Source organism: Procambarus clarkii, chromosome 93, assembly GCF_040958095.1.
Source record: "Procambarus clarkii isolate CNS0578487 chromosome 93, FALCON_Pclarkii_2.0, whole genome shotgun sequence".
Classification (NCBI taxonomy): Eukaryota; Metazoa; Arthropoda; class Malacostraca; order Decapoda; family Cambaridae; genus Procambarus; species Procambarus clarkii.
Window position 1 is genome coordinate 14,065,266 of NC_091242.1, and position 72,089 is coordinate 14,137,354.

The 72,089-nt window shown below is 40.3% G+C and overlaps 1 protein-coding gene across 1 annotated transcript; it reads left to right on the forward strand.

Annotated features, from left to right (window-relative positions):
* Positions 1-1,999: 1,999 nt before the first annotated feature.
* LOC138359782 (UDP-glycosyltransferase UGT5-like) lies at positions 2,000-33,355 on the forward strand. Its single transcript, XM_069319483.1, has 8 exons — positions 2,000-2,068; positions 4,744-4,920; positions 21,357-21,599; positions 22,204-22,434; positions 22,688-22,852; positions 23,861-24,083; positions 24,807-25,026; positions 32,874-33,355. The coding sequence occupies exons 2-8, from the start codon at positions 4,744-4,746 to the stop codon at positions 33,154-33,156; spliced, it is 1,542 nt and encodes a 513-aa protein (XP_069175584.1). The 5' UTR covers positions 2,000-2,068; the 3' UTR covers positions 33,157-33,355.
* Positions 33,356-72,089: the final 38,734 nt, after the last annotated feature.

Here is a 72,089-nt window from a genome sequence, read left to right on the forward strand (position 1 = left end):
TGACCGAACTCAATTACGGGCTCACCATAGCCCGTGCTACATGGACACTTCGTTCTGAGTAGCTAAATCTGAAACAACAACAACACAGGATGTCAGTAGTGATGAGGGACCAGCTGACGTCGCCCAGGGACCGGGCTGTGTTCTGGACTACCGTGGGGCACCCCAGCCGAGGTCCTTGCCGGCACATCTCTCCTGGGTGAAGTTCCTCATTCTCGACGTTCTGATCCTCCTCCTCCTTCTGGCTCTCTTCCTTCTCCTCTTCATCCTACGTCGGATCTTCATGGTCGTCACTGATAAAGTTTTCGGCGTTAACGACAGAAAGAAGAAGGGAATTTAGGGCACCTTCCACACATCCTATAGAAACTTAGTGTAGCTAGCAAAATCATGATTATATTTCTATTGATGTGTTAGTATATAAGAATAAAGATAGCCAGAATATTGGTAAATAAAATTATAAAAGCCTGTCGTCCAGCTGGATAGATAGTCAAAATTGTTTACAAATAAGAGTGGTATACCACTGTATTTTTTACCATTGTTACTAGCTTAGACTTCAGGCATGTGTAAAAGTCTGCATGGTTACCTTTCCCGGCGCCTTCGTGATTGTGAGCTCTCTGGCCCACTTGGTGGAACAGAAGCTATAGTTTCACTCAGGGTTAAATACTTTTCTCAATCCTTAATGAAGAAGTAATAATGCTCAGGGAATATAGACACCAACCATCATAGATGAACAATTAGAGAGTGAAATAAATTAACAAATATGTGCCAAGGTTTCCCAGGAGCATGACTGCTTATCAAATTACAACCATTTCACCAGTATGAATATATTCTCATTATTCTTCATCTTGTGTATAAAACTAATGAATTTTGATATGTGAGTAAAATGGTTGAATAATAGATAAACCTATAAATAACTAGTAGCAAAGGCTAAAGGCTTCGTCTCTCCCGATTGAAAAATAACACAGAGGACAGCTTGTCTTCATAAACAAAGGTCAATGTTCATTCCATGCACCCACCAAATCCCGCGAATGAATGAAAAACGATTTACACCTGACTCAATACTGATGACGTCCGAACACTTCCGGAACAAGTGCTTCGCTGGCAACTTTTTTTCGAACCAGAACGCTGTTAATGCTTCACCCACGTACTACAAATAAAACTAATCGCCCAGCCCGTCCTCCAAACAAAGATCCAAAAGTGATTCCATGCACCCGCCAAACCCCCTGTTTATGAATGAAAAGCGGTTTACACACGACTCACAACTGCTGACGTTCGAACATATCCGGAACAAGTGCTTCACTGACGAATTTTGTTCGAATCACAACGCTATAAATGCTTCACCCACGTACTGCAAATACAAATAATCGCCAACAGAACCTAAACACCTAACCTAACCTATGGTTATATATACACAATATGCTAATAAATTATAATGTTAATTTAGATTTGAGAAAATTCCAGTTTTGAATGATGAGCATGGAAAAGTTTATGAATGCGTCTGTGGGGTCGACCGCTGGATGGAATGGACTTGAGTCGAGGACGGGTTGCCACCGGAACCTAAACACCCATCATAAAGTAACCTAACCATTGCCTATATATATGCACAATATGCTAAAATATTATAATATTAAGTTATATTTGAGAAAATTCCTGTTTTGAATGAGTAGTATATTAAAATTTATGAATGCGTCTTTGAGGTCGACCGGTGGATGGAATGAATTTGTCCTGAGGACAAGTTGCACAGGATGACTATTACCAAAGGTTCATTCTCATGAAACGACATAGGAGAATATATCATTGATTGTAATGTTTTATATTTTTCCTCAAATGAAGTAAGGTAACAAAAGTAGTATTAAAACTGGAGCTAAATAACCAAGCTTAAATAAACCAAAAATAAGATATGATGAGAATCAGCAGATTTTTTATATCATCACAGCTCAACACAACATAATATTTCACTTTAACACTAGGCGGCACCTGTTGCTTACAGCAGCCAGCCAGACTGGTCAGTCGTGTGTGGGAGCCAGAGGGAAGCACGTTGCTCGCTTGCCCCGTCCTCATTATCATAACAGTTTGTCCTCAATTCTGTTTTATTTACACTTAAGAGTTAGAAGAATTTAGTTATTGTTCATTTATACACGTTATTCATCATACAATTTGTTTCATCAGTCTGTATTTCATTTATACCTCTGAATTAATATATATGTGTATATGCGAACAAGCATATCCTGTACATCAGCTGCAGAGTGCTTCTGGCAGTATGGGTTCGAGTCACTTCTGGGGGTGTGAGTTTTCAGTTGCATATATGTTTATATGTTTATATTTCTTTGAGATGACTAACGTTTGCCATATTTTTTTCTAAAGTGGTCTGTAGGTAAGTGAAATCGTGTAATGGAGAATCGTAAAGGGAGCGCAAGTGTTACGTTAGTATAAGTAATTATAACAAAAACATACGCAAATGACAAGGATATTGGCAGGTTTACCAGATTTACAGGTAGGTGTGTGAGATGTTAATAGATAGGTGTAAAATGCTTAGAAGAAGTATCAGGAATATGAGTAATTGTGACTGGCATATATTTAAGCATATCATTAGTTTAGGTAAATGTGTATCATATACATAAGTGTAACCAGAATGTAGGTAAGTGACTATATAAATAAATATAACAACAATATATGTAAATGCAACAAAATTACACATAAATGTAACAACAATATAGGTAAGTGTAACAACAATATATATGTAAATGTAACAACAATAAAGATAAGTGTAACAATAATATAGGTAAGTATAACAAAAAACTTTATATAACCCTGATGACATATTATCTCTACTATAATTTTATATATTTGTGGAATGAAGTGATGTGTTGGCAGAGACGGGCTGTTGGGTGATTTTTCCGACAAAAAGGATTAATTGAGAGAAATTTGTATTCAAACATTGTAGATAAAGCTACCAAGAATCAATATGGAATACGTTATGCAAAATTCATATCAAGCAGATCTCATATTTCAGTCATACATATATATTGTGAGATTCAGTTTTGAGACTTTGAAATATACCATATGATTATTTATCTTAGTAAATGCTGTTAAACATACGTAAGCCATCATTACTTCTTCCATGGTGAACTTGGGGAAGAGGTTTGTCTGATTAAGGTTCTGATGATCTAGCTACCCAGAGCGAGATTCTAATATTAATCTGACAATATAATTTTGAGAGGAAGAGGAGATATTGGTGGGAGACACTGATGGCAAGAGGTAGCAGTTGAGGGACGGTCATAACCGGCAACAGTGTGTGTGCACCAGAAAATACACAGCTGACTGAATTTTCTCACTTCTTGGCAGGAGTTTACCCGAATATTAGCCTTCAGGTGCAAGATATATAGTAATCTCTCCATAGTAATTTGTGATATACTCGAGTATCCCGATTTTTTTTAATGATAGAAACACCCCACACTTTGGCATAATGGGACCATGATTCCTACGGTTGCTACATCCAGGAGGCACTTAATTCGCCACAGTAACACACCAGCGGCTTGGAAATTCCTAGACACGCACCTTAACCCATCTACAACCTGGGATCTGCTCAGAGCCTCTAGGAGTCTCGAGACACCGACCGGGTACCCCTTCCAAGTTTTACACATAACCCACATACACTGTGGTGAAGATAATGGAGTTCTCTATCAAACGCTCCCTTCAAATACACAATGAAATAACAAGAGCGTAATAGATCAATGAGGAAATCATTGGAGCAGGACAGGGATTGAAATTGAAATTGAAATAAGTTTATTGAGGTAAAATACACACAAAGGGATGAGGTAGCTCAGGCTATTCTCACCCCATTCAGTACAACGTGTTAATACATACATAGACACACATCACAAATAAACATATTACCAAACATTCTGAGAGATAAACATATACATTTCCTCCTTCACAAGTAGTATGTTATCAGACGTACAATAATCAAAACTACCAGAGGATCGAACCAGCATCCTGGTCCTTGTTTATTCTCATATATCTACACATGCGAAGGGAGCATTTGGTGGGGAATTCCATTACCTTCACCAGAGTGCATGGGGGGTTATGTGTAAAACTTTGATTGGCTACCAGTTTGGTGCCTCCAGACTCAGAGAGGATTCGGGCAGATCAAAGGTTGTATAATATTTAGCATATCATGATTCATTGGTTAAGGTTTGCGTCTAGGGTTACTCAGAACGCTGGAACGATCCCCATTCTGCATCAGTTCTCTTATAGATATATCAAGCAATTATGATTTCATTGCACTTTTAAGCAATGAGATTACTGCTTATTGCAAAAAAACCATCATTGTAACTTTTTTGTAATAATCATAGTGAGAAGAGTTCATGCAAGGAATAACATGATATAATGAACAATAAGGTATTAAATTAAAAATACTCAATAGAATGAGAAGCAGAAACTCACGAAATCAGAGACAATTGTCGAAAGTTTCTCCCTATTTCCTTCACCGAGGCTGTAGATCCTCTATAGGTTGTACCCCAATAATAATTTTGATTTAAAAAATATATGGAAGGAGAACTTGATTGGGTGATTTCCTGTTTGCTATACAATGGTGCATATTTATTAAAACCACTACAATGCAAAGTGTTTCGGACATGATGCATTTTCTGTGTGACTTTGGATAAGATCTCTCCCACAGGTTTAGACCTATGTGGTCAACACTGTGAGGTTTAAAGTGTTTAATCACTATAACTATTTTGACAGATGAAGTTGACGATATTGTTGTGCTTGATTTTGGTGGTTCTGACGAGAGGTTCTTCCGGATTGTTGGGTCCCCCTGAGAGGTCCTACAAGATCCTCATGCTCCTCCCCGTTGCTACCAAGAGCCACGGGAACGTCTTCTTTCCTCTCGCTGAGGCTCTGGCCGACCGTGGACACGAGGTAAGAGACACAGTGGTTCACTCGTGTTATTATATTGCTCAATTCACCTTCTTGACTTACATTTCCTCTGTGCTATTTATTACCAAGTCTCAAGAAAGCTTATGAAGATTCTATATTTTAAAAGAGAATGTCTGTCCAAAGTTGGAGGCCAGACACTTAGACACCAGACAGCCAGAACATGAAACAATGGGTATTGAATAGAAGTGATTGATAGAGTGTGATCTATCTGCTATCGATAGATACAGCGATAGCAGGCGGCTTGACGTTTGCGAGGCATTACACATCAAGAAGTCAACACCAGCAATCAACAGCCAATTAATGCACAACTATATTCTACCCACCTCAAGACTCCGCTCCAATATAGAAGCATCAAGAAATATGGACCAATAGGCTTTCTACAATCACTTCTGTTCAATACCCATTGTTTCATGTTCTGGCTTGTGTTGATGAAATTAATACCTTATTAAATACCACCTCACCAGATCCACCTCACTCAAATGTAGATATAAACAAAATCGTAGATGTGTAAGTTCTATTCAGTTGTGTATGTGTTAACTAAAGTCTTTGAAAATGTAATAAGTTTTACGAAACGCGCTCAAGTGTCGCGTCAGACTAGAAATAAAAATGAATTTTGGAGAATTGATTTTTGAATTACCTCCAACAGTGAAAAGAAATGTACGAAAGATTGAGAAAATTCGTGTTAGAATTATTAATCTTACTTTTTCGGTCATATTTAATAATATATGTCTACAGGAAAGACTGCTACCAAAATATACTAATATATATATATATATATATATATATATATATATATATATATATATATAACTGAAAACTCACACCCCAGAAGTGACTCGAACCCATACTCCCAGAAGCAACGCAACTGGTATGTACAAGACGCCTTAATCCACTTGACCATCACGACCGGACATAATGAGGTGATAGCCGAGGCTATTTGAACCACCCCACCGCCGGCACTCGGATAGTAATCTTGGGCATAGCATTTTACCAAATCACCTCATTCTTTGGGGCACACGTGAGGAACACAAATGCGAACAAGCCTGAATGGTCCCCAGGACAATATGCAACTGAAAACTCACACTCCAGAGGTGACTCGAACCCATACTCCCAGAAGCAACGCAACTGGTATGTACAAGACGCCTTAATCCACTTGACCATCTCGACCGGACATAATGAGGTGATAGCCGAGGCTATTTGAACCACCCCACCGCCGGCACTCGGATAGTAATCTTGGGCATAGCATTTTACCAAATCACCTCATTCTTTGGGGCACACGTGAGGAACACAAATGCGAACAAGCCTGAATGGTCCCCAGGACAATATGCAACTGAAAACTCACACCTCAGAAGTGACTCGAACCCATACTCCCAGAAGCAACGCAACTGGTATGTACAAGACGCCTTAATCCACTTGACCATCACGACCGGACATAATGAGGTGATAGCCGAGGCTATTTGAACCACCCCACCGCCGGCACTCGGATAGTAATCTTGGGCATAGCATTTTACCAAATCACCTCATTCTTTGGGGCACACGTGAGGAACACAAATGCGAACAAGCCTGAATGGTCCCCAGGATAATATGCAACTGAAAACTCACACCCCAGAAGTGACTCGAACCCATACTCCCAGAAGCAACACAACTGGTATGTACAAGACGCCTTAATCCACTTGACCATCACGACCGGACATAATGAGGTGATAGCCGAGGCTATTTGAACCACCCCACCGCCGGCACTCGGATAGTAATCTTGGGCATAGCATTTTACCAAATCACCTCATTCTTTGGGGCACACGTGAGGAACACAAATGCGAACAAGCCTGAATGGTCCCCAGGACAATATGCAACTGAAAACTCACACCCCAGAAGTGACTCGAACCCATACTCCCAGAAGCAACGCAACTGGTATGTACAAGACGCCTTAATCCACTTGACCATCACGACCGGACATAATGAGGTGATAGCCGAGGCTATTTGAACCACCCCACCGCCGGCACTCGGATAGTAATCTTGGGCATAGCATTTTACCAAATCACCTCATTCTTTGGGGCACACGTGAGGAACACAAATGCGAACAAGCCTGAATGGTCCCCAGGACAATATGCAACTGAAAACTCACACCCCAGAAGTGACTCGAACCCATACTCCCAGAAGCAACGCAACTGGTATGTACAAGACGCCTTAATCCACTTGACCATCACGACCGGACATAATGAGGTGATAGCCGAGGCTATTTGAACCCCCCCATTATGTCCGGTCGTGATGGGTTGGTTAGGTTCGGTCAATTGTCTACGTTAGTTTTAACTCAAATTTGAAAAAAAAATTACCTCATACATAATGAAATGGATAGGTTTTTCATTTCATAAGAAATAAATTAGAAAAATATATAAATTCAGGAAAACTTGGCTTATTAGGCAAATCGGGCCTAGCATAGTAGGCCGAGTCCTGCGTTCTAGCTACTAGGTACAACATATATTTATATAGGTGCCAATGTGGGGACCCATAGCCTCGGAGAAGAAAATCAAAAGTATTCAGAGAAGACCTTGTGGTTTCTCACTGAACACATATATTATCTTCTCCACCCCCATTCTTTTGTATGTACACATATATATTTGTTTTATTTGAACTTTGTTACAAAAAGGAGTTACATATAGGGTACAAAGATGGTTATCATAAGTTGTCGAGTTCCTCCAGCTCTTCAGATGACGGGCAGGAACCCTGAATGCAGTGCGCATTTCCCCTCTGTATCGCCACGCAGAGGCGCTGGAAAAGAAAGCTGGCAGCTCTAGCGTCCCTTGTTGTTTCAATGAGCTTAGAACCCAGTTCCTTCAAAAAACTGGTAGCACATTTATCCCAGGCGCAGAGTGTCTCAGAAGCAATGGGGACAATATTGTAGTGGTGATCCAGTTCTCTGTACTTACGGGATTTGGTTGCTTCCCTGTGGGTGCCAGCGCCACCTGGTTGTGCAACACTGAGGTCAATGTAGGTGTTAGCCAGGGTTGATACGCACGTGTAGTCCCATACCAACTGCTTGCCGTTCTTCCAGGGGTTCACTGTGATACCATCTAGGCGACCAATAAGAGCATCAGAGTTACATATATATATATATATATATATATATATATATATATATATATATATATATATATATATATATATATATATATATATATATATATATATATATATATATATATATATATATATATATACCTCTAGCTGGAAGAAGGGGGACCCATAGCCTCGGAGGAAACCACGCATAACGCATTAGAGGGAATGTTTAGATCCCCTCCAATACAGTTTCTGTGTGCTTTTCTCCTACCACCCCCTTCCTTTTTTATTTTTTGTGCTTTATTATGCATTTGATGGTTACAAGATATACATGGGTTGATACAAAAATAATAATGCAAAAAGGTGCTTAAAGGTTATGGATCTCTTGAAAAACACAACAATGGGAAACATTGATGAATGTCACAGACGGGTTCGATCATTGTTGCAAGTCAAACACTTCTTCGAATTCCTCTGAAGTTGGACTAGTGCCCAAGACGCAACAGGCATTTCCCCTCTGAATCGCAACACTGAGGCGCTGGAACAAGAAACTTTTTGCTCTCTGGTCTTTTGTAGCGCTGATCAATTTGTCCCCCAATTCCTTCAGGAACTTCAATGCACATTTTCCCCACGAACCGAGGGTCTCCGAGCCGATCGGAACAAAGCTGTAGCAGTGTGCTAGACCTCTGTATTTAATAATTTTCTGCGATTCCCTGAAAGAAGCAGCACCACCGCTTTCACGTGTGCTGTAGTGGAGGTAGGTACTGGCCAGTGTGGCAGCGCACGTGTAGTCCCATACCACTTGCTTACCATCCTTCCAAGGTAGCAAGGTGACCCCATCCGGGCGCTTCTGAGGGTCGTTAGGTCTGGATAAGTGTGGTTCTCTTTGTGCCAGGCAGCGGGCTGTGGCGAGGCTCCTCTTGATGATGTCGTCGACTTCTTCATGTCTTGCAATTTTACCCTGTGATTTACGACATACCAGACCATGACGACCATATTGGTCTGCCATCGCAGTTCCACAGATGCACCTATGTTCGGTGAGGATGGGGGCGGCAAGGCGAAGGGCAACTCCAATGCGGAGAGCGTCATGACTGAGGCGAGTTCCCAGGGCTGCATTGGGCACAGCAATTAAGAAATCCCCGGCGTGGGGTGCTGTTACCGCTAGGAGGCGGGCTTTGTTTTCAGCATCAGCGTTGTCAATCATTGCTGTGACAGTCTTTTCCATTATGGGGCTATCCCAGTGGGCCTGCTTGTGGTCTTTTGGGACTTGTGGTCGGGGTTGAGGGTGTGCAATGGTGTCCCATTGTCTGGCTGCTTCGATGAACGTTTGATCATGAGTTCCCGCTGTCTCTCTCATACGCTCTGGTAGGATCTGCCCTACCAATTCGTTGGCTGCTGTACATGAGGATAAGAATGCTGGAAGTGCTACCTCAGTTGCCTTTCGTATGCCTATCCCTCCAAATCTCACTGGAAGTGTTGCTTGGTCCCACTGACTGTCATCTAAATCTAGGTTGAGCGCCTTCCTAAATATTGACCTGAGGAGCTCATCATATTGATTTAGAAGTGGGTTGCCAAAAGTTGGTGCACACCTTAAGAAGTATGTTAGCCTGGGCAAGGTAAGGCACTTTGTGAGAAGGTAGAGGGCATCGTGGGAGTCCAAGTCCCCAATTCTCTCTTCCATCCTCTTTAGGTCTCTAAACTTTTCGTCAAGGACCGCAGCAATAGCATTGTGGCCCAGAGGTGCTCCGAGTAGTGTGCTGTCGGTAGGTTTAACGACTGAGGCTTCTGGTAGAACTGATTTCACTGCTCTAATGATTACTTCACTGGATGCAACAATTTCGCACTTGGAGGGGTTAAGAACGAGACCCATGGACTCCCCCCGTGTCTTCACCAGCTGTAGGTCTTCTAGCAGGGAATCTTGTGTGCCTGCCAGAGTGCCATCATCCAGGAACCAGATGTTGAGCTCGCTGGACAGTCTGGTTGTAATTTCTCGAACCGCTATGCAAAAGAGGAACGGTGCAAGTGGGTCACCCTGTTGAATTCCCTCTGCTGAGGTGACTTCATGTTTGCCAAACAGGAGGGTTGAGTCTTTGCTGTAGCCTGCTGACACAAACGGGAGAATGCTTGGGCAATGTTCCTGGACTGCAGTGAGGATTGCTTCCCTTTTGACCGAGTTGAAAGCGTTTTTAAAATCTAATTTTACTACTGCCTGGTCTTCAGTAAGAGAGCTAATGTAGGTTATATATATATATATATATATATATATATATATATATATATATATATATATATATATATATATATATATATATATATATATATATATATATATATATATGTCGTACCTAGTAGCCAGAACGTACTTCTCAGCCTACTATGCAAGGCCCGATTTGCCTAATAAGCCAAGTTTTCCTGAATTATTATATTTTCTCAATTGTTTTTCTTATGAAATGATAAAGCTACCCATTTCTTTATGTATGAGGTCAATTTTTTTTTATTGGAGTTAAAATTAACGTAGATATATGACAGAACCTAACCAACCCTACCTAACCTAACCTAACCTATCTTTATAGGTTAGGTTAGGTTAGGTAGCCAAAAAAGTTAGGTTAGGTTAGGTTAGGTAGTCGAAAAACAATTATTTCATGAAAACTTGGCTTATTAGGCCAATCGGGCCTTGCATAGTAGGCTGAGAAGTGCGTTCTGGCTACTAGGTACGACACACACACACATATATATATATATATATATATATATATATATATATATATATATATATATATATATATATATATATATATATATATATATATATATATCGTACCTAGTAGCCAGAACGCATGGGGGAAACCGAACGAATTCTGTCTCTGCAACTGCACTCCCAAACAGGACCAGTCAATGTAATTAGTGCATATGCACCAACCCTGACTTCTCCAGCAGAGGCAAAGGAAAATTTCTACGATGACCTCAATAGAGTCATAGCGAGAATCCCTGTAAAGGAGCCACTGTTCATCCTCGGCGACTTCAACGCCAGAGTGGGTACCGAGCACAACATTTGGCCCACTTGTCTGGGTCAATTCGGCATAGGGAGGATGATTGAGAACGGGCAACGTCTGCTAGAACTCTGCTGCCTTCGTGGTCTTTGTGTTACCAACACGTTCTTCGGCACAAAGCCTCAACACCGAGTATCTTGGAGGCACCCCAGATTCAAGCACTGGCACCAGCTTGACCGGATTCTTACCAGGCATGCAAGTCTACCCAGCGTCAAGATTACGCGTAGCTACCAGAGTGCTGTCTGTGACACCGACCACTCCCTGGTATGCAGCAGGGTCAAGATGCAACCAAAGAAGATTCATCACTCGAAAAAAGCGGGCAGACCTCGCATCGACATCACCATGACCCGCAACCAGGACAAGGTGGAAGATTTTGAACGTGTACTCGAGGAAGCTCTCCCTGGCCCAGCCGGGGTCACTGCCTGTAAAAGATGGGAGCACTTCAGAGACGCTGTGTTCAACGCTGCCATTTCCACCATTGGCAAGAAGACCAGCAGGTCGGCAGACTGGTTCGAGGCCAAGAGAAACGCCTTGGCAGCCTACAAAGCCTGCCCAAGTCAGCGCAACTTACAGATCCTTCGGGCCGTCCGCTGCAAAGTGCAGCAGAGCGCCAGGCAATCTGCTAACAACTATTGGCTCCAGCTCTGCTCCCAGATACAGACTGCAGCGGATACAGGCTATGTAAGGGGAATGTATGACGGCATCAAGCAGGCCCTCGGCCCAATCCAGAGGAAGACCGCTCCTCTGAAATCTGCCACTGGCGAGGTGATTCAGGACCAGACACTGCAGCTGAAGCGCTGGGTCGAGCACTACTCTGAGCTATACGCCAGGGACAATGTGGTCACCGAAAATGCCCTGAGAGCCATTGAGTGTCTGCTTGTGTTAATGGAGCTCGACAGTGAACCGACCCTGGAAGAACTCAGCGATGCCCTAGACTCCCTTGCTTCTGGTAAAGCTCCTGGCAAAGATGGCATTCCTGCTGAGACCTTGAAGTGCTGCAGAGGTAGCCTGCTCATGGAGCTGCATGAAATTCTCTGCCTCTGCTGGGAAGAAGGAGAGGTGACACAGGACATGAGGGATGCCAACATCGTCACACTGTATAAGAATAAAGGTGACAGGGGCAACTGAAACAACTACCGTGGAATCATCCTCCTCAGTATTGTCGGAAAGCTGTTTGCTCGAGTCGCATTGAAGAGGCTTCAAGTACATGCAGAGAGAGTCTATCCAGAATCACAATGCGGATTCAGAGCTGGCAGGTCCACCATCGACATGGTCTTTTCCCTCAGACAACTGCAGGGAACAGAAGCAGCCACTCTTCGTAGCCTTCATAGATCTGACGAAGGCCTTCAACCTCGTCAGCAGGGATGGCCTGTTCAAGATCCTCCCTAAGATCGGATGCTCACCCAAGCTCCTCAGCATCATCAGATCTTTCCATGAGAACATGAGGGGCACCGTCGTCTTTGATGGCTTAACATCAGACGCCTTTGACATCCGAAGTGGAGTAAAGCAGGGTTGCGTACTGGCTCCAACCCTATTCGGGATTTACTTCGCAGTTATGCTGCGGCACGCCTTCGTATCTGTCACGGAAGGCATTTACCTCCAGACCAGGTCGGATGGAAAGCTCTTTAACCTCGCCAGGCTGAGAGCCAAGACGAAGGTTCGGCTGAGGTGTCTGCGCGACTTCCTTTTTGACATGACGCAGCAGTCACTGCCCACTCAGTCGAAGATCTCCAATGGCTCATGACCCGCTTCGGCGAGGCCTCTCAGGCTTTCGGACTCACCATCAGTCTGAAGAAAACACAAGTCATGGGACTCCCCACCTGACATCGGCATCTCCGATTCCAAACTGGAAGTCGTTCATGGCTTCGTGTACCTGGGCTCCACAATCTCTGACTCCCTCTTTTGATACAGAGCTAAACAAACGCATCAGTAAGGCATCTACTACCATGTCCAGATTGACAAAGAGAGTGTGGGCCAACAGAGTATACTAAGATTCAGGTTTACAGAGCCTGTGTCCTGAGCACTCTCCTTTATGGCAGTGAGTCTTGGACACTCCGCGCCCGTCAGGAAAGACAGCTGAATGCCTACCACATGCGCTGTCTTCGACACATCTTGGACATTACCTGGCAGGCCAAGGTGACAAACAACAACGTCTTGGAGAAAGAATATATATATATATATATATATATATATATATATATATATATATATATATATATATATATATATATATATATATATATATATATATATATATATATATATGTATATATATATATATGTATATATATATATATATATATATATATATATATATATATATATATATATATATATATATATATATATATATATATATATATATATATATATATATATATGTCGTACCTAGTAGCCAGAACGCACTTCTCAGCCTACTATGCAAGGCCCGATTTCCCTAATAAGCCAAGTTTTCATGAATTAATTGTTTTTCGACTACCTAACCTACCTAACCTAACCTAACCTAACTTTTTCGGCCACCTAACCTAACCTAACCTATAAAGATAGGTTAGGTAGGGTTAGTTAGGTTCGGTCATATATTTACGTTAATTTTAACCCCAATAAAAAAAAATTGACCTCATACATAATGAAATGAGTAGGTTTATCATTTCATAAGAAAAAAAATAGAGAAAATATATTAATTCAGGAAAACTTGGCTTATTAGGCAAATCGAGCCTTGCAAAGTAGGCCGAGAAGTGCGTTCTGGCTACTAGGTACGACATATATATATATATATATATATATATATATATATATATATATATATATATATATATATATATATATATATATGCCGTACCTAGTAGCCAGAACGCACTTCTCGGCCTACTATGCAAGGCCCGATTTGCCTAATAAGCCAAGTTTTCCTGAATTAATATATTTTCTCTATTTTTTTCTTATGAAATGATAAAGCTACCCATTTCATTATGTATGAGGTCAATTTTTTTTTATTGGAGTTAAAAATAACGAAGACATTTGACCGAACCTAACCAACCCTACCTAACCTAACCTAACCTATCTCTATAGGTTAGGTTAGGTTAGGTTAGGTAGCCGAAAAAGTTAGGTTAGGTTAGGTTAGTTAAATTGTTTTTCGTCTACCTAACCTACCTAACCTAACCTAACCTAACTTTTTCGGCTACCTAACCTAACCTAACCTATAAAGGTAGGTTATATATATATAGATAGATATATTAGTATATTTTGGTAGCAGTCTTTCCTGTAGACATATATTATTAAATATGACCGAAAAAGTAAGATTAATAATTCTAACACGAATTTTCTCAATCTTTCGTACATTTCTTTTCACTGTTGGAGGTAATTCAAAAATTAATTCTCCAAAATTCATTTTTATTTCTAGTCTGACGCGACACGAGCGCGTTTCGTAAAACTTATTACATTTTCAAAGACTTTAGTTACAAATACACAACTGAATAGAACTTACACATCTCTGATTTTGTTTATATCTACATTTGAGTGAGGTGGATGGGGTGAGGTGGCATTAATTTCATCAACACAAGACAGAACAGGAGGTGGCATTAATAGGGTATTAATTTCATCAACACAAGACAGAACACGAAACAATGGGTATTGAAATGGAAGTGATTGTAGAAAGCCTATTGGTCCATATTTCTTGATGCTTCTATATTGGAGCTGAGTCTTGAGGTGGGTAGAATATAGTTGTGCATTAATTGGCTGTTGATTGCTGGTGTTGACTTCTTAATGTGTAGTGCCTCGCAAACGTCAAGCCGCCTGCTATCGCTGTATCTATCGATGATTTCTGTGTTGTTTACTAGGATTTCTCTGGCGATGGTTTGGTTGTAGGAAGAGATTATATGTTCCTTAATGGAGCCCTGTTGTTTATGCATCGTTAAACGCCTAGAAAGAGATGTTGTTGTCTTGCCTATATACTGGGTTTTTTGGAGCTTACAGTCCCCAAGTGGGCATTTGAAGGCATAGACGACGTTGGTCTCTTTTAAAGCGTTCTGATTTGTGTCTGGAGAGTTTCTCATGAGTAGGCTGAACGTTTTTCTGGTTTTATAGTAAATCGTAATTGAATCTTCTGTAATTGAATCGAGGCAATTACAGAAGCACCATACTGTCCCCCGAGCTCAAAGCGGCAGCTAAAAGCCTTCGTGAGAACAAGGAGATAGTTGTCAGGAGAGGTGACAAGTCGCCAATATATGTCATTCTTAAAAAAGACGAATATCTGGCGAAAATGAACCTCATACTCTCTGACCAAACTAAGTTCCAAAGGGTAACGAAGGACACTACAGCCGAATTGAAAGCAAAGGCCAACAAACTGATCAAAACTGTGAACGCCAAGAAATCCGGACTCCACCTGCCAAAGATCATTGGGGAATATAAACCTGGATATGCGTATGGAAATGTCAAGACACACAAGCCTGGAAACCCACTTCGGCCAATCATTAGCCAGATACCCACACCCACGTACAGACTGGCGAAGCGACTCAACGGCCTGCTGACTCCTTATTTTCCTTGCGCTTTCAGCCTGAAGTCTCCAAAGGAATTTGTTGACTTACTGCGGGGCACACGGGCCACAGGGATAAGAGCCTCCTTGGACGTAGAATCGCTGTTTACCAACGTACCTGTGGACGAGACAATCGGGATGATAGCCGACAGAGTGTATCGTGATCCAGCCTGTACTCCTCTTGATATACCCGAGAATATTCTAAGGAAACTACTCCAAGCTTGTACTAAAGAGGCACCCTTCTTGAGCCCGGATGGGCACATGTATAAGCAAGTAGATGGGGTCGCCATGGGTTCTCCCCTAGGTGTCCTGTTTGCAAACTTCTACATGGGTACCATCGAGCAAAAAGTCTTAGTCGACATGAACTTGAAACCGGCCATATACTGCAGGTAGGTTGACGACATTTTTACACAGGTACCTGATGTCAGACATCTGCAGGAGCTGAAGGAGGCATTTGAGCAGAGTTCCGTGCTGCGTTTCACTTACGAGATGGAAAAGGATGGGAAGCTGCCCTTTCTAGATGTAACAGTCATGGAAAAGAGCGGAGGTTTCCACACTGCAATCTACACTAAGGAAACGAACATAGGAATGTGCCTAAATGCCAACAGCGACTGCCCAGACAGGTACAAGAGGAGTGTTGTTAACGCATATGTCGACCGTGCTCTAAGCCACAGCTCAGAATGGAAGCAAGTCGACGAAGAACTCTGTAGGGTAAGGCAGGTCCTAGTCAACAACGGCTTCTCCAATGGTTTCGTCGAAGACATCATAAGAAGGAAAGTGAAACGCCATGCAACCTCTGAAGAGACAACTAACACAATACCTATACCCCCTATTAGACTATTTTACAGGAACTTCTTTTCCACAGCTCATAAAACAGAGGAAAGGGTCCTGAAAGATATTGTTAATAGAAACGTTATCCCTACAGACAAAAATCAGAGGATACAACTGACGATTTACTATAAAACCAGAAAAACGGCCAGCCTACTCATGAGAAACTCTCTAGACACAAAGCAGAACGCTTTAAAAGAGACCAACGTCGTCTATGCCTTCAAATGCCCACTTGGGGACTGTAAGCTCCAAAAAACCCAGTATATAGGCAAGACAACAACATCTCTTTCCAGGCGTTTAACGATGCATAAACAACAGGGCTCCATTAAGGAACATATAATCTCTTCCCACAACCAAACCATCGCCAGAGAAATCCTAGTAAACAACACAGAAATCATCGATAGATACAGCGATAGCAGGCGGCTTGACGTTTGCGAGGCACTACACATTAAGAAGTCAACACCAGCAATCAACAGCCAATTAATGCACAACTATATTCTACCCACCTCAAGACTCCGCTCCAATATAGAAGCATCAAGAAATATGGACCAATAGGCTTTCTACAATCACTTCCATTTCAATACCCATTGTTTCGTGTTCTGTCTTGTGTTGATGAAATTAATACCCTATTAATGCCACCTCTTGTTCTGTCTTGTGTTGATGAAATTAATACCCTATTAATGCCACCTCACTCAAATGTAGATATAAACAAAATCGGTGATGCGTAAGTTCTATTCAGTTGTGTATTTGTAAACTAAAGTCTTTGAAAATGTAATAAGTTTTACGAAACGTGCTCGTGTCGCGTCAGACTAGAAATAAAAATGAATTTTGGAGAATTGATTTTTGAATTACCTCCAACAGTGAAAAGAAATGTACGAAAGATTGAGAAAATTCGTGTTAGAATTATTAATCTTACTTTTTCGGTCATATATAATAATATATATCTACAGGAAAGACTGCTACCAAAATATACTAATATATATATATATATATATATATATATATATATATATATATATATATATATATATATATATATATATATATATATATATATATATATATATATATATATATATTAAATATGACCGAAAAAGTAAGATTAATAATTCTAACACGAATTTTCTCTGTCTTTCTCTATCTGAAACTAACAACGTTATATGGAGGACCTATGGCAATTCCACGACCAAGAGATGGCTTCTTGAACCTTGCAGGAATTAACCTCACTTAGGACCAAGTCACTCTCCTAAATCTGGGTATAAACTGTCTCGTTATGTCCAGACCGAGTAAGATGGCCCGGAAAGTGGAGTTGGAAATTCTGTTGGACGACATATTCGACCTCGAGACACAAAAGAAGGTCACTACCAAAGATACCTTACAAGCAGAACTTATTGCGGAAGGAGGAAAGAATCGAGGCAATTACAGAAGCACCATACTGTCCCCCGAGCTCAAAGCGGCAGCTAAAAGCCTTCGTGAGAACAAGGAGATAGTTGTCAGGAAAGGTGACAAGTCGCCAATATACGTCATTCTTTAAAAAGACGAATATCTGGCAAAAATGAACCTCATACTCTCTGACCAAACTAAATTTCAAAGGGTAACGAAGGACACTACAGCCGAATTGAAAGCAAAGGTCAACAAACTGATCGAAACTGTGAATGCCAAGAAATCCGGACTCCTGCCAAAGATTATTGGGGAATATAAACCTGGATATGCGTATGGAAATGTCAAGACACACAAGCCTGGAAACCCACTTCGGCCAATCATTAGCCAGATACCCACACCCACGTACAGACTGGCGAAGCGACTCAATGGCCTGCTGACTCCTTATGTCCCTTGCGCCTTCAGCCTGAAGTCACCAAAGGAATTTGTTGACTTACTGCGGGGCACACAGGCCACAGGGATAAGAGCCTCGTTGGACGTAGAATCACTGTTCACCAACGAACCTGTGGACGAGACAATCGGGATGATAGCCGACAGAGTGTATCGTGATCCAGCCTGTACTCCTCTTGACGTACCAGAAAATATCCTAAGGAAACTACTCCAAGCTTGTACTAAAGAGGCACCCTTCTTGAGCCCGGATGGGCACATGTATAAGCAAGTAGATGGGGTCGCCATGGGTTCTCCCCTAGGTGTGCTGTTTGCAAACTTCTACATGGGTACCATCGAGCAAAAAGTCTTAGTCGACATGAACTTGAAACCGGCCATATACTGCAGGTATGTTGACGACATTTTTACACAGGTACCTGATGTCAGACATCTGCATGAGCTGAAGGAGGGATTTGAGCAGGAGTTCCGTGCTGCGTTTCACTTACGAGATGGAAAAGGATGGGAAGCTGCCCTTTCTAGATGTAACAGTCATGGAAAAGAGCGGAGGTTTCCACACTGCAGTCTACACTAAGGAAACGAACATAGGAATGTGCCTAAATGCCAACAGCGACTGCCCAGACAGGTACAAGAGGAGTGTTGTTAACGCATATGTCGACCGTGCTCTCAGCCACAGCTCAGAATGGAAGCAAGTCGACGAAGAACTCTGTAGGGTAAGGCAGGTCCTAGTCAACAACGGCTTCTCCAATGGTTTCGTCGAAGACATCATAAGAAGGAAAGTGAAACGCCATGCAACCTCTGAAGAGACAACTAACACAACACCTATACCCGCTATTAGACTATTTTACAGGAAATTCTTTTCCACAGCTCATAAAACGGAGTAAAGGGTCCTGAAAGATAGTGTTAATAGAAACGTTATCCCTACAGACAAAAATCAGAGGATACAACTGACGATTTACTATAAAACCAGAAAAACGGCCAGCCTACTCATGAGAAACTCTCCAGACACAAAGCAGAACGCTTTAAAAGAGACCAACGTCGTCTATGCCTTCAAATGCCCTCTTGGGGACTGTAAGCTCCAAAAAACCCAGTATATAGGCAAGACAACAACATCTCTTTCTAGGCGTTTAACGATGCATAAGCAACAGGGCTCCATTAAGGAACATATAATCTCTTCCCACAACCAAACCATCGCCAGAGAAATCCTAGTAAAGGACACAGAAATCATTGATAGATACAGCGATAGCAGGCGGCTTGACGTTTGCGAGGCACTACACATTAAGAAGTCAACACCAGCAATCAACAGCCAATTAATGCACAACTATATTCTACCCACCTCAAGACTCCGCTCCAATATAGAAGCATCAAGAAATAAGGACCCAATAGGCTTTCTACAATCACTTCTATTCAATACCCATTGTTTCGTGTTCTGTCTTGTGTTGATGAATTTAATACCCTATTAAATACCACCTCACCCCATCCACCTCACTCAAATGTAGATATAAACAAATCGGAGATGTGTAAGTTCTATTCAGTTGTGTATGTGTAAGCTAAAGTCTTCAAAAATGTAATAAGTTTTACGAAACGCGCTCAAGTGTCGCGTCAGACTAGAAATAAAAATGAATTTTGGAGAATTGATTTTTGAATTACCACCAACAGTGAAAAGAAATGTACGAAAGATAGAGAAAATTCGTGATAGAATTATTAATCTTACTTTTTCGGTCATATTTAATAATATATGTCTACAGGAAAGACTGCTACCAAAATATACTAATATATATATATATATATATATATATATATATATATATATATATATATATATATATATATATATATATATATATATATATATATATATATATATTATATATATATATATATATATATATATATATATATATATATAATATATATATATATATTATATATATATATATATATATATATATATATATATATATATATATATATATATATATAATATATATATATATATATATATATATATATATTATATATATATATATATATATATATATATATATATATATATATTATATATATATATATATATATATATATATTATATATATATATATATATATATATATATATATATATATAATATATATATATATATATATATATATATATATATATATATATATATATATATATATATATATATATATATATATATATATATATATATATATATATATATATATATATATATATATATATATATATATATATATATATATATATATATATATATATATATATGTATATATACAATGTCAGAGGTGAGGCATGTATATAGTAGGTATATAAAAACACGCGCCTCTTCGAATGCAACATTGTGTCAAAATTCCAAGGCAATCTGTAAAGAGGTTTCAAAGATTTCCCTCACATGAAAAACTATTAAAAAATCATGTCATGTGAGTTGTCATGTCACAGACATGACATCTATCAACCCGTTCTCGCTCTTGCGTATAGTCAATATTGGCTTATTTAATAAGTGCATATGTGACATACTAATTGATTGTAAATATTTTAGTTTTCCTTGAAATGCTTCATAGAAAACTCCGACCTCACCTAATCTTCTTAGTATGTTAAGGTGAGCATCTTATTGCTTCTTAATTGCAATTATTACTTAACCTATACCGTTGATTAAGTAATAATTTGAAATAAGAAGCAATTAGATGCTTATCTTAACATACTAAGAAGGTTAGGTGAGGTCGGAGTTTTCTATGAAGCTTTTCAAGATAAACTAAAATATTTACAATGAATTAGTATGTCACATATGCTCTTATTAAATAAGCCAATATTGACTGTACGCAAGCGCGAGAACGGGTTGCATCTATATAGTATGTATATAAAAACCTGCTCGTTTGCGAATGGAACGTTGTGTGAAAATTTCAAAGCAATCAGTGAAGAACTTTCGGAGATTAGTGATTTTGAACAAACGAATATTTACATTTTTATTTATATAGATATATACATATAATATTTTAAGAACTTATTGTTCTGTGTTGTTTTGGAATATGTTTATGATAAGTCAAACAACCCATTATGATTTTAACAATTATCAAGCACGGCAAATTTATGAGTAGCAAATCCTCTTCCTCCAGATAGTGATGCTGACCAACTTTCCCAAATCATCCAAACACCCCAACATAACCGAGATAACCCACGACCTTCCATACTTCAAGTTTGAGAACATTGACATGTTCGGAGCTGCAAGTAACGTTATGAATATATTTACAAAGTTGTCGTTCGTGGCCAGGGAAATGTATCACGTGCCGGCTGTGAAGGAGCTCTACCAGAGAAGGAAGGAATTCGATCTCATGGTCGTAAATGCTATGTTCAACGAGGTGAGAGCTCGTTCCTGGAACTTGATGTTCCATGACATTTGTCATATTTAATATTGACTTATAAAAATGGTATGCATAATAATATTTCCTGAGGCTCCAGGATAATACACATAATAGTACAATTTAATGAAGCATAGGTTAATTAAAATATATAGAAAACTCTTGTTTTAGCTTGCGGTTTTGCTTAAGCTCTATCGACCATGAAGGTTATTAAGACCAACAATCAGCTTATTGAATGACCAACAGTTACCGTAGACTTCATTCTTGAAAACAGTACAGGGCTAAAGTAAATTATTATTGTACATACACCGAGAAACGGTATACACCTTCGGTGTGTACCGTTTATCGATGTATATTAATCAGTGAATACTGACATCATAAATGACTATTGGTTTACTCTCCCTGCAGTTGTTCAACCACTTTAACTAGTTGATACAGCGACATTCTTGTACATCGGCGCTCGATCTCTGATGAACTGAATGGTTGGGCATCATTCCTTCCCTCAGTCTTATCTCAGATCCTTGTCGTCATATTTTTCTAAGTTCTCTATAAGCGTAATGACTTAGCGCTTTCTTATGATTCTCTGCTTTTTGTCTCCCTACAGGTGGCCTACCCATTTGTGCACAACGTGTCATTCATCACTCTCTTCACATCGGCGAGAAACCATCGCGTCAGCGCCGTCCTGGGCAACGTCCTCAACCCAGCCTACGTCCCCTTCATGGATAACTTTCACTTCCCTGCATCGGTCTGGCAGCGGCTCCTCAACACAGTTCATCACATATCATATCCTTTTTATTGGCGGATCTGGTCTATAGTGCCGACAGTGCAGAAAGAAGTGAGTCAGTTTCAGTGGCAAATGGAATCTCAATAAATATTAGTGATGGAGCAAAGTTGAAAATAATCAGAGATATACTTGAAGGATAATGCATACTTACTGTCAAAAAACTATTTTCCTCTGATTTTGTAATTGTGCAATCAAATTTATTAACACATAACAGGTTTATAACTTAGTGCACTGCAGAGTTGCCAGATAGCCTACATAAAAGAAATTTCATGACTCTTTGGTGAGGGTCGGAACTATTCCTCAGATCTCTGCGCAGTTCCCGGAGTTGCCACCGCTGTTGGACCTGGAGAGGAACATGAGTCTGACGTTGATCAACGGCCACTTTAGTACTGATATACCACTGCCCCTCCTGCCCTCACAGGTGGAGGTGGGCGGCATGCACTGCCGACCCGCCAGCCCTCTGCCTCAGGTGAGTTGTCCTGTCCTCACAGGTGGAGGTGGGCGGAATTCACTGTCGACCCGCCAGCCCTCTGCCCCAGGTGAGTTGTCCTGCCCTCACTGGTGGAGGTGGTCGGAATTCACTGTCGACCCGCCAGCCCTCTGCCCCAGGTGAGTTGTCCTGCCCTCACTGGTAGAGGTGGTCGGAATTCACTGTCGACCCGCCAGCCCTCTGCCCCAGGTGAGTTGTCCTGCCCTCACTGGTGGAGGTGGGCGGAATTCACTGTCGACCCGCCAGCCCTCTGCTCCAGGTGAGTTATCCTGCCCTCACTGGTGGAGGTGGGCGGAATTCACTGTCGACCCGCCAGCCCTCTGCTCCAGGTGAGTTATCCTGCCCTCACTGGTGGAGGTGGGCGGAATTCACTGTCGACCCGCCAGCCCTCTGCCCCAGGTGAGCTGTCCTGCCCTCACTGGTGGGGATGGTCGGAATTCACTATCGACCCACCAGCCCTCTGCCCCAGGTGAGTTGTCCTGCCTTCACTGGTGGAGGTGGGTGGAATTCACTGTCGACCCGCAAGTCAACACTCGTGACTCGGGAACTCTCATGAGAAGATAGAGGATGAAAACTAACCCATGGGGAGGACTTGATATCACTCAGTATCCCATGCTAAGAAAATAGGTTGTCAAGATGTAGTGTGGAGGAAAACTGTTACAAGTACAGGACGACAAGCTATTGGTGTGGACCTGGTGTGTATCTAGGGTTTTGTGAATATTCACATATAGATATATGTGTATATTCACAAATTTAATTCCGTTAAATAACCACCAGATAGTTGTTCACGTTGTTAGTTAGTCACGCAGCTCTTTACAAGGATACAAATCTGCACACAGGATGATTTATCAATCTTGCTAGCCATGCCCAACTAATCTTAGCCTAGCTCAAACCAATACACTGAGCCTATCACAGTCTAACCGAAGCTAAAACATTCTAACCTAACAATACGTTAGTGAGTAAGATGTGTACATACCCACTTTACAGGATCTGGAATCGTGGATCATAGGAGCGGGGTCTGCTGGCGTTGTCTACTTTAGCTTGGGCTCGGTTGCGCGTGGAACCTCCGTGCCAGTCAAGTATCGCGACTTCTTAATCGAGGCTTTCCGCAGGCTGCCCCAGCGTGTCCTCTGGAAACATGAGGAAGAGCTGGAGAACCTCCCTGACAACGTGATGATCAACAAGTGGCTTCCCCAGCAGGATATTCTTGGTGAGGTTATTTATAAGTGAACGGTGGACGTTAGACCAAAATGTCTGTGTAACATATGCCTATGCTCTATCAAAAAGTCAGAATAAGAAATACAAAAATAAAAGTATCACTGTTAGCACACATACTGCCTTCAGGCAACATAGTTACAAACTGATCCACTAATAGAGAAATACAAGAGATTATTAGTTTGACAAATTAGTTTTTTTTATCATCATCTGCATTTTATTACCACTAATTCACTTTAATGATTAAAACCCTATCATCTGCTGCCCACCACAACATGAAGGTGTTCATCACGCACTGAGGCCTCCTCAGCCTTCAGGGGGCCGTCTACCACGCCACTCCTCTGCCCATAATAATCTTGATGTCCATGTTTTGGAGAAGAGGAAAGAATAATAAAAGAAAAATCAAGAAGTCAAAACCACAACCCTTAACCAAAACATAGACATCAACATATACTATAAAAAAAATTGCGACCTCCTCTTTAAAACAGCCAGGAGCCAATCGAGAACCCTATGCAGTTGGCAATGTGGTATATATGTACCCCTGCCCCCATTAAGGATGTGAGCTTCAATTTAATGATATCTGTAAGAAATACTATTATGAATTTGATCAACCACTAGAAAATGCATAAAATTATTAAATAGACATTTTGTCTTTTATAGTCATATGTATTTTAATAATTACAATCCAATATAAAGACTAACACCCTATGGACTGCAGCCCACCACAACGTGAAGGTGTTCATCTCGCACTGTGGCTTCCTCAGCCTGCAGGAGGCCATCTACCACGCCACGCCCCTCCTCGCCCTACCCATTTACTCCGACCAGCCCAGGAATGCCAAGTTAATGAGGGACGCTGGTCTGGGTCTCATGCTGGTGTGGGAGGAGCTCACTGTGGACTTGATCGTCGACGCTCTCACCGATATCATCAACGATCCCAAGTACGTAGTTATAAAATTATACTTGTGGACTTATTATGGTATTATCCAGTAAGCTGAGGGACTTGCTTCTAAAAGTGCCAGATGTTCTAGCGGAGGGTTAGAAGAGTAGGAAGACACCTTAACTCGCCTAGTCCTTAGAACCCCAAATATGTACTGAACACTTCCATGGTGCACTAACAGTTGTCTACGGCTGGGGGGTACGATTGATGGTTTGACAATGAATTAAATCAGACAATTAAATGAAAGGGCATGTGTATCATTGGTGGATCAGCCAGCATACTCCATGATCCAGATAGGATTAAAATAATTACCCTAAGTACTTCGTAGTTCGTGACATGAACATAATAATAAATATATCAAGACATCCTCTTCTTAAACATCCTTCCAGACCCAATTGAATATAAAATGCTACTGGTATTGGTAGAGGTTACAACACTTCAATAATTGATCCATGACAAATGACCGGACATCTATTAAACTCATATTACTGCCTAACTCGCCGTCACTCTTCAGGGAAAGCGAGTCGACAAGAGGTCAGCCGTTAGGTTGAGTCAATGATACAGAGTCTGATTCAGGGCAGAACCTTCCCTGAATGACCCTTGCCGCTACACTCTACAGGAAGTCACACTTGTTCCCTCAAAGGGAGTCACACTTTTTTCTCTGCAAGGAATCACACTTGTTCCTCAAAAAGGGTCATCCTTGTTCCACTAATGGGAGTCACACTTGTTCCTCAAAAGGGAATCACACTTGTTCCTCAAAAAGGGGTCATCCTTGTTCCTCAAAAAGGGGCCATCCTTGTTCCACTAATGGGAGTCACACTTGTTCCTCAAAAGGGAATCACACTTGTTCCACCATAGTGGATCACACTTGTTCCTCTGCAGGGAGTAAAACGTGTTCCTCTGCAGGGAGTAAAACGTGTTCCTCTGCAGGGAGTAAAACGTGTTCCTCTGTGGGGAGTAAAACGTGTTCCTCTGCAGGAAGTAAAACGTGTTCCTTTGCAGGGAGTAAAACGTGTTCCTCTGCAGGGAGTAAAACGTGTTCCTCTGTGGGGAGTAAAACGTGTTCCTCTGCAGGGAGTAAAACGTGTTCCTTTGCAGGGAGTAAAACGTGTTCCTCTGCAGGGAGTAAAACATGTTCCTCTGCAGGAGTCACACTTGTTCCACCAAAGGGAGTCATACTTCTTCTTCCACATGAAGTCACTTTTGTTCCTCTACACGTATCCCAATTGTCCCTCTGCAGGAAGTCACACTTGTTCCTCTCCAGGAAGTCACATTTATTTCTCCAAAAGGAGCCACACTTGTTCCTGTGCAAGTAGTCACACTTGTGCCACCACAGGGAATCACACTTGTTTCTCTGCAGGGAGTGACATTTGTTCCTTCAACGGTAGTCACACTTGTTCCTCCAAAAGGGGGTCACACACTTGTGACACCACAGGGAGTCACAACTGTTTCTCCAAACGGAGGAGTCACACTTGTTTTTCCAGAGGGAGTCACACTTGTTTCGAAACAAGGAGTCAAACGTTTTCCACCATATGAAGTCCCACATTTAAGTTGAAGTAAAGGGGTCTAGTAGCTGAGTGGACAGCGCGAAGGACCCGTAATCCTGTGGCCCGGGTTCGATTCCCGGCGCCGGCAGAGACAAATGGGCAGACTTTATTTCGCCTTCATGCCCCTGTTACCTAGTAGTAAATAGGTACCTGGGAGTTAGACAGCTGTTACGGGCTGCTTCCTGTGTACTCACCTATTTGTGCTTGCGGGGGTTAAGCTATGACTCTTTGGTCCCGCTTCTCAACCGTCAGTCAACTAGTATACAGATGCCTGTACCTACTGGGGTCTATCACATCTACCTTTGAAACTGTGTATGGAGTAAGCCTCCACCACATCACTGCCTAATGCATTCCATCTGTTAACTACTCTGACACTGAAAAAGTTCCTTCTTACGTCCTTGCGGCTCATTTTGGTACTCAGTTTCCACCTGTGTCCCCTTTGTTCACATACCACCCGTGTTAAACAGTTTATCCTTATCTACCCAATCAATTCCCCTGAGAATTTTGTAGATAGTTATCATGTCTCCCTTAACTCTTCTGTCTTCCTGTATCACAAGGTGCATTTCCCCAACCTTTCCTCGTAACTCATGCCTCTTAGTTCTGGGACTAGCCTAGTGGCATATCTCTGAACTTTTTCCAGCTTCGTCTTGTGCTTAACAAGGTATGGGCTCCATGCTGGGGCCGCATACTCCAAGATTGGTCTTACATATGTGGAATACAAAGTTCTGAATGATTCCTTACACAGGTTCCTAAAGGCTGTTCTGATGTTAGCCAGCCTCGCATATGCTGCAGATGTAATTCTTTTTATGTGGGCTTCAGGAGACCGGTTTGGTGTGATATCGATATCAACTCTTAGATCTTTCTCTCTGTTTCTTGAAGTACTTCATCTCTTATTCAGTATCCTGTGTCTGGCCTCCTGTTTCCACCGACGGAGTTTCATTACTTTGCATTTACTCGGGTTAAACTTTAGCAGCCATTTGTTGGACCATTCATTCAGTCTGTCTAGGTCATCTTTTTTTTTAGATATATATACAAGAGTTGTTTCATTCTTGTACAGCCACTAGTACGCATAGCGTTTCGGGCAGGTCCCTGGAATACGACCCCCACGAAGAATCGTTTTTATAACCAAGTACCCATTTTAGTTGTTGAGTTAAACAGAGGCTACAGTTAAGGATTTGCGCCCAGTAAATCTTCCTCGGTCAAGTTATAAACCCATGACAAAGCGCTCGCGGAACGCCAGGCGAGTGTCTTACCACTACACCACGGAGACTAAGACATCTTAGTCTATCTCCTACTGTCATACTCTGTTTTAATCCTCCTCATAATTTTTGCACCATCAGCAAACAGTGAGAGGAATGATTCTAAACCCTCTGGGCGATCATTTACATTTATCAGATGCAGTATAGGTCCAAGGACTTACACCTGCGGGACTCTACTGACGACGTCTCGCTAATCTGAGATCTTGCCCCTCTCAGTGACTCGCTGTCTTCTGTTGCTTAGGTACTCCCTTATCCAATGGAGTACCTTCCCTTTCACTCCTGCCTGCTTCACCGGCTTTTTCACTAGCCTCTTGTGTAATAATGTGTCAAAGGCTTTCGGGCAATCCAAGAATATAAAGTCTACCCACCCATCACTTTTTTGTCTGATTTTTGTTTGCCAGGTCGTAGAATTCAATAAATCCTGTGGGGCAGAACTTGCCATCCCTGAACCCATGTTGATGCTGTGTTACAAAGTTCTTTCGCTCTAGATGTTCCACTATATTTTTCTCACAATCTTCTCCATCAGCTTGCATGGTATGCAAGTTATGGACACAGGCCTGAAATTCAGAGCCTCCTGTAAATCCCCCCTTCTTGTATTTTGGGACTACATTAGCCGTTTTCCAAATTCTTGGCACCTTCACTTTTGCCAGTGATTTGTTATAAACTATGAAGAGTGGCAAGCACAGTGCTTCTGCTCCTTCCTCCAGTATCCAAGGGTAGATTCCATCTGGGCCTAAAGTCTTTGTTACAACCAATTCTAGGAAAAGGTTCCTTACTTCCCCACTGGTAATCTCAAACTCTTCTAGTGGATCCTGGTTAACTATTCCCTCTCTTATCTTTGGAGCTTCTTCTTGCTCTAAAGTGAAGACTTCTTGGAATTTCTTATTCAGTTCCTCAAACACTTCCTAGTCGTTTGTAGTGAATCCATCTGCCCCTATCCTTAATTTCATTACCTGTTCCTTTGCTGTGGTTTTTCTCCTTTTTCTGTTGTGGCTGTGCAGCAATTTAGGTTGAATCTTTGCCTTGCTTGCGATGTCATTTTCATACTGCCCTTCTGCCTCTCTTTTCAACTTGATATATTTATTCCTGGCACTCTGGTATCTTTCTCTGCTCTCAAGTGTCCTGTTATTGATATAGTTTCTCCACTCCCTGCTATACTTCTGCGTGATGTACTCCATCATGTCTTGGGCCGTCTTTCCCCTGAGCTCTGTTTCCCATGTTATATCTGTTAGGAATTTTCTTATCTCCTCATAGTTTCACTTTAGGAATGCCTGCCTTTTGTTTTCGGTTCCCCTCCTCGAGTTCCATAACCCTTCTTCAACCAGATACTCAAACGCCAGTACACTGTGGTCGCGCATTCCTTCTGGGGTCTCGAAACCAATTTCCTTTATGTCGGAGTCCTTCAGAGTGATGACTAGGTGGAGCCTCTCTGGTTCATCGTGTCCTCTCATCCTTAGGGGTTCCCTGACATGCGGGCTTAGAAAGTTTCTTGTCGCTACCTCAAGAGTTTGGCTCTCCACGTATCCTCACCTTCATGCAGTTCGTTGTTCTCCCAATCTATCATTCCGTGAGTGAAGTCCCCCCATGACGAGCAGATGGGATCTATTTCTACAGGCAGCAGATGCTGCCCTCTCAATTATAGTGTTAACTGCCATGTTGTTGTTGTCATACTCTTCACTGACTCTTCTGTCATTTGATGGAGGGTTATATGTCACTGCTACTACTATTCTTGGTCCTCCCATTATCCTTATGCCTGTTATGTAGTCTCGGAATCCTTTGCAGCCCGGGATAGCTATCTCTTTGAAACTCCATTCCTTTCTCATTAGTAGGGCCACTTTGCCTCCTCCCCTACCTTCCTTCTCTTTCCTTATTACTGTGTAGTCCTGGAGAAACACCACATTTGTTATGATTCCTGAGAGTTTTATTTCTGTGAGTCCGATTACATCCGGGTTCACTTCTTGTGCTCTTTCCCTTAGTTCACTTGCCTTGCTTTTGAACAAGTTTGAACAAGGAACAAGTTTGACTCCATGTGATGGAACAGGTGTGATTCTCTGTGGAGGAGTCAGTGTGAATCCCTGTGAGATAATAAATGTGACTCACTGTGAATGAATAATTCTGACTCCTTGTGTAGGAATAAATGTTACTCTCTTTGGAGGAAAAAGTGTGATGCCTTGTGAAGGAACAAGTGTGACTACCTGCAGAGGAACAAATGTGGCTCCCTTTCGAGGAACAAATTTGACTCTCTACTGAGGAACAAGCGTGACTTCTTGTGGAGGAACAAATTGGATTCTTTTCTGATGAACTCGTGTGACTTCCTGAGAAGGAACAAGTTTGACTACCTGTAGTGGAACAATTGTGACTCCTGCATGGAACAATTGTGACTTCTGCAGGGAACAAGTGTGACTCCCTCCAGAGGAACAAGTGTGACTCCCTGTGGTCCAACAAGTGTAACTTCCTGTGGTGGAAGAAGTGTATGTCCTTATGTAGAAGCAAGTGTGAATCCCTGTTGATGAACAAGTGTGAATCCCTGTTGATAAGCAGGTGTGAATCCGTGTGGCGGAAAAAGTGTGACGCCTGCAAAGGAATAAGTTTGACTCCCTGCAGTGGAACAAGTGTGATTCTCTGTGGTGGAGCAAGTGTGACTCCCTTTTGAGGAATAAGTATGACTCCCTGTTGTGAAACAAGTGTGACTCTCTGTGGTGGAAAAAGTTTGAGTCCCTGTTTTGGAACATGTGTATTCACCTAGTTGTGCTTGCAGGGGTTTAGCTTTGCTCTTTTGGACCGTCTGTCAATTGTCAATCAGTCAACGGTTATAAACTACTAACTATTTTTTTCCTTCACACACACACACAACACACACACACACACACACACACACACACACACACACACACACACACACACACACACACACACACACACACACACATACACACACACACACACACACACACACACACACACACACACACACACACATACACACACACACACACACACACACACACACACACACACACACACACACACACACACACACACACACACACACACACACACACACACCACACACACACGTTAGACGTTAGATGTTAGAAATAATTTTTTCAGTGTCAGGGTAGTTAACAAATCGAATGCATTAAGTAGTGTTGTTGTGGAGGCAGACTCCAAACACAGTTTCAAATGTAGATATGATACAGCCCAATAGGCTCAGGAATTTGTACACCAGTTGATTGATAGTTGAGAGGCGGGACCAAAGAGCCAGAGCTCAACCCCCGCAAACACAACTAGGTGAGCACACACATTCAGGAGGAGGTGGAGTGGTCCTACTCATGAGAAAGAAATGGAGTTTCAAGAAGATGGTTATTCCAGGCTTTGAAGGGTCTAGAAACTACATAACAGGCACCATGACGATGGGAGGACCAAGAGTAGTAGTAGCAGTGATATATAACCCTCCACCAAACGACAGAAGTCCCAGGCAAGAGTATGATAGAAACAACATGGCAGTTAACAATATAATTGAGAGGGCAGCCTCTGCTGCCTGTAGAATTCGATTCCATCTGCTTATCATAGGTGATTTCAATCACGGAAGTGAGAACAAAGATCCGCATAGAGGAAAGGAGACATGGAGAGCTAAACTACTGGAGGTGGCAACAAGAAACTTATTAAGCCAGCATATCAGAGAACCCACAAGAGTGAGGGGAAACGATGAACAAGCGAGACTCGACCTAGTATTCACTCTGAATGAATTCGACGTGAGGGAAATTGACTTCGAGGCCCCAGTAGGAATGAGCGATCACAGTGTACTGATATTTGAGTATCTGCTCGAAGAAGGATTAAAGAACTCGAGACAGAGAACTGAAAGCAAAAGGCTAGCATTCAGTAAGGAAAACTATGAGGAGATGAGAAATTTCCTAACGGATATAACATGGGAAACAGAGCTAAGGGAAAAGACGGCCCAAGACATGATGGAATACATCACACAGAAATGTAAGGAGGCAGCAGAAAAGTTTTTCCCGGAACAAAAGGTAAAAAATTAAGTACAGATGAGAAACTCATGGTTTAATCAGTGATGAAAGGTAACTAAGCAAGTAAGTAAAAGAGCATGGAGAAACTACAGATATAACAGGACACCTGAGAGCAGAGGAGGATACCAGAGAGCAGAGGAGGATACCAGAGAGCCAGGAATGAATACCTCAGGGTGAGAAGAGAGGCAGAAGGGCAATATGAAAATGACATAGCTAGCAAGGCTAAGACTCAACCCAAATTGCTACACAGCCACATCAGGAGAAGGTCAACAGTGAAGGAACAGGTAATGAAACTGACGATAAGGCCAGACAGATTCACTACAAACGACAAAGAAGTGTGCGAGGATCTCAATTGGAAATTCCAGGAAGTCTTCACATTGGAGCAAGGGAAAGTTCCAGAGATAAGAGAAGGAATAGTTAACCAGGCACCACTAGAGGAGTTTGAGATTACCAGTGGGGATGTAAGAAAGCTTTTGCTAGAGTTGGATGTGACAAAGTTCAGTATACAAGAGCAGAACAGATTCATTGAAGAGCAGGGGTGCCATAGGCACTATCAGAGAACATTGTATAAACGTCGGAGGTCTACAGTTGTTCAACATCCTTCCAGCGAGTATAAGAAATATTGCCGGAACAACGGTAGATATCTTCAAGATTAAACTAAATAATTTTCTTCAAGAACTGCCGGACCAACCGGGCTATGGTGGGTATGTGGGACTGCGGGCCGCTCCAATCAACAGCCTGTAGGACCAAGTTCTCACAAGTCAAGCCTGGCCTTGGGCAGGGCTTGGAGAGTAGAAGAGCTCCCAGAACCCCAGCAAGCTCGTATAAACGTTATGATTTTAAAAGGTGGATTGTTCTTGGGTTAAATATAAGTAATACTTTTGTGTGATATCTAAACCATTTAAATTTCTAATTATATAGGTACACTTCTTCATCTGGTATTTTAAATAAAAACTCAATATAATTATTTGTGACTGTGATTGCGTTTTTCCTTCTTACATCCCTGGTGGTCAGGTATAAGGAAAACGTGATCAGGAAGTCAGTGAGGATGAGAGACCAGGCGACGTCGCCCAGGGAACGGGCAGTGTTCTGGACGGAGTACGTCATCCGCCACCGTGGGGCCCCCCAGCTGAGGTCCCCGGCGGCACAGCTCTCCTGGGTGGAGTTCCTCATGCTCGACGTCCTGCTCCTCCTCCTTCTGGCTCTCTCCCTTCTCCTTTTCATCCTACATCGCATCTTTAGAATTGTCACTGCTATACTTTTTAGTGGTGATGGCAGAAAGAAAAAGTCAGATTAAGGCACCTTCAACACCTCCTATGGAAAATACTTATTTGTTATTGTACCTTTAGGAATTTTTTTTTTTAGTATAAGAGATAAACACAAGTCAATATAATTATGTTTCAGTCCAAAGAATTAAAACTATCGAAGCCTAGTTTCTAACAAGGTCAGAGATTGTTTCCCTATGGTGTAATTTTAATAAATGCTCATTCCTTGGATATTGTTGAGTATAGTTTGTATGACATGCAAGTGAGGGTAGAATGGCATTGTATCTTTTGTTTACCAACGCGATGCACTGGGAAAGACAGACCTCAGGCCTGGGTAAGAGTGCATGATTACCTTTCATGGTGCTTTATTGTGGGCTCTCTGGCCCACTTATTTGAACATTTGCTGTAGCTCTGCTCAAGATTAAATACAACTATCATATCTTAGTTAACAGCCCTGGATTGACCATTAAGTAAAAAAGCATGTGCTTATGGCCTCAAGTAGAGAGCGGGTTCCATAGAGCTTTTTTCCAATGTCAAATTTGCATTGGACCATCTGGAGATGATTCTGGAGATGATTTCGGGGCTTTAGTGTCCCCGCGGCCCGGTCCTCGACCAGGCCTCCACCCCCAGGAAGCAGCCCGTGACAGCTGACTAACACCCAGGTACCTATTTACTGCTAGGTAACAGGGGCATAGGGTGAAAGAAACTCTGCCCATTGTTTCTCGCCGGCGCCTGGGATCGAACCCAGGACCACAGGATCACAAGTACAGCGTGCTGTCCGCTCGGCCGACCGGCTACACCATGGTGTAGTATTACAGCTGAACCTTGACCCATTAAATGGTGGCTCCACTATAAATGAAAAAAATATTATTATAATATAATTATAGTACTAACAAGACTATTGCCATATGGTCAACGGAGCAACCTCAGCTCGCTTTAAAATGTGTTCGGTACGACAGTACATGTCAAGCAACACTTGTGAGCGTAGCGGACATGCGGTGCTCAGTGGCTCACCACGCATCCGTACATTGCAAGTTCCATCACAGCTCACACTGGCCCAAATCTGAGCACCCAACATCACCCAGAAAGTGTTTCCATAAGATTTTGGAAGCTTTTGAATTTATAGCTGAAAACAAAAGTCACAAGAAGCCACAAGTCACAAAAGAGACACTAGAAGAGAAGCAAACAATATTGCAAATAAGATGCAAGAGGTAGACTTTCATTTTATGTTCATGTTCAAGGGTAAGATCCAGCATAATTCTCGTAGAGGAAATAAAGTTCAAAAAAGTTATGATGTGGACTTTAAAGCATGGGAGCCGGTCGGCCGAGCGGACAGCACACTGGACTTGTGATCCTGTGGTCTTGGGTTCGATCCCAGGCGCCGGCGAGAAACAATAGGCAAAGTTTCTTTCACCCTATGCCCCTGTTACCTAGCAGTAAAATAGATACCTGGGTGTTAGTCAGCTGTCACAGGCTGCTTCCTGGGGGTGGAGGCCTGGTCGAGGACCGGGGCGCCGCGGGGACACTAAGCCCCGAAATCATCTCAAGATAACCTCAAGATCTCAAGATGGTCATATCTGTATGGTTCATTACCAGACAAACTGCATAATTCAAGGGATAACCTTGAAAGACACTAAGCAATTGCAAAAAAAATGCTACCAGACGTTTATTACAAAGAAGCTCAAACTCGACAACGGGAAGAAGGTACCCAGTAATGGAGAAGCACCAGAGGAAGATCATAATGCTTGAGATATATTTTGCATCACCAACTTTTATTCAATTATTGACAAAGTTATAACTGAGATAAGAGAAAGAAGGAGAGAAGTGTACAAAGAAATGGCAGGTAGAGTTTCTTTTTCTGTGATGTACAAAAAATGTCCCTTTCATCATCTACTGAAGTTGAAAGATACTCTGAGTGTTGTCAAAATATGATTGATGTTTACTGAGAAGACTTGACCACTGACTTCTCAGCTGAGCTTCAGCAGCTTCACTCACTTGTGCGACATAAGTTTAGTGCAACCAAAATTAAAAAAAAAATTGTTATGCTGAACTTTACAAAATAATTGTAGAAGACAATTATGTGCCTTTCAAAATGGAGACGTTTGCTTCCGCATATTTTTAACATTAATTGGTCACAAGCTTCACAGCTCAACGTTCACTTTCTCAGTTGAATTATATAAAAAATTAAAAAGAACAGCTATGCGACAAGACAAGCTGGATGTCTCATATCTGCTAAATATTGAAGTAGATTTGTTACATCAGATTAATTTTGAGGATATGAGCAAAGGCTTTGCAATTTAAAAAAAAGCACGATTAAACTTTCTGCAATATAACTAAAGTTAGAACTAAGCAGGAGCAAACTTTATTTTGCATCATTGATTCGTGTAAGTTAAAATGCATTGTAGCTCCAAAACAAGAAAGCAATGGATTAATAGGTATTTTGTTTTATACAAATAACGGCATTTATTTAATGGAACATATGTATTTCATGGTTTACTATGGTTTTATTTTGAATAACATATATGGCATATGGGGGAACCATAATTTTTCAGTACATAGATCTTCTAAAAGTGTTAATCCGGGACTGTTGGTGAGAATTAATACAGTACAGAGAATATGCACACTAGCCATAAGTAGGTGTTTTGGCGCCAGTAGTACCCACCAAATGTACCCAGTAATTATGGGGTGAAAGTAAGATACTGATAGGTATTGAGGTCATCAGAGGTGGGAGATGCCGCCACCTCGATATGAATATGAATATCAGTTCGATGAATCTGTGTGTAAATTAAGTCTTTGAAAATGTAATAAGCATTACGAAACGCGTTCAGGCGTCAGACAATAAAAAAAGGAATTTTTGACAATTGATATTTTTATTACCATCGACAGTGAAGAAAAACATAAGAAATATTGAGAAAATTCGTGTTAGAATAATTATTCTTACCTTTTCGGTCATATTCAACAACATATGTTTACAAGAAAGACTGCTACCAAAAAATACTAATATATATATATATATATATATATATATATATATATATATATATATATATATATATATATATATATATATATATATATGCGAACAAGCCTGAATGGTCCCCAGGACATATGCAACTGAAAACTCACACCCCAGAAGTGACTCGAACCCATACTCCCAGAAGCAACGCATCTGGTATGTACAAGACGCCTTAATCCACTTGACCATCACGACCGGACATAATGAGGTGATAGCCGAGGCTATTTGAACCACCCCACCGCCGGCACTCGGATAGTTATCTTGGGCATAGCATTTTACCAAATCACCTCATTCTTTGGGGCAACACGTGAGGAACACAAATGCGAACAAGCCTGAATGGTCCCCAGGACATATGCAACTGAAAACTCACACCCCAGAAGTGACTCGAACCCATACTCCCAGAAGCAACGCATCTGGTATGTACAAGACGCCTTAATCCACTTGACCATCACGACCGGACATAATGAGGTGATAGCCGAGGCTATTTGAACCACCCCACCGCCGGCACTCGGATAGTTATCTTGGGCATAGCATTTTACCAAATCACCTCATTCTTTGGGGCAACACGTGAGGAACACAAATGCGAACAAGCCTGAATGGTCCCCAGGACATATGCAACTGAAAACTCACACCCCAGAAGTGACTCGAACCCATACTCCCAGAAGCAACGCATCTGGTATGTACAAGACGCCTTAATCCACTTGACCATCACGACCGGACATAATGAGGTGATAGCCGAGGCTATTTGAACCACCCCACCGCCGGCACTCGGATAGTTATCTTGGGCATAGCATTTTACCAAATCACCTCATTCTTTGGGGCAACACGTGAGGAACACAAATGCGAACAAGCCTGAATGGTCCCCAGGACATATGCAACTGAAAACTCACACCCCAGAAGTGACTCGAACCCATACTCCCAGAAGCAACGCATCTGGTATGTACAAGACGCCTTAATCCACTTGACCATCACGACCGGACATAATGAGGTGATAGCCGAGGCTATTTGAACCACCCCACCGCCGGCACTCGGATAGTTATCTTGGGCATAGCATTTTACCAAATCACCTCATTCTTTGGGGCAACACGTGAGGAACACAAATGCGAACAAGCCTGAATGGTCCCCAGGACATATGCATGTCCCCAGGACTTCGCATTTGTGTTCCTCACGTGTTGCCCCAAAGAATGAGGTGATTTGGTAAAATGCTATGCCCAAGATAACTATCCGAGTGCCGGCGGTGGGGTGGTTCAAATAGCCTCGGCTATCACCTCATTATGTCCGGTCGTGATGGTCAAGTGGATTAAGGCGTCTTGTACATACCAGATGCGTTGCTTCTGGGAGTATGGGTTCGAGTCACTTCTGGGGTGTGAGTTTTCAGTTGCATATGTCCTGGGGACCATTCAGGCTTGTTCGCATTTGTGTTCCTCACGTGTTGCCCCAAAGAATGAGGTGATTTGGTAAAATGCTATGCCCAAGATAACTATCCGAGTGCCGGCGGTGGGGTGGTTCAAATAGCCTCGGCTATCACCTCATTATGTCCGGTCGTGATGGTCAAGTGGATTAAGGCGTCTTGTACATACCAGATGCGTTGCTTCTGGGAGTATGGGTTCGAGTCACTTCTGGGGTGTGAGTTTTCAGTTGCATATGTCCTGGGGACCATTCAGGCTTGTTCGCATTTGTGTTCCTCACGTGTTGCCCCAAAGAATGAGGTGATTTGGTAAAATGCTATGCCCAAGATAACTATCCGAGTGCCGGCGGTGGGGTGGTTCAAATAGCCTCGGCTATCACCTCATTATGTCCGGTCGTGATGGTCAAGTGGATTAAGGCGTCTTGTACATACCAGATGCGTTGCTTCTGGGAGTATGGGTTCGAGTCACTTCTGGGGTGTGAGTTTTCAGTTGCATATGTCCTGGGGACCATTCAGGCTTGTTCGCATTTGTGTTCCTCACGTGTTGCCCCAAAGAATGAGGTGATTTGGTAAAATGCTATGCCCAAGATAACTATCCGAGTGCCGGCGGTGGGGTGGTTCAAATAGCCTCGGCTATCACCTCATTATGTCCGGTCGTGATGGTCAAGTGGATTAAGGCGTCTTGTACATACCAGATGCGTTGCTTCTGGGAGTATGGGTTCGAGTCACTTCTGGGGTGTGAGTTTTCAGTTGCATATGTCCTGGGGACCATTCAGGCTTGTTCGCATTTGTGTTCCTCACGTGTTGCCCCAAAGAATGAGGTGATTTGGTAAAATGCTATGCCCAAGATAACTATCCGAGTGCCGGCGGTGGGGTGGTTCAAATAGCCTCGGCTATCACCTCATTATGTCCGGTCGTGATGGTCAAGTGGATTAAGGCGTCTTGTACATACCAGATGCGTTGCTTCTGGGAGTATGGGTTCGAGTCACTTCTGGGGTGTGAGTTTTCAGTTATATATATATATATATGTCGTACCTAGTAGCCAGAACGCACTTCTCAGCCTACTATGCAAGGCCCAATTTGCCTAATAAGCTAAGTTTTCATTAATTATTTGTTTTTCGACTACCTAACCTACCTAACCTAACCTAACCTAACTTTTTTGGCTACATAACCTAACCTAACCTATAAAGATAGGTTAGGTAGGGTTGGTTAGGTTCGGTCATATATCTCCGTTAATTTTAACTCCAATAAAAAAAAAATTGACCTCATACATAATGAAATGGGTAGCTTTATCATTTCATAAGAAAAAAATAAGAGAAAATATATTAATTCAGGAAAACTTGGCTTATTAGGCAAATCGGGCCTTGCATAATAGGCTGAGAAGTGCGTTCTGGCTATTAGGTACGACATATATATATATATATATATATATATATATATATATATATATATATATATATATGTCGTACCTAGTAGCCAGAATGCACTTCTCAGCCTACTATGCAAGGCCCGATTTGCCTAATAAGCCAACTTTTCATGAATAATTGTTTTTCGACGACCTAACCTAACCTAACCGAACTTTTTCGGCTACCTAACCTAACCTAACCTATAAAGATAGGTTAGGTTAGGTTAGGTAGGGTTGGTTAGGTTCGGTCATATATCTACGTTAATTTTAACTCCAATTAAAAAAAATTTACCTCATACATAATGAAATGGGTAGCTTTATCATTTCATAAGAAAAAAATTAGAGAAAACATATTAATTCAGGAAAACTTGGCTTATTAGGCAAATCGGGAATTGCATAGTAGTCCAAAAAGTGCGTTCTGGCTACTAGGTACGACATATGTATATATATATATATATATATATATATATATATATATATATATATATATATATATATATATATATATATATATATATATATATATATATGTCGTACCTAATAGCCAGAACGCACTTCTCAGCCTACTATTCAAGGCCCGATTTGCCTAATAAGCCAAGTTTTCATGAATTAATGTTTTTTCGTCTACCTAACCTACCTAACCTAACCTAACCTAGCTTTTTTTGGCTACCTAAGCTAACCTTACCTATAAATATAGGTTAGGTTAGGTTAGGTAGGGTTGGTTAGGTTCGGTCATATATCTACGTTAATTTTAACTCCAATAAAAAAAAATTGACCTCATACATAGAGAAAAGGGTTGCTTTATCATTTCATAAGAAAAAAATTATAGTAAATATATTAATTCAGGAAAACTTGGCTTATTAGGCAAATCGGGCCTTGAATAGTAGGCTGAGAAGTGAGTTCTGGCTACTAGGTACGACATATATATATATATATATATATATATATATATATATATATATATATATATATATATATATATATATATATATATATATATATATATATATATATATATATGTCGTACCTAGTAGCCAGAACTCACTTCTCAGCCTACTATACATGGCCCGATTTGCCTAATAAGCCAAGTTTTCCTGAATTAATATATTTTCTCTAAATTTTTTCTTATGAAATGATAAAGCTACCCATTTCATTATGTATGAGGTCAATTTTTTTTCATTGGAGTTAAAATTAACGTAGATATATGACCGAACCTAACCAACCCTACCTAACCTAACCTAACCTATCTCTATAGGTTAGGTTGGGTTATGTAGCCGAAAAAGTTAGGTTAGGTTAGGTTAGGTAGGTTCGGTAGTCAAAAAACAATTCATGAAAACTTGGCTTATTAGGCAAATCGGGCCTTGCATAATAGGCTGAGAAGTGAGTTCTGGCTACTAGGTACGACATATATATATATATATATATATATATATATATATATATATATATATATATATATATATATATATATATATATATATATATATATATGTCGTACCTAGTAGCCAGAACGCACTTCTCAGCCTACTATGCAAGGCCCGATTTGCCTAATAAGCCAAGTTTTCATGAATTAATGGTTTTTCGTCTACCTAACCTACCTAACCTAACCTAACATAACTTTTTCGGCTACCTAACCTAACCTAACCTATAGAGATAGGTTAGGCTAGGTTAGGTAGGGTTGGTTAGGTTCGTTCATATATCTACGTTAATTTTAACTCCAATAAAAAAAAATTGACCTCATACATAATGAAATGGGTAGCTTTATCATGTCATAAGAAAAAAATTAGAGAAAATATATTAATTCAGTAAAACTTGGCTTATTAGGCAAATCGGGCCTTGCATAGTAGGCTGAGAAGTGAGTTCTGGCTACTAGGTACGACATATATATATATGTCGTATCTAGTAGCCAGAACGCACTTCTCAGGATACTATGCATGGCCTGATTTGCCTAATAAGCCAAGTTTTCATGAATTAATTGTTTTTCGACTACCTAACCTAACCTAACTTTTTCAGCTACCTAACCTAACCTAACCTATGAAGATAGGTTAGGCTAGGTTAGGTAGGGTTGGTTAGGTTCGGTCATATATCTCCGTTAATTTTAACTCCAATAAAAAAAAATGACCTCATACATAATGAAATGGGTAGCTTTATCATTTCATAAGAAAAAATTAGAGAAAATATATTAATTCAGGAAAACTTGGCTTATTAGGCAAATCGGGCCTTGCATAGTAGGCTGAGAAGGGCGTTCTGGCTACTAGGTACGACATATATATATATATATATATATATATATATATATATATATATATATATATATATATATATATATATATATAAATATATATATATATATATATATATATATATATATATATATATATATATATATATATATATATATGTACATATATATATATATATATATATATATATATATATGTCGTACCTAATTGCCAGAACGCACTTCTCAGCCTACTATTCAAGGCCCGATTTGCCTAATAAGCCAAGTTTTCATGAATTAATGTTTTTTCGTCTACCTAACCTACCTAACCTAACCTAACCTAGCTTTTTTTGGCTACCTAACCTAACCTTACCTATAAATATAGGTTAGGTTAGGTTAGGTAGGGTTGGTTAGGTTCGGTCATATATCTACGTTAATTTTAACTCCAATAAAAAAAATTGACCTCATGCATAGAGAAAAGGGTTGCTTTATCATTTCATAAGAAAAAAAATATAGTAAATATATTAATTCAGGAAAACTTGGCTTATTAGGCAAATCGGGCCTTGAATAGTAGGCTGAGAAGTGAGTTCTGGCTACTAGGTACGACATATATATATATATATATATATATATATATATATGTATATATATATACATATATATACATATATATATATATATATATATATATATATATATATATATATATACATATATATATATATATATATATATATATATATATATATATATATATATATATATATATATATATATATATATATATATATGTCGTATCTAGTAACCAGAATGCACTTCTCAGCCTACTATGCAAGGCCCGATTTGCCTAATAAGCCAACTTTTCATGAATAATTGTTTTTCGACGACCTAACCTACCTAACCTAACCTAACCGAACTTTTTCGGCTACCTAACCTATAAAGATAGGTTAGGTTAGGTTAGGTAGGGTTGGTTAGGTTCGGTCATATATCTACGTTAATTTTAATTCCAATTAAAAAAAATTTACCCCATACATAATGAAATGGGTAGCTTTATCATTTCATAAGAAAAAAATTAGAGAAAACATATTAATTCAGGAAAACTTGGCTTATTAGGCAAATCGGGCCTTGCATAGTAGGCTGAGAAGTGCGTTCTGGCTACTAGGTACGACATATATATATATATATATATATATATATATATATATATATATATATATATATATATATATATATATATATATATATATATATATATATATGTCGTACCTAGTAGCCAGAACGCACTTCTCAGCCTACTATGCAAGGCCCAATTTGCCTAATAAGCCAAGTTTTCATGAATTAATTGTTTTTCGACGACCTAACCTACCTAACCTAACCTAACCTAACTTTTTCGGCTACCTAACCTAACCTAACCTATAAAGATAGATTAGGTTCGGTTAGGTAGGGTTGGTTAGGTTTGGTCGTATATCTACGTTAATTTTAACTCCAGAAAAAAAAAATTGACCTCATACATAATGAAATGGGTAGGTTTATCATTTCATAAGAAAAAAATTTGAGAAAATATATTAATTCAGGAAAACTTGGCTTATTGGGCAAATTGGGCCTTGCATAGTAGGCTGAGAAGTGCGTTCTGGCTACTAGGTACGACATATATATATATATATATATATATATATATATATATATATATATATATATATATATATATATATATATATATATGTCGTACCTAGTAGCCAGAACGCACTTCTCAGCCTACTATGCAAGGCCCGATTTGCCTAATAAGCCAAGTTTTCATGAATTAATTGTTTTTCGACTACCTAACCTACCTAACCTAACCTAACCTAACTTTTTCTGCTACCTAACCTAACCTAACCTATAAAGATAGGTTAGGTTAGGTTAGGTAGGGTTGGTTAGGTTCGGTCATATATCTACGCTAATTTTAACTCCAATAAAAAAAAATTGACCTCATACATAATGAAATGGGTAGATTTATCATTTCATAAGAAAAAATTTTGAGAAAATATATTAATTCAGGAAAACTTGGCTTATTAGGCAAATCAGGCCTTGCATAATAGGCCGAGAAGTGCGTTCTGGCTATTAGGTACGACATATATATATATATATATATATATATATATATATATATATATATATATATATATATATATGTCGTACCTAGTAGCCAGAATGCACTTCTCAGCCTACTATGCAAGGCCCGATTTGCCTAATAAGCCAACTTTTCATGAATAATTGTTTTTCGACGACCTAACCTACCTAACCTAACCTAACCGAACTTTTTCGGCTACCTAACCTAACCTAACCTATAAAGATAGGTTAGGTTAGGTTAGGTAGGGTTGGTTAGGTTCGGTCATATATCTACGTTAATTTTAACTCCAATAAAAAAAAATTTACCTCATACATAATGAAATGGGTAGCTTTATCATTTCATAAGAAAAAAATTAGAGAAAACATATTAATTCAGGAAAACTTGGCTTATTAGGCAAATCGGGCCTTGCATAGTAGTCCAAAAAGTGCGTTCTGGCTACTAGGTACGACATATGTATCTATATATATATATATATATATATGTCGTACCTAGTAGCCAGAACTCACTTCTCAGCCTACTATACATGGCCCGATTTGCCTAATAAGCCAAGTTTTCCTGAATTAATATATTTTCTCTAAATTTTTTCTTATGAAATGATAAAGCTACCCATTTCATTATGTATGAGGTCAATTTTTTTTCATTGGAGTTAAAATTAACGTAGATATATGACCGAACCTAACCAACCCTACCTAACCTAACCTAACCTATCTCTATAGGTTAGGTTGGGTTATGTAGCCGAAAAAGTTAGGTTAGGTTAGGTTAGGTAGGTTCGGTAGTCGAAAAACAATTAATTCATGAAAACTTGGCTTATTAGGCAAATCGGGCCTTGCATAATAGGCTGAGAAGTGAGTTCTGGCTACTAGGTACGACATATATATATATATATATATATATATATATATATATATATATATATATATATATATATATATATATATATATATATATATGTCGTACCTAGTAGCCAGAACGCACTTCTCAGCCTACTATGCAAGGCCCGATTTGCCTAATAAGCCAAGTTTTCCTGAATTAATATATTTTCTCTAATTTTTTCTTATGAAATGTTAAAGCTACCCATTTCATTATGTATGAGGTCATTTTTTTTTTATTGGAGTTAAAATTAACGTAGATATATGAACGAACCTAACCAACCCTACCTAACCTAGCCTAACCTATCTCTATAGGTTAGGTTAGGTTAGGTAGCCGAAAAAGTTATGTTAGGTTAGGTTAGGTAGGTTAGGTAGACGAAAATGTCTTCGATGAAACCATTATGATGTCTTCGATGAAACCATTGGAGAAGCCGTTATGCCAACAGCGACTGCCCCGACAGGTACAAGAGGAGTGTTGTTAACGCATACGTCGACCGTGCTCTCAGCCACAGCTCAGAATGGAAGCAAGTCGACGAAGAACTCTGTAGGGTAAGGCAGGTCCTAGTCAATAACGGCTTCTCCAATGGTTTCATCGAAGACATCATAAGAAGGAAAGTGAAAAGCCATGCAACCTCTGAAGAGACAACTAACACAACACCTATACCCCCTATTAGACTATTTTACAGGAACTTCTTTTCCACAGCTCATAAAACGGAGGAAAGGGTCCTGAAAGATATTGTTAATAGAAACGTTATCCCTACAGACAAAAATCAGAGGATTCAACTGACGATTTACTATAAAACCAGAAAAACGGCCAGCCTACTCATGAGAAACTCTCCAGACACAAAACAGAACGCTTTAAAAGAGACTAACGTCGTCTATGCCTTCAAATCCCCACTTGGGGACTGTAAGCTCCAAAAAACCCAGTATATAGGCAAGACAACAACATCTCTTTCTAGGCGTTTAACGATGCATAAGCAACAGGGCTCCATTAAGGAACATATAATCTCTTCCCATAACCAAACCATCGCCAGAGAAATCCTAGTAAACAACACAGAAATCATCGATAGATACAGCGATAGCAGGCGGCTTGACGTTTGCGAGGCATTACACATCAAGAAGTCAACACCAGCAATCAACAGCCAATTATTGCACAACTATATTCTACCCACCTCAAGACTCCGCTCCAATATAGAAGCATCAAGAAATATGGACCAATAGGCTTTCTACAAACACTTCTATTCAATTCCCATTGTTTCTGTTCTGTCTTGTGTTGATACTTTTAATACCCTATTAATATCCCCTCCTGTTCTGTCTTGTGTTAATGCCACATCACCCTTCCCACCTCACTCAAATGTAGATATAATATCAGAGAGACGTAAGTTCTAATCAGTTGTGTATTTGTGAAGTCTTTGAAAATGTAATAAGTTTTACGAAATGCGCCCGTGTCGCGTCAGACTAGAAATAAAAGTCTGATATTTTGGAGAAGTGATTTTTGATTTACCTCCAACAGTGAAGCGTAATGTACGAAAGATTGAGAAAATTCGTGTTAGAATTATTAATCTTACTTTTTCGGTCATATTTAATAATATATATATATATATATATATATATATATATATATATATATATATATATATATATATATATATATGTATATGGGAACAAGCTTGAATGGTCCCCAGGACAATATGCAACTGAAAACTCACACCCCAGAAGTGACTGGAACCCATACTCCCAGAAGCAACGCAACTGGTATGTACAAGACGCCTTAATCCACTTGACCATCACGACCGGACAGAATGAGGTGATAGCCGAGGCTATTTGAACCACCCCACCGCCGGCACTCGGATAGTAATCTTGGGCATAGCATTTTACCAAATCACCTCATTCTTTGGGGCACACGTGAGGAACACAAATGCGAACAAGCCTGAATGGTCCCCAGGACAATATGCAACTGAAAACTGACACCCCAGAAGTGACTCGAACCCATACTCCCAGAAGCAACGCAACTGGTATGTACAAGACGCCTTAATCCACTTGACCATCACGACCGGACATAATGAGGTGATAGCCGAACTATCACCTCATTATGTCCGGTCGTGATGGTCAAGTGAATTAAGGCGTCTTGTACATACCAGTTGCGTTGCTTCTGGGAGTATGGGATCGAGTCACTTCTGGGGTGTGAGTTTTCAGTTGCATATTGTCCTGGGGACCATTCAGGCTTGTTCATATATATATATATATATATATATATATATATATATATATATATATATATATATATATATATATGTCGTACCTAATAGCCAGAACGCACTTCTTAGCCTACTATGCAAGGCCCGATTTGCCTAATAAGCCAAGTTTTCATGAATTAATTGTTTTTTCGGCTACCTAACCTACCTAACCTAACCTAACCTAACTTTTTCGGCTACCTAACCTAACCTAACCTATAAAGATAGGTTAGGTTAGGTTAGGTAGGGTTGGTTAGGTTCGGTCATATATCTACGTTAATTTTATCTCCAATAAAAAAAGTTGACCTCATACATAATGAAATGGGTAGCTTTATCATTTCAAAAGAAAAAAATTAGAGAAAAAATAATAATTCAGGAAAACTTGGCTTATTAGGCAAATCGGGCCTTGCATAGTAGGCCAAAAAGTGCGTTCTGGCTATTAGGTACGACATATATATATATATATATATATATATATATATATATATATATATATATATATATATATATATATATATATATATATATATATATTGTCAGGTGTTCACCCCTTCCCTACCTGTGGTTGGGGTCATCCCACGGGTCTTAGCCCCTCAGTACCGGGCGCCATTGCTTGCCCTTGGGCTCCCCCAGTCAAATAAGGGCTGGCGTTATACACCCCTAGCGCGTATGAAGGTTCAAGCTTTCTATAACTAACCTAAACCTGCCCGTCCCGACACTGGGACATTTTCTCCTTCTTTATCTGGTCCACTCAGGTCGCCAGCTGGGTATTTATGCTCGTGTCCCAGCACCATTTCAGTGGTCCTAATGGTTATCTTAATCAAGGATGCAATATCATGTGCAGTAAAAAATGTCACTAATGGTCTCATAAATATATATATATATATAGCCCTAGAGAATGGAGGCTCATTTAAACTCCTCAGTTAATTTAAAAGTTTACTGAAGAAAAACATATATACACATATAAATGGCATAACGAAATGTCTATGTTTGGAATCATCCGCTGGTGGCAACACTTCTCGATGACACGTCTCTGGCAACATGGTCAGCTAACTGGGTCCACTCCTCCAGCGCAGGCACACACCTCGTGGCTCTGGCAGCACGATCAGCTGACAGCGCCAGCTGTCAGAATGTCGTGATTTTCCCACGCCTCTAGCAATGCGATCAGCTGGATGTTTCAGAGTACGTTGCTGGCTCCCTTGCACACCAACTATCCTTCCAGGATCACTAACATCCCGCCTTAATGCTCACACACACCAACTCATGCCTAAATGAGTTTTTGGCTCCTGGCCTAACGTCCTGTCACTTAGACAATAAAATGATGAGTAGAAATATTCACAACATATAAAATACTCTAGCTTGCCTAGCTCAAAAGGGGTAAGGGAGGGACAATTATCTGCCTTATTTCACTCCAACCACGAAGCTGACTCGTCCTCTGTTGAGGGATGTTGAGGTTCCTGGTTCTGGCGTCTGCTCTGCCGACGACTAGTTCCCACCACACACACAGGTTCCTCCGTCGCCTTCGTGGTAATGCGTCTTCACCATGCTGACTCCCAACAGGTACTGCCTTCCTCCTCCTCTTCTCTGGGGCACTGGAGACAGGTTCTTCCGTCGTCGTCCTCCACTCTCACTGGCACTGCCGACACCTCGCAGTCCAGCACAGCTTTCCCTCACCTTACTGCCAGTAGATATGGCCCGGCCGTAGCTACTCGCTTGATGTAGAATACGTGGTCTCCTGGGCGTCCCAGACGTCACCAGCCCAACGTTCCCTCTGCTGCTGTCTCTTGATAAAGCTCATGGCTCTCCAATCCGGTCCGTCTAATCTTCTGGGCACTCCACGGAAGTCGAATGGCTTCTCAGACTGTCTGCAGAATCGAAGCGGAGCTTTAATCTGCTGGTAGGGGCTCTCTAGGTCCGGAGCTCGCTCGAGCGCGTCTTCTCTCTACGACAGCTCGTGACGTACTCTTCCTGCCCAGGCGCTCCCCAAGAGCCTTCCACCTCGTGACGAGAGCCCGAGGGCTCTCGTCATTGGTCTCATTTCGGCACGTGACCTCACCTGGCCAATCAGGGGCCGGGAAGCGTCAGGACGTCTTGGCGGGAAACAGGATGGCTCGACACCGTCCTGTTCCTCAAAAGGCGTAGGCCCCTTGCATTATCAAATTTAGCTGGCCATTTTACAGCCAGTTTAATCACGCTCAACCCTTTCCCACACATGAAAATGTTCCCTGAACATCAGAGAATACTTAGGCTACGGAGATATGACTCTTCTAAGCTGGGAAGGAAGAAATATAGGGGTGTGACACCGTCACATACCCCTTCCCTTAAAATAAGAGTCGTATCTGATCAGTGCACACGGGAAAGGGCATCTGCCACTACATTCTCTTTCCCTTAATGTGCCTTATCTCTAACCAATATTCTTGCAGAAGCAATGCCCATCTCGTTAACCTCTGGTTTGAATTCTTCATTTTGTATAGGAAGGTCAATGGGTTGTGGTCAGTGAATACCAATACAGGTCAAACACCTCCCACGTACACATCGAAATGTTTTAAGGACATGAGCAGAGCTAGGGCCTCTTTCTCGACGGTACTGTAGACGCGCTGGGACTTTACAAACTTCTTTGAGTAGAAGGCCACTGGTCTGTGTACCTCGTCTCTTTCTTGGGCCAACATGGCGCCTATACCCACGTCACTGGCGTCGACATATAGAATGAATCTCGCTGAGAAGTCTGGGGATATCAGAACAGGGGCCTCCGTCAACAGGCTCTTCATCTTTTCAAAAGATTCCTGGCAGGCCTCCTCCCACTTCCATCTCTTATTCTTGGACAACAGCTCTGTCAGAGGGTGGGCTACGGTGGAGAAATTCTCACAGAACCCCCTGTAGTAACCTATCATTCCCAGATACCGAAGTAATTCCTTCCTTGTTCTGGGCACGGGGTACTCCTTGATTGCTGCCATCTTCTGATCAACTGGGGTCACTTCTCCTTGTCCTATAATGAATCCCAAGGACTCGAGACGAGCCTTTCCAAACTCGCTTTTTTCTAGATTCACTGCCAAGTTCGCTTCCTCAAGCCTCCTGAATAATTCCTTGAGTCAGATTAAATGTGTCTCCCAACTGTCAGAGTACACTACGATGTCATCTATGTACACCATACATCCTTCGGCCCCCCGAAGCACCTCATTCATCATTCTTTGGAAGCAACTGCCGCTGTTTTTCAATCCGAACGGCAGCACCCTGTACTGGTATAGTCCGTCTGGCGTGACGAAAGCAGAAATCTTCCTCGCCTCTGGGGTCAATGATATCTGGTAATACCCATTCAGGAAATCGACTTTCGAAACGTACCTGGCGATGCCTACCTCGTCGATAAAATCATTCACGCGGGGCATAGAATGAGAATCCGACATGGTGATGGCGTTTACCTTCCGATAATCCATACAAAAACAATGCGTCCCATCACTCTTCTTCACCATCAAAAAAGGCGAACTCCACTCACTGTTACTGCGCTCCGCTAGGTCGTTCGCCAGAAGATATTCCACTTCTTTCCTCATTAGCTCCCTCTTCTCCGGGCTGACCCGATAAGCACTCTGCTTAATCGGTCTACCACCTCTTACTTCTATTTCGTGCAACGAGGGCGAGTTTTTAATTAACATGGACTTAATTGTATTATCATTTTTGTATATCATATCATATCATGTTAATTAAGAACTCGCCCTCTTCTGTAGCTGGTTGTGTGTATTCCATCCCTTGTAATGATGTTGGATTTCTGGGGCTTGAACTCATATATTAAATTATTTGTTTATTGTATTTAAGTAAATCGAAGGACCACCCACTTTTGAGAAAAGAGGGAAAACGAATAATAGTGATTATTAGATTGACACTATAGAACAAGTGCCTATGGATAATAATTAAATGAATAATCACTTGAAACTAATGAATGGACTGTATTATTAATTAATTAAAGTCAAAGCCTCAAATATCAACATTGGGGGGTTATTTCTAGAAGTTCATATATATCTAGGAACCAGTGTGGTTCGTCACTAGTTCATTGTTGAGTTAGTAACATAGCAAATCTAAACTAAAATAGATTCAAAGATATACCTCAAATAATAAATATTAAAGATTATGAAATATTGAGCAACAGTAAGAGCAAACACATTAATTACCACATCATAAATTCTGACAATAAATTATTCACTGTAAAGATCCTATATGAATTATATGGAAATCAGTAATAATATGAGATAAATTTATTCGAAATAGGTGTCTTAGCTGTATGACGACTTCTGTAACTCCATTTCGTCATTCGTCCTCGTGGTGACAGGATCCCAATAAGGAAAGACCCCGAAGTGAATATCACGAATGAAGAGAAACAACTTGTCGACTCCTTGTATACACGCTGCAATCAGAGAAATTTAAGTAGCATTTGATTAGGCTACGAGTTATTTCAAGTATTCATGAAAAATGAAATAAATGAAGAAAATCAACTTACGTTGTGTATTTGGTATTCATTCTTCATCACGACAGACTACCCACAAATATACAATCTAGAATGATGCATCAAACGAGAATGGTATACTTAACATGAGCGTATCAAATACTAAAGTCTGTCGAAACCGCGTCTGCCAGTCCAAGGCGTCCACTGCTGTGTACGCGTAATTACGGATCGTGGTTTCAATTGTTGACGCGTTATTAACTGGCAGGGCAATGTAGAACACGTGTAGAAGCAATTGTCGACTATTGATTGAGTTACAACGTAATTCTTGTTGAAAAACTCCTCAGTCACTACCACGCGTCTCGCCACTCTTATTGCCAGGAATGCCTCGTGTCTAATGGCGTCTCCGCCCTCCCTCAACCCGTCTCTCGCATTCACCACAGAAATTACTAATCACGGATAATTCTTTTCAGCGTACTTATTGATGCAATACGCTAATGAGAACTGGGTTGCAATTATAGGGACTTAAATATTATTATATTCTCGTTTAATGGTGTTAAATGAGAAAAGGAGAAGATGTTTATTCTCTCCATAGCATTCGTACGTAACAGATACCCTGGAAACACAACCCGAAACTGTCTCTATTTTCCGCTTGTTACAACTTGTAATAAAGTTGTTACATCTTGGCTTAACGTATTTATGACGTATTAGAACGTTGTTACAACTTGCTATATTGGTTGTTATAAGTGGTTAGGAGGTCTTAAAACTTGTTCGAACGTTGTACCAACGTCGTAGTTTCGGTGTGTGTTTGGCGGGATAAACTGCTACCAGATAAAATTTTCAGGTAATAACTCTCGGTTTTGGATTATTGGGAGTCATATTATCCGTAGGTAATTATTACACGGAATACTGATAATTTTAGAGAACCACATTCAATTCTCTAACATATTGGTAATAAACGTGTCTAGCTAGACATTATCTGACGCAATTTTATTGCTCGATGTCGTGAGATTTCTAGCACTAATGCGAAGATAAAATTGTTAATTTATGTTGACACTACCGTTAGTGAAATTAATAACTACTGTAGTTAGTATATAATGATGATGATGTATTATAATACAATAGTAGTTTGTTAGTGTTGGAAATTTCGAACATAACCCCGGGGGGAGAAAACTCGGGTCGCAGTTCAATGTGGAGTACTGACGTACCTATCCCGAAGTTAGTATTAATGTTAGTATGTTAGTACGTTAGTACACACATAACAGATGTCCCGTAATTGTCAAGGACATACAAGACTTTAAGTCTTGTAAAGGAACTCATGTTAAATGGAAAACATGGAATTGTGAATCATCTAAAGTTAATGACTACTAAAGCTTGCAATGTACTCCTTGACTAGTGTTGCGATGACATGTAACGGTTATGTTACTAAGTCTTAAAGTTTTGCAAACTCATAAATGCTCTAGATGGAATAATGTTATAGTTGATAGCCTACACAAACAAATTGATGATTAAATCATATAATTTAAAGTAACTGAGAGTCCACTGTGAGGTGAATGTCCCGGGTCATTGTGACTTGTAACTGATTTGTTATTTGACATCACAACACAGCATCATCATGATTACTCAAATTGGATGGAAAATTATTTGCTCTTAGTCAGAGCTATAATAGGCTTGTAGTTTCCGTTTGCATTGTTGAGCAGCTGCTCTAGTTGGGCCGGTGCTCGGTGGATCAGAATTGTTGTCCTCGGAAACTGTAGGTGAAGCTCGTTCTGTTAAACACTCTCGTTCTGCTAATTCCAGAGGTACCAACTTCTCTAATGTTTTTAGGGTAGTAGTGCCTCGGCACAAAACCCGTACTTCTCTCAGGATGTCTTGGTGATCTGGGTGGATAGAGACAATTTTGCCTATAGGCCATTCTGACTTTGGTCCATCACTGTCAACCAATACTAGGTCTCCTGGTTTGACTTGAACTTTATTATAGGGGCTCGAAGCTCCATAGTGGTACTCTCGTAGAGCTGTGAGGTACTCTCGAGTCCACACCTCATTCCACCTTTCAATTACTCTCGAGAGATGTTGGTAACTTTCCACTAAGTCACTCAGGGTTACATGGGAAGGGTCGACGGGGTCCTCTTCTGCTAAAGGTATCAGAGGGCTCAGCAGGCCTCCATGTATTAAATGTGAGGGACTCAGGGGCTCTCTTTGTGAGAAGTCATCTAATAGGTAAGTTAATGGGCGATTGTTGACTTGCGCCTCAATTTCCATGACGAGTGTTTGGAGTTCAGAGAAACTAATTTTCTGTCGATGCAAGGTCTTCCTTAAACATTTCTTGACAGTCCCTATCATACGTTCGTAGAACCCACCATGCCAGGAGGCTCTAGGAGCAATAAATTTCCAGTGGCATTGTCGTCTCTGCATGACAGACTGCACTTCTGGATGATTCCATATCTCTCGTAGGCAGGCTTCTCCTGCCACAAAATTTGAACCATTATCAGATATCACTAGTTTGGGACAGGATCTGCGAGCTGCAAATCTACGAAAAGCTTGGATGAAGGCTTCGGCACTCATGTAAGAAGTCACTTCTAGATGTACGCCTCGTGTGGTTGCACACGTGAAGAGGCAAATATAAGCTTTCACTGGTATCTTATCTGGAGTGCCAGTGAGAAGCAAAGCTCCTGTGTAATCGACACCAGTGGTCTCAAAAGGACGAAGATGGATTACTCTCTCCTTAGAGAGTGGTGGAGGTCCTGGGTAAGGACACACTCGAGCGTCGTATCTTTTGCAGATTACACAGAACTTAATGATTGATTTGACAGTTTGACGACCTTGAGGAAGCCAATATTTCTGTCTTAGGTCGGTGAGAGTGTCCAACACTCCACCATGTAAAGTACCATATTGATGGTGATGTAAAACTAGAAGTTTTGTAATAATGTGGTGACGTGGTAGAAGGATCGGATTCTTTGTATCCAAATCAATTTTTGCATGAAGCAAACGTCCTCCACACCTTAATATATTATGAGTGTTGGTATCATACCAGATACCTAGAGACTTGGTTAATTTATTTGGAAGATTTTCATATTCACTTCCATACGTCTCTTGTTGTGCACGTTTGATCCAGTAGAGGATAGGATTGGAAAACTTATGCCTGATTCCTATCTTAGCAAGAAAGTCAAACACATGTGCTGTCATTCTTAATAACATACTCAAGTTAGAATAATTGTGAGGATTAATAGCTGAGATTCGATGAGGTTCTGGGTCTTTCATGGGAGTAGTGATACTGGTCACTATGACTTGTGGTTTCTGTTTGGGCCACTGACCACTAACAAGCCATGAAGGTCCATTAAACCACATCGAAGACTTGATTAGTTGTTTTAATGTTAAACCTCGTGATAAGTAATCTGCAGGATTGTTCTTAGTGGGGAAATGTCTGAATTTATATCCAGCAGATAATTCATGAATTTCCCTAACGCAATTACTAACGTAGGGAGTTTTATTGTTGTTATTTCTTACCCATTGTAAGTGAAATCGTAGTGTGGTTTGACCACACTACGATTTCACCAAAGTGGATATTATTGAGTGTCTTGGTCAGGCAATGAGGCAATCGTACTCCTACCAGCAATGCAGTTAACTCCATTTGAGGTAAAAATCTCTTCTTGATTGGAGCAACTCTTGCTTTAGATGTGAGTAAAATTGATTGTGCACTATTGACTATGTAGGCTACAGCGCCATACGCTTTGCCAGAGGCATCGCAAAAAACGTGCAAATTTGTGGGTAAGTTTTGTCCTGAAGCATTATGAGGAAATTTCAAAACACCTAATTGATTGAAATCCGTTGCGAGTATTTGCCATTTATCTTGCAACTCAATTGGCCACGGATCATCCCATCCCATATGTTTCTGCCAGCATTCCTGCATGAGGAGTTTGCCCCTTATTAATATAGGACTAAGTAAGCCTAAAGGGTCAAATGGTTGACTGACATCCGAGAGTAATTTTCTCATGGTAAGGGATGAATTACTGGTTTGTACTGACTTGACATTCATCTCACCCGTACCAGTGTTCCATTCCACGCCCAAAACTTTTAATTGATTAGGCACCTGATAACCCGGAAATTCTTTCTCGATTATCTGGTTTAATGATTTATTGTTTGAGGCCCATGATTGTAGTGGCATATTGGCTCCTAACAATTCATGGTTAGCCTCATGGTAGATTTCTACCAATTTGGATTTGTCATTAGTAGTTCCCTGGAAATTATCGACATACAAGTTGTCACTGATCTCCATTTTATAAGGGCTTTTTGACTACTTCAAATGTGTATCTAATGTGACTTGAAGTAGAAACGGAGAAGAGGTCGCAACAAATAGCACAGAGGCAAACCGGTAGGTTATGACATCACTGTCAGGATCCAGTGGGTCCTTAATCCAGAGAACTTGGTGTAATTACGATCATCCTCTTGCAAGCCTACTCTAAGGAAAGTGTTGGGATTGAGTACTACAGATGTTGGAGGTAGCATGTTTGGAGCAGATGCTCTTTTGTTTATGATCTTGTTAATAATATTTCATGTACCTGATAATGTTTTTGTTGTTGTTACTGGTGGAGAATAAAACCATGTGGACGAAGATTGTTTGTCTGACCAAAACCATAACAGTGGCGACGAGAATTAAACATCGCTGGCAGAGAGCCTGGGTACGAGACGTGGTGTGAGGATCAAGACAGTGCAGGGTACGTCGTGTGGATGAGTGGACGCTTCGCATATAACAGTGGAGTGTGCTACACCGTGGCCATGGCTACCATGTCAATCAAGCCGTTAAACACTGCCAAGATCTCGTTGGACCTGTGGCTCAGCCTGCTGGAAGCAAACTTTCAGTACCGGGAGATTAAGGAGGACGCCATCAAGAAAGCGGTACTCTTAGTTTCACTGGTTTCTGAAGCATATAGTGTTCTCGGAAATTTGTGTGCACCTGAGCTACCGCACACGAAGACCTATGTAGACTTGATTGCTTTGCTTAAACGTCAGTATGTGGTGAAACCATCATATCACAGGAGTTTGATGGATTTCCAGAAGAGGATGAAAAAGCAGCAGGAATCCGTACAGGATTTATTTGCGGAATTAAAGGCTTTGGCTAACCACTGCAACTTCGAAACACAGTTGGACGGCAGGGTTAGGGACCAGTTGTTCATGGCAGTGGAAAAGGAGAATTATTTCCCTAACCTGGTGGCAGAAAATTTGGATCTACAATCGATGACTTCATGGACAGTGCTCGAGAAGATATTGAACCTGGAGAGGGCTTTTGGAAGTAAGACTTCTCAGGAAATTATGGTCGTACAGAGCCAGACCAGATGTACACACTGTGGATACAAGCACATAAGTAGCAAGTGCAAGTTTCGTGCATATATATGCAACTTTTGTAACAAGGAGGGACACTTGCAGAGAGTGTGTAGGGAATATCTGAACAGGAACAACAAGGCCTGGGAGAGGAGACGACCAGAGAATGCAGGAAGAAGAGGTAGTGGTACTGTGGTCAAGGTAGTAGAGGAAGGGAAATCGTCTGAAGAAGCTGCAGGGGAGGAAAACCGACTATATTCGGTGAAAAAAAAGGTATGTTCAGTGAAGTCACAAGTGGTGAATTTTGTAATTAATGGGAAGTTAGTTCCCTTGGAACTGGACACTGGTGCTGCAGTGTCAACATTGTCTAGAGATTGGGCAGATACCTTGCAATTGAATGTAAATTCAGGTAAAAAATCTTTAAGTGCTTATGATAATGTACCGATTAAGGTCTATGGCAAGGTGTCGGCAAAAGTAGGTTATAATGGAAAAGAAATTGTCCAGCATTTTTATGTAGTGGATTCACATAATCCTAGCCTATGTGGTAAGGATCTCATGGAAAAAGTGGGAATTTTCTTGGCGGGCCTAGATGAATTGTCGATAGTTAAAACAATTAAAAGTGCCGAACAAATGTTAGACAAATATTCAGTGGAGGCAGATAAGCCAATTAATAGCATGGTGGCAAAAATTCACCTGAAAAGTGGGGCTTCACCTAAATTTTTCAAGGCAAGAACAGTGCCGTTTCATTACAAGCAATTGGTAGAATCAGCCCTGGAAAAGCATGTGGCAGAAGGCATCTTAGAGCCAATTACACATAGTGAGTGGGCAGCCCCAATTGTACCAGTGTTGAAGGCAGATCGGAAATCCTTGAGAATCTGTGCAGACTTCAAAGAACTGAACAACCGCATACACTGTGAGAAGTACCCTTTACCTAAGATAGATGAGTTGTTGTCAGTGGTCTGCAAGGGAGCAATTTTTTCTAAGATTGATCTGAAAGATGCTTACTTGCAAATTCCTGTAGAGGAGGAGAGCCAGAAATTGTTAGTGATTATACCGACAAGGGGTTATTTAAGTATAAAAGACTTCCTTTTGGACTCTCCTCGTCTCCAGCAATTTTTCAGAGATTCATGTCCCAGTTGTTAGTTAACATTGAAGGTGTGGCTAGTTTTTTAGATGACATTATTGTATGTGGGGAGAATGAGGAAGTGCATGATGCTAGATTAGAACAAGTTTTGAATCTTTTGCAAAAGCACAATGTGAAGATTAATAAGGGAAAAACAACGATGAAGACCAAGGCCATTGAATATATGGGGTACCATATTTCAGGTAAGGGCTTTACTCCTCACAAAAATGTAGCTGCTATAATAGATGCCCCAGCCCCAACATCAGTTAGGGAAGTACAGTCTTTTGTTGGGATGGTTACATATTTTTGTAAGTTCGTGAAGAACTTTTCAACAAAATTAGCACCCTTGTATGAATTGTTGAAAAAAGGGGCTAGATTTAAGTGGGCAGCAAAAGAGGAAAATGCATTCAGGAATATTAAGCAGGAATTGATCAATTCTCCAGTGCTCACTAATTTTACAGGTAGACTCCCGTTAAAACTGGAGGTAGATGCTTCCCCAGTAGGAGTGGGGTGTGTATTATTACAGGAAGTAGATGGTCAGGATAAAGTAGTATATTTTGCTAGCAAGAAATTATCTCCTGCGGAACAGAATTATTCTCAGTTAGATAAAAAAGCCTTAGCTTTGGTATATGCTGTAAAAAAACAGGTATTTTCTGCTGGGGAGGAAATTTCTTGCTAGAACAGATCATAAACCCCTGCTAGGATTGATTGGCAGAGGTAAGCAGATTCCAGTTAATGCCAATGCTAGAATTCAAAGATGGGCATTACTACTCTCTCAGTTTGAGTATGATTGAGAGTTTAAGCCAGGCAAGGATAATGTAGTAGCTGATGCATTAAGTAGATTGCCTGTGACAGAAGAATTAAATTCCAGTATTCCAGTGGAGTATGTTAACCTGGTGGAATCTATGTCTTTTGAGGATATTTCATTCCAGACTATTAGGAAGGCAACTAGTAGAGATCCTAAATTTAGTCTGTTGTTGAAAAATGTCAAATATGGTTGGAATGATAATTTGTTATTGTCAGAGTATGCTGCAGTGAAGGCTGACCTTAGTATTCACCAGGATGTACTCTTGTATAGGAATAGAGTGGAGGTGCCTGGGGAACTGAGATGTAAGACTTTGGAACAGCTGCATGCAGGCCATAACTGCATAAATGCTATGAAAGCAGAAGCTAGAAGTTGGGTTTGGTGGCCAAAAATAGACCAGGATATTGCTGAGGTAACAAAAAATTGTCATATTTGCTTTAAGAATTATCAGAAACCACAGGCCCCAGTACTTTCTTGGCCATGCACTGGAAACCCCTGGTCTAGACTTCATGTAGATTATGCGGGACCTATGGATAACAAATATTACCTAGTGGTGGTGGATTCATACACCAAATTTCTGGATGTGCATGTGTGTAATTCCACCACATCATCTGTAACTTCTGAATTACTAAGGAAAACATTTTGTAATTTTGGATTGCCAGACATAATTGTCTCAGACAATGCTCCTTATTTTGTTTCTGTGGAAATGGAGGATTTTTTTCGAAAAAATGATATTAAACATGTAACACCTGACCCTATAATCCTTCTTCAAATGGTCTAGCAGAGAGAGCAGTGAGATCCTTGAAAGAAGGGTTAAAGCGGTTTACAGAAGGTACTATTAATACAAGGCTTTGTAGATTTTATATAATCAAAGGAAAACTGTTCATTCTACTACTGGTAAATCTCCTTCTGAATTACTGTTTAATAGGCACTTTAAAGTGCACATGGAAACAGTAAAGACAGATCCCGATAAAGAGAAATTGGTAACTAGCTTGACCAGTCAGTTGGCTCAGGGAGAGGAATTGTTGTTTAATGAGGGGGATGCAGTATATGCAAGGAATTTTGGAAGTGGAAAGCCCTGCGTGGAAGGAAAAATTAGGGAAGTCCTGGGCCGCAGGAATTTTACTGTGCAAGTGCAAAGTTTTGGGAACATTAATTGAAAAAGGAATGCAGATCAGCTCATGCCAAGGTTCACAGGGAATTTTGAAGACCCTTTAGGTGGGGGTGGGGCAACTAGTGATATCCATCCTTATAATGAAGGGATAGCAGCACCTGCAGGAGACCGGGAGGCAGAGCAAGGGGCAGCAGAGGGTAATGGGGATACAGTTAACCCTATGGACTCTACAAGGAGTAATTCAGAAGAATGTTTCCCAGAAGTAACAGATCAGGACTCCCAGTTGAGAAAATCAGGAAGAGTCATACGATCGCCTGATAGACTTAACCTGTAGGGATATAGTTTATTTAAAAGGGGAGGAATGTTGGGATTGAGTACTACAGATGTTGGAGGTAGCATGTTTGGAGCAGATGCTCTTTTGTTTATGATCTTGTTAATAATATTTCATGTACCTGATAATGTTTTTGTTGTTGTTACTGGCGGAGAATAAAACCATGTGGACGAAGATTGTTTGTCTGACCAAAACCATAACAGAAAGCATTACTGATATCAGCAGTATAAGCGAAAATACCAGTGCGGAATCATAATAATACATCATGTAGCCTTTGTGTTAGGCTACATCCCGTTTGGAGACATTCATTCAAGGACACGCTGTTTGCCATCACTTTGGCACTACAGTTGAAGACAATACGTATTGGCGTTGTCAATGAATCTTTCACCACAGCGTGATGGGGTAAATAGTGACCTGGTTTTCGGTCATCATTATCAACAACTTCGATAAATTTACTATTGAGTTGTTGTTGAATTAATTGATGATGCATGTTCAGTTTGTCTGGCTGTTTCTTCAGCCGTATTAATTGAGACTGTAATTGAGAGGCTGCCATGAAATAATTAACTGGAAGTTGTGGATGATTTAACTTCCATGGTGGTCTCACCCAGTATTGTTTGTCCTTATGTAAGTCCACATATCATCACGGCTTGGTTGATCAGGGACAATACCTAAAGTGTCTAAATCCCACAGACGATGTACAGGTGGATCAGACTCATTATCTTCAGGTATTTCTCTGAAATGTAGGGGTGACTGTTCCAAGCCTAGTCACGCCAGTATTTTATTGTTAGATTGTTGGTTGGTTGACGCTGGGTTTTGTTGGAAAAGCACCGGTCCAGTAAGCAATTTGCCTCTAGCAGATGACAACAAATTCATTCCATGTTGTCTGGTGCATCCCATTATAAATTTATAATAATGGTCAGCGCCTATAAGGATACCAACATCTGTGAGGCAGTCAGAATTTATTTTGTGATCTGCTAGCCTCATGCGGTTTCGTTTGAGATATCTCGCAGTGCGAGCTAGTCCTGTGGCCTGCAGGTCTGAAGGAAGTTTATCTACTACTACCACTTGTATTGGACTAGTGGAAGATCCAAGTCTCACCAACACCTTGACTACTTGGTATTCACGAGGTCCACTATTAGTCAAGAACCCAGAAATATTCAGTCTCACACTTTTGGCAGGTTTTAATTTTAACTGCTCGACTAATTGTTGTGTGATGAAGGTTTTCTGTGATCCTTGATCAAAGAGACCTCTAGTGTTAACTCTAGACTTCCTGTCAATTAGTTTGAGTTGAGCCGTAGGCAGAGTAGTATTATTGCCTGACTCAGTAGCAAATACATTTATTTCTTGTTGTACCTTGCAATATTGTACTGTGGTAGAATTCATAGAATTCTCCCCAAGTATCATAGATTGTGTAGAAGTTTTTCTACATAAGGCATAATGATGTACACCTTTGTTGCATCTACTGCATAACCGTAGCTGCACTACACATTTACTGGGATCATAAGAACCCATGCACTTGGTGCATCTGTGTAATTCTTGTAGCCATTTAATCCTGGTATTAAAGTTAGGATAAACATTGCATTTGTAGGTGACATGTTCTTGATCACAGAACAGACACTTTCTCTCTCTGGCTGAGTTTGTCCTTTTAGTGGACATATCAGTTGTAACGTCAGAGGGAGATACAGAATAAATGCCTACACTACAACTCCTTTTTCCAGTGGATGGAGTAGTCTTAGGTTTGAGTTTATTGGACTTATTCAAAGTCGATTTGGGTTTGACTGAGTTGTCAATGTTAGGTTGTTTAGACTCAGGTTTAATCTTATCATGAGTCTTCAACCTGTTAACCGTTATTCTCAGTCCCTCGAATATTTGCTCGAGAGTGAGAAACTCTGTTTTATAGTGTGAGCAGATTTCAGCTAAGATATTTCGAGGTAATTTCCTCTGCAAAAGTAACTTGATTGACCATTCTGAGGCTGGTGCAACAACTTTAGTACCTAAGGCCTTCACTAGAGACTCTACTTCTAGCCTGAAGCTTTGAAGTGAGTCTGGTCGGTTAATTGGTGCATTCAGATCCAGCAACTGGAGACATTGAGTATAGCTAAAGGTTAGCTATACTCAACTCCTTGTTGCAATAGTTCAACTTTAGTAGTTTTATAGCTTCCTCATAATTACTCTCAGTGAGAGCTAGGTTATTTATGACCTTTTTAGCCTCCCCTTTGAGAAGACTAATCAGGTATGAGAATTTAGAAACTCTGTCAAGAGAAGTTCTGTTATGTATATGAACTTCAAATGAAGTCCAAAATGTGTCCCAATTTTCTTCATCCAGCCCTGCAAATGTAGGTAAGTCTAAAGTAGGTAGGCGAACCTCAGGTAATAGATTACTGGATTGAGACATAGTATTATTTGCATTAGATTTATTTTGTTTTACTATATTGGATAGTATGTCAAGTTTATCTCGAGTCTCGTCTTCATACTGAGAAATATCTGCTAGAATTTGATCCATTTCCTCAGGATCAGTTTCAGCTGCATTCAATAGGTCGAGATAAGACTGGATGGCAGATCTGACTTGATCAAATTTGAGATCAGTTACTCTCAAAGATCTTTCTAGTTGATAGTAATCAATGGGAGTTGTTTTAGACAAAGTATCAGACTTATTAATTAGTCTGGTTAAATGACCTTTAAGGCCAATATAGGTTCTCCTTAATTGTTCAGGAGTAGCCATGGTGGCTTTAAGTCCAAGTTTCATAGGACTTGAATAAGTATTACTAATGAAACTTGGGTACTTGCTCATTAGTTGACAAGTAATATTGAGTATAGCCTAAATTAATCTCGCTAAATTACACTCTACCTCACTCGAGGTTAAATGTACCTACCAAACAATAAATAGCTAAGGATATTGAGCAGTGCTTGAATTTCACCATTAACTTTCTTCCGGCTAGCTCTTCTTTATCACCATTAGATGTAATGGTGATCATTCAGCAGCACTCAAAATGCATACTCACAAATAATGTGTACACAAATAATTAATACGTATATACTCTAATCAGAATTACTGTAAAGTTTGAATCCCACCCTTGGTAGGGCCAGCACAAGAATGAATAATGTATGCACTACTGACTAGTCCAAGACTAGTTGTAAGAATTTCTACCTAAGAAACTACGAATTTATTTAATCTGCATTTGTGCCAAACTCAGCACAATCACAGCCTAAATTCCTACCTAATAAAGGTTGGCATAGATTAATTTGTGGTGCAATAGTGAATATATAGTTGTGCTGTTTTTGGGTTTTTCATATTTTATATTTTATATGAAGGTGCACTTGCACACACAGGTGAAAATACAATTATGTACAATTAAGTTGGCTTGCCAGCCACAGCCTTTTATGGTGGTTGATTGTGTTGATCAATTTATCAACTACATGTGACCTAGACTCACCTGACAGGTGTACACCATCTCTTGCCAGGTTTTGCCTGTATGGTCTGGCTGTAAACTGAATGTAAGTTATGAGCTGTTGCTCCTGGTGACCTGAAGAATCTTACCTCAGTGTGAGGTATAGGTCTGAGTGTTGTAGGCAATTGACTGTGTCCCACTAGTGCTACTTTATACATGAGGTATAAGCAGCAAATAAATTGGTGTGAATTAGGCTAACCTATGTGGTACACTGCCGGTAGCCACAATTAATAAAATGTGGTTAGTCTAGACTACTTCACACGGTGATTAGTTATGATTAAGGTATTAATTGTAATACATCCGGTTCGATAAGGACCATAATGTTGGATTTCTGGGGCTTGAACTCGTATATTAAATTATTTGATTATTGTATTTAAGTAAATCGAAGGACCACCCACTTTTGAGAAAAGAGGGAAAACGAATGATAGTGATTATTAGATTGACACTATAGAACCAGTGCCTATGCATAATAATTAAACGAATAATCACTTGAAATTAATGAATGGACTGTATTATTAATTAATTATAGTCAAAGCCTCAAATATCAACATTGGGGGGGGTATTTCTAGAAGTTCATATATATTTAGGAACCAGTGTGGTTCGTCACTAGTTCATTGTTGAGTTAGAAATATAGCAAAGCTAAACTAAAATAGATTCAAAGATATGATACCTCAAATAATAAATATTAAAGATTATGAATTATTGAGCAACAGTAAGAGTAAACACATTAATTACCAAATCATAAATTCTGGCAATAAATTATTCATTGTAAAGATCCTATATGAATTATATGGAAATCAGTAATAATCTTAGATAAATTTATACGAAATAGGTGTCTTAGCTGAAAGACGATTTCTGTAACTCCATTTCATCATTCGTCCTTGTGGTCACAGGATCTCAATAAGGAAAGAACCCGAAGTGAATATCACGAATGAAGAGAAACAACTTGTCGACTCCTCGTATACACACTGCAATCAGAGAAATTTAAGTAGCATTTGATAGGCTACGAGTTATTTCAAGTATTCATGAAAATTTAAATAAATGAAGAAAATCAACTAACGTTGTGTATTTGGTATTCATTCGTCGTCACGACAGACTACCCACAAATATACAATCTAGAATGATGCATCAAACGAGAATGGTATACTTAACATGAGTGTATCAAATAGTAAAGTCTGCCGAAACCGCATCGGCCAGTCACAGGCGTCCACTGCTGTGTACGCGTAATTACGGGTCGTGGTTTCAATTGTTGACGCGTTATTAACTGGCAGGGCACTGTAGAACACGTGTAGAAGCAATTGTCGACTATTGATTGAGTTGCAACGTAATTCTTGTTGGGAAACTCCTCAGTCACTACCATGCGTCTCGCCACTCTTATCGCCAGGAATGCCTCGTGTCTAATGGCGTCTCCGCCCTCCCTCAACCCGTCTCTCGCATTCACCACAGAAATTACTAATCACGGATAACTCTTTTTCCACATAATTATTGATGTAATACGCTAATGAAAACTGGGTTGCAATTATAGGGACTTAAATATTATCATATTCTCGTGTAATGGTGTTAAACGAGAAATGGAGAAGATGTTTATTCTCTCCATAGCATTCGTATGTAACAGATAAACTGCTACCAGATAATATTTTCAGTTAATAACTCTCGGTTTTGGATTATTGGGAGTCATATTATCCGTAGGTAATTATTACACGGAATAATTTTAGAGAACCACATTCAATTCTCTATCATATTGGTAATAAATGTGTCTAGCTAGACATTATCTGACGCAATTATATTGCTCGATGTCGTGAGAATTCTAGCACTAATGCGAAGATAAAATTGTTAATTTATGTTGACACTACCGTTAGTGAAATTAATAACTACTGTAGTTAGTATATAATGATGATGATGTATTATAATACAATAGTAGTTTGTTAGTGTTGGAAATTTCCAACAAATGAGTGTGAATGTGTTTACATCGGCCAGACAGGTAAATCTCTTTCCTGGCGTTTAAAACAGCATTCATATTCTATTCGTACAGCCCATCACTCCAGTGCATTGTACTTACATTCCAGTTTATGTAATCATTCTATCGACTTCACAGGGGCAAAATGTATTGTTAAAAGTAAGGATTTTGTTGAACGAAACGTGATCGAGTTGGCTCTGATCAAACATTGTAACAACAGCCTTAATGTGAGCCCCAGTATGTACAAGTTGGATCCCTATTTAAGCCTCAATATAGCACGTCAAAACAATATAGCATCTATTTAACACATATGGCACTTGGAGATATTAATAGGAGCTACCTCGTATGGGCCAATAGGCCTTCTGCAGTTACCTTCTTATAATTCCTTTCCTTCTCTTATTCTTGGTGGTCAGGTGATCTGCCCAGGCGGATATAAAGGTCTGACTAGCAATAATTTCTTATCTTCATTCTACTTTGCTCTGATGAAGGCGAATTAGCTGAAAACGCGTTAAGCATTCTCTATTCTTCACATGTGGTTATTCTGCATACTTGGATCAGTGTTTTTGTGATCATTGTTGCATATATATATATATCATTGTTGATATATATTGTGATCATTGTTGCATATATATATATATATATATATTGTTATGATCTCAGCCTGCAGGAGAAACGAGTCTCCCTCTTTGAGAGTTATTCATCGAGCCTGACCTGATTAGAAGGTCTAGCAAATATTGAGGCGATAACACAGATGAAAAATAGTATGTTGGATTCAGTGGACAGTTTAAGATTATGGGCAGTGAAGAAGAAAACAGATAAATGACTGACTAGGAGATGTGGACATTTTGCCGGAGGCGTGAGGCTCGCTTCTGGAGGGCTTTGACTCACTTGAGGCCAGACATCGCAGGGGGAAAGCCGTGCTCCGTTGAGCTCCCGTCAGAAGGGAACCCCTAGTGATATATCTCGAAGAGAAGAGAAGTGTGCAGACGTACCAGCTGTGGAATCGAGCTGGGGACGTGTGGTCTCAAGTCGTGGGCGATGAGAAGTGTTTATTAATCCGCCCAGAGGCATTATTATGAGCCGTGGCAGCGCCCTGACCAAGCTCCGTCAGAGGAAGGAGCGCCCTCGACCAGACAATCTGTGGTAAGCACGATATACGCCAGTTCATAGTGATTGCTTGTAGTTGGTCGTGTGCCCAGCGACAGTAGCAATGTTTATTGATAAGTTAGACATGTTTTACTAAGGCAGAAAGCCTGAAATAAGAGAGTGGAGAGGGAGGAACATGGAGCGACGTCCGTCCCCTGACGGCGAAGGCCCCTCCCTGAGTGAGTGAGGCGGAGTGAGTGAGGACCGCCGCCGGGCAAGGTGGAGTATGGACCCGCCCAAAACGGGGGAGTCCACTCTCACTGTATGTAGAGGACAGATAGAGGTTTGAGGCAAGCATATTGTGTGGTTATTTTTGTTTATGTGTTAAAGGAGAACATTTTATTGGAGTGTCGATGGGTTGCAGGTTTGTCTTTGGGGAAAAAGTTGCTGAGAACTTCGAAGCCAGCATAGATGAAGTAATTGATGAGACTCCAAGGTAGTGAAGCAGAGGACCTCGAGCTGTGAGGAGAAGCAGTGAAGAGGAGTGTCACGTGCTTCTGTAGAGGTGGTGAAGCACCATAGTTGCTCGAGGGAACTTCAGGGTGTAGCAGCCAAGAGAGCTGTGGAGGAACCTAGCAGAAGGGTGAAGCACCGTAGGTGCTCAAGGAAACTTCATGATAGCAGCCTGGAGGAGCTGCAGAGGATCCTGGTAGTGTAGCCCGGAAGAACCTAAGGATATTAGGGTAGTGAACTTCCAGAGGTGGAAGGGAAGTTCTGGTGGATTACTTGTAGGGAGTTGATAGTGTTTGGTTGTCATTAGTGTGCAAGACGCAGTGAGAGGTGAGTGACTGTTTGCATTCTTATGTCTAGGAGTGTTTTATACCGAAGTTTAGAGTTACAGTCGTAGGCTGGATTACCTACAGATGTATGCGTTCTAGGACTGACAGAGTGATCGATTGATCATTGTTGTGTATCAATGAGCATCTATACTGATATATGTTATTGCATTCAAATGCTGATTTTCTTTGTACACAGTTATAGATACATATATATATTCTCTTGCTGATGGTGCAACAGTGTATGTAGACTTGATCAACTTAAGGAGGTTGATAGTATCAGGTGGTGAACCAGGAGATAGGATACCACTTGATAAGCTGATAATAGAGTTCTGATGGTGTTGGAGTGCAACCTGATTGTAATATTATAGAGTATAGGATTCATTATTATTATATGTGTGTATGTATTGTGTATGTGCTCTGTCCAGTAAATGTATTCAAATTTGCTGGTATTTGACCTTGTCCTAGTGAGGCTTCCCATGAAATAGTACAGAAGGAGAGAGAGAGAGAAAGAACCAAGAACCACTGCTGTGGACAGGGTAGAAGGTAATACTAATTAGTCAAAAGGGGATTGAGGAGATCATATCACCTAAGGAGAGAGTGGGGAGTCACAGCGGCTCGACTGGGTGTGTGCACGTGACAACGAGGCGAAGTGTTGGAGCCGCATCCCCTATATGTGTGACGTTGAGCCCCTCTCCAAGAGCCAGAAACGCCAAGGGTGATCTCCTAGTGAGGTATAAGCACTCTACCGAGTTGTGAGTTGGGTTGTCCGTAGAGAAGGATCAACGACGACAACATCAACCAACCCACAGACTATAATATATATATATATATATATATATATATATATATATATATATATATATATATATATATATATATATATATATGAATATATATATATATATATATATATATATATATATATATATATATATATATACATATATATATATATATATATATATATATATATATATATATATACAGATATATATATATATATATATATATATATATATATATATATATATATATATATATATATATATATATGTCGTACCTAGTAGCCAGAATGCATTTCTCAGCCTACTATGCAAGGCCCGATTTGCCTAATAAGCCAAGTTTTTATGAATTAATGTTTTTTCGACTACCTAACCTACCTAACCTAACCTAACCTAGCTTTTTCGGCTACCTAACCGAACCTAACCTATAAAGATAGGTTAGGTTAGGTTAGGTAGGGATGGTTAGGTTTAGTGATATATCTACGTTAATTTTAACTCCAATAAAAAAGTTGACCTCATACATAATGAAATGGGTAGCTTTATCATTTCATAAGAAAAAAACTAGAGAAAATTTATTAATTCAGGAAAACTTGGCTTATTAGGCAAATCGGGCCTTGCATAGTAGGCTGACAAGTGCGTTCTGGCTATTAGGTACGACATATATATATATATATATATATATATATATATATATATATATATATATATATATATATATATATATATATGTCGTACCTAGTAGCCAGAACCAACCCCACCTAACCTAACCTAACCTATCTTTATAGGTTAGGTTAGGTTAGGTAGCAGAAAAAGTTAGGTTAGGTTAGGTTAGGTAGCAGAAAAAGTTAGGTTAGGTTAGGTTAGGTAGGTTAGGTAGTCGAAAAAACATTAATTCATGAAAACTTGGCTTATTAGGCAAATCGGGCCTTGCATAGTAGGCTGAGAAGTGCGTTCTGGCTACTAGGTACGACATATATATATATATATATATATATATATATATATATATATATATATATATATATATATATATATATATATATATATATATATATATATATGTCGTACCTAATAGCCAGAACGCACTTCTCAGCCTACTATTCAAGGCCCGATTTGCCTAATAAGCCAAGTTTTCATGAATTAATGTTTTTTTGTCTACCTAACCTACCTAACCTAACCTAACCTAGCTTTTTTTGGCTACCTAACCTAACCTTACCTATAAATATAGGTTAGGTTAGGTTAGGTAGGGTTGGTTAGGTTCGGTCATATATCTACGTTAATTTTAATTCCAATAAAATAAAATTGACCTCATACATAGAGAAAAGGGTTGCTTTATCATTTCATAAGAAAAAAATTATAGTAAATATATTAATTCAGGAAAACTTGGCTTACTAGGCAAATCTGGCCTTGAATAGTAGGCTGAGAAGTGAGTTCTGGCTACTAGGTACGACATATATATATATATATGTATATATATATAAATATATATATATATATATATATATATATATATATAGGGAAGGGAGTACCACCTCTGGCTGGAAGAAGGGGGACCCATAGCCTCGGAGGAAACCACACATAACGCATTGGAGAGAATGTGGGTCCCCTTCAATACAGTTTCTGTGTGCTTTTCTCCTACACCCCCCTTCCCCCTTTTTTTTTTCCTTTATTGTGTATTTAAAGGTTACAAAACATACAAGACAAATGCCTAAAGGTTTATATATATATATATATAAATATATATATATATATAAATATATATATATATATATTAGTATATTTTGGTAGCAGTCTTTCCTGTAGACATATATTATTAAATATGACCGAAAAAGTAAGATTAATAATTCTAACACGAATTTTCTCAATCTTTCGTACATTACGCTTCACTGTTGGAGGTAAATCAAAAATCACTTCTCCAAAATTCATTTTTATTTCTAGTCTGACGCGACACGGGCGCGTTTCGTAAAACTTATTACATTTTCAAAGACTTCACAAATACACAACTGATTAGAACTTACGTATCTCTGATTTTATATCTACATTTGAGTGAGGTGGGAGGGGTGATGTGGCATTAACACAAGACAGAACAAGAGGGGATATTATTAGGGTATTAAAAGTATCAACACAAGACAGAACAGAAACAATGGGTATTGAATAGAAGTGTTTGTAGAAAGCCTATTGGTCCATATTTCTTGATGCTTCTATATTGGAGCGGAGTCTTGAGGTGGGTAGAATATAGTTGTGCAATAATTGGCTGTTGATTGCTGGTGTTGACTTCTTGATGTGTAGTGCCTCGCAAACGTCAAGCCGCCTGCTATCGCTGTATCTATCGATGATTTCTGTGTTGTTTACTAGGATTTCTCTGGCGATGGTTTGGTTATGGGAAGAGATTATATGTTCCTTAATGGAGCCCTGTTGCTTATGCATCGTTAAACGCCTAGAAAGAGATGTTGTTGTCTTGCCTATATACTGGGTTTTTTGGAGCTTACAGTCCCCAAGTGGGCATTTGAAGGCATAGACGACGTTAGTCTCTTTTAAAGCGTTCTGTTTTGTGTCTGGAGAGTTTCTCATGAGTAGGCTGGCCGTTTTTCTGGTTTATAGTAAATCGTCAGTTGTATCCTCTGATTTTTGTCTGTAGGGATACCGTTTCTATTAACAATATCTTTCAGGACCCTTTCCTCCGTTTTATGAGCTGTGGAAAAGAAGTTCCTGTAAAATACTCTAATAGGGGGTATAGGTGTTGTGTTAGTTGTCTCTTCAGAGGTTGCATGGCTTTTCACTTTCCTTCTTATGATGTCTTCGATGAAACCATTGGAGAAGCCGTTATTGACTAGGACCTGCCTTACCCTACAGAGTTCTTCGTCGACTTGCTTCCATTCTGAGCTGTGGCTGAGAGCACGGTCGACGTATGCGTTAACAACACTCCTCTTGTACCTGTCAGGGCAGTCGCTGTTGGCATTTAGGCACATTCCTATGTTTGTTTCCTTAGTGTAGACTGCAGTGTGGAAACCTCCGCTCCTTTCCATGACTGTTACATCTAGAAAGGGCAGCATCCCATCCTTCTCCATCTCGTAAGTGAAACGCAGCACGGAACTCCTGCTCAAATCCCTCCTTCAGCTCATGCAGATGTCTGACATCAGGTACCTGTGTAAAAATGTCGTCAACATACCTGCAGTATATGGCCGGTTTCAAGTTCATGTCGACTAAGACTTTTTGCTCGATGGTACCCATGTAGAAGTTTGCAAACAGGACACCTAGGGGAGAACCCATGGCGACCCCATCTACTTGCTTATACATGTGCCCATCCGGGCTCAAGAAGGGTGCCTCTTTAGTACAAGCTAATGAGGAAACTACTCCAAGCTTATATATATATATATATATATTGTTGGGGTTTCTCCTCTCTTCTCTCTAGTCTGGGGTGAGCAATAGTTATGCCCAAGGTAACTCACCGTAGCCCTGCGGGTCTTCCCTCGATCCTCACTGCGCCACTGCACGCCAGGAGAGTCTCCCAGTCAATCTTAACGGCCTCTAATTAAGAAAGAGTGAGAACACGACTCGTGCACTTGACTGTCGTGTGCCCTCCCCAACAATAGGGCTCTACGGTTAAACACAAGGTCGCCAACTGGAGTTTAAGGTGGCCAGTAACACCATCAGTGGACTGGTGTATTTAGTGGTAGCCTTGGCAAGGTCACACTCAAAGATCAGGAATCAGGCAGGTACTTATTGTTATCACTCTATGTTTACCAGTATAATATAGCCACAAGATCAATGGAGGGGAATATAAAAACACAAAGAGAGTTTTGTATTTTACTTAAAATGTATGAAAGATGTCACAAAGCCAAACAATAATCAATTAATCAACTGATCCTGACGCGGCCGATAATTCCCACGGATATTATGTGATCATAAGGTGGCAACATCTCCCTTCCTCATCAAGTGTCAAGAACAGCTGATCGCAATGGACTCTCCGCGCGAACTTTGCTTGTTTTCTAGATTCGCTGTTTCGTTAAATTCTCCAATATTACTAGAAACTCGCACACTCGATATTGGCTAAATAAACCGGATTACTCAGTTACACTGTACTCAGGCTCAAACAGTCTTTTCTACAATCAATGCTATAATGATTCACTGTAATGGCTTCACATTGTTCTTCACTCAACAATATATCTTGAACTATTAACACTGGAGTTTTCAGTATTTTCTCTCGTTGGCGATAACGCAATAATTCACTGTACTCACAAACGATTATTCACTGAATGAACATAGACATATATATGGTATATAAATCAATCATCAATACATGGAAAATAAATAGTTTCTGGGCACATAGCCTAACCTCCAAATACTGGCATAATCTTATATATATTTTACCACTATATGTTCATATCAAAATCTATAGAAAGATATACACAACACAGTAAATTTATCACTGGTTCTTGGTGCCTGTACACACCAATAATCAACATGA

Excerpts from the sequence above, each read along its gene's own strand:
- LOC138359782 (XM_069319483.1), top strand. The coding sequence starts at position 4,744 with ATGAAGTTGACGATATTGTTGTGCTTGATTTTGGTGGTTCTGACGAGA. Across the intron at positions 22,435-22,687 it reads TGCCGACAGTGCAGAAAGAA|ATCTCTGCGCAGTTCCCGGA; the intron begins GTGAGTCAGTTT and ends ACTATTCCTCAG. Across the intron at positions 25,027-32,873 it reads GATATCATCAACGATCCCAA|GTATAAGGAAAACGTGATCA; the intron begins GTACGTAGTTAT and ends CCTGGTGGTCAG.